Genomic DNA, 72089 nt, shown 5'->3' with positions numbered 1-72089 from the left:
GTGTCTCTAATTCTGCCCCATGTCTCCAATCCTACCCCGTGTCTCCATTCTGTCCCGTATCTCCATTCTGACCCGTATCTCTATTCTGCCCCGTTTCTCTAATCATGCCCTGTGTCTCTATTCTGCCCCGTATCTCCATTCTGCCCCACATCTCTATTCTGCCCCGTATCTCCAATCATGCCCCGCATCTCCATTCTGCCCCCTGTATCTCCAATCATGCCCCGTCTCCATCCTGCCCCCAGTGTCACACTCCAATCTGCCCGTGTGCCTTCGATCTGCCCTGGCAGGATGAAGACTCATGGTCCATGTGTCTCCATCCTGCCGGTGAAATATATTGAATGCTTTCAATAATTAAATAAAAAAAAAAAAACTTTCTTCATACCTGGCCCTCACTCTCCTGCAGTGAAGATGCAGTTGCTGCTGTGAGCTGAAGGACCTGTGGTGACGTCATCGTCATGTGATCAGGGGGCGGAGCTGATGACATCACCACAGGTCCTTCACCTTTTCCACTTCTGCACAGCTCTCATCTGATGCCGGCCGCTGTTGCAGCTCTTCTGATGTGTGCGAGGCGCGCCACAGACCAGGCAGCAGCGCACAGCACTTGGGGTCCGATGACCAGAAGCACAGGAGGGGGTCCCTGATCTGTGGGCCCCCCTTCTGTACTGCTGTTCACTGGGCCCCATACAGCAGTAAGGGTTGTCATGCCCTGATGGCGGCCCTGTTTGTCTCTGCTGCTACGTTCTCTGTCTGGCTTTTGATTCCCTGGCTTGTACCCCGACCACGGCTTCCGCCTCACGTTTTTGTACCCCGCGCTCATGATTGGCTTTTTGACCCTCGGCTTGGTATTTTGACTACGTGTATTGCTGCTACTTCCAGTACGTCTGCTCCTCATAGCTTCTGACTCGGTTTGTCTGACCATTCTCTCGTTACCTGTGACACCTGTATGGTAGCTCAGTGTTGCTACTCTTACTGTGTAACCTCTCTTCCCTCACCAGCTCTCCCTGGTGGAGGTTTCACTACAATAACGAGTGGGGTTTTCCATGGAGTACAACCTGTTTAAGTAACTTACCATGAACTGTGTTAACCTCCATGACAACACAAAAATAGACTTCAAATTCATTAAGAGAGAACGTTGTAATACAGGCTTAAGGCATAAGTGGTATGGTGTCAGTGAACTTTAGAAAATAATAATTGTCCCTGAAGTAATGAATTTTTAGGGCACACCTTAGTCTAAAATGATAAATTAGTCTGACTGGCCAAGATAGCGCATTCCAGATTATAGGTGCAGCACAGGAGAAGTCTTGGAAATTGAAGTAGGGTTTGTGTGATTGTGAAGAAGGATTAAATCTAGGGGTAAGTCATTGGTGTCATGATCTAGCGTGGATCTGACAGTTTAAATGGATAAGTGAACTTTTTTCCTTTGGTTAGGTGCCAAAGTGATGTGATTGCCCCCGGTGGCCATTAGAATTATTACATGTGGTGTCATTCATTCTAAGTTGCCCCGGTGGTGGTGAGTGGTAGTGCACTTTAGTTTCTTTGGTTTAGTGCACGTAATTATAATTCAGGTGTGAGGCTCTATAAAAGAGAGCCAGGTGTGTTCAATCACTGTGGTGATATTGTGTGTTCGTCATTTGGGAAGCAAGCCTGGGTGAGGAAGGAGCTGAACATGAGTCCTGCGCAGCCCAGCCAGAGGGGACGGGTGGCAGCTATGTGGTCTGCAAGAAGGGCTGGCATGGCGTGGTGGAGTCAGTTTATGGTGTCAGCAGAAAGTGCTTGCATGGCTTGGTGGAGTGACAACTATGGAGAGAGTTGCACTCAGCATGCGGGACTTGGTTTTTGAGAGCTGGACTCAAGCATGCTTGACTTTTTGGGCAGGAGCTGAACTCATCTTTGGGACTCTGTTACTGGATTTCTGCAATTGGTGGTGGACTCTGCTCCAAGGCTGCACTATGGTGAAGGATCCAGTTATGGTGATGGATCCGGGTGGAGGAGAAGATGCACACAGGTGGTAGGCTCTGTTGCTAGGAGCGAGCGTACGCAACAGGGCAAAGCTAAGTGGTATTTCCCCTGTATTGTCATTTTCCCTCATGTGTGTTTAGTGCAGTGGTAGGATTAGTTTCCGCACCGACCAATTCCCTAGTGAGGGTTTAGGTTCAGGGCGAGCTAGGGTTTATAGGTTCCTGTGTGTCGCCCGGTGCGGAACCGGCATAGGGAACGTTAGGAGTGCAGGGACACTGGCTCAGGGGAGTTCAGGAGGTCTCCACTTCCCTATTCCCTATTGCAGGGCCCACCATTGTTAATGTTACCCAGGTTCCCCCTTTATTATTTAAATTCGCCTTACTGGAGGCGGGGTTTCCAGACTACTGTATGTATAACGTGTAATACCTAAATTCACCAGTTGGAGGCGGCGTATCCAGCTGCACGTTTTATTATTTAAACTCGCCCCACTGGAGGCGGTGTAGCCAGGGTCACGGGTGTCTTATGGGTTCGCCTTGCGGTTCTCGCTGCTCCCAGACACACGTGACCGTGACAATTGGGTAATGTAGAAAAAAAGGAGTCATAGATGAAATTATATAGGTCAGAGGGTACTGTATTGGTTCATCCATTCAGAAAAATCAAATAATGAACTTATAATACATGATAAGAAACAAGAAATAATGAATAAACTAATTTATTGCTGCTGTTGCAAGTTGTTTGAGAACAGAAAACAGTGTAGCAGTCACAAGAACCACCAGAGGTGATATGACTTTGAAAAACCCACAGAGGCTTATAGGGTCATATTGACTTTGGCGAAACAGTGGTGAATCTTAACTCTATATTTACCAGCATCCTTGATTCCAACATCAAACATATTGAGCCACCAAGTGTGATTTGTAACCATTTTGTGTTTGTGCCCCTGAAGACACATTTTTTCTTATGGATTTTGTGTAAAAAAAAAATGCATAAAAACTTCCCCCAAAAAGCAGCTGACTTACAAAAGTACAATATGGGCTTATAGCTTTCGTAATATGTGTTTGTTCATTTCCTTTTACAGATGACTGACACGTTTCACTTTTACATGATGCTCATTTATTCATAACGCTTTGGTCCTTGACATCTCTCTATTTTTAGACAGTGTGGGTACTTTTGCAGATTGCTCTATTTATACCTGTCATTATTAAAGAAGAGCATTTTTAGTCTTCTCATGACAGCCCAGATGGTGCTACTTTAGATTCTTGATGCCTAATATATTTTCTAATGATAAGTAATTATTTATAGTCATGAATGTGATTGCTATTTGATGGAGGGAAATAAGTCAATTTTTAGACTTTTTTTTTACACCTGCTTAAAACATAACATTAAAATATTAGTATGAAGAATACAAAAATCAGCTACAAGTAAAGGAATTCTGTTAACTTACCTAGTACTGATTCTAAGTTACAATCTGTTTCACATTCCTGAGTTGCATTCGCAATTTTGCTTTTCTAGACTAAGTTACATGGTCACAATTTACCATTGTGACTATCTAATTGACTGTTTTCCCCTTTCCCACTGTTGTAGGTAAACCAATATATTGTAGCTTATTAATATTGTAGCTGAAATATTAGCTGTTACAACTAGTTAGCTCTGCAGTAACAGTGACCAGAAGAAGAGCTATAAAGGAGCTGGAAGTAGTAAGTGAGGCAGTGTGTGGCTGCAGCCGCTTGGAAGGCAAAGAACCTCTGCTGCTGAAAAAAGAAGAGTACGTCTGAGACATGTTGTAATTCCAGAGAAAGGTTCTACAGAATTTATAATTTTGTAGGACATAGTTCCAATGCTTGTCTAAGGAAGTCTGAAACCTATTTAGCCAGATGCTCCATCTAAAAAGTCTCCCTCAAGCAAGAATAGAACTATGCCTCAGTTGCAGCTAAGAGATGGGTATGGGCAAAGCCTGTACAAAAGCCGGCCCCCGTTGTCAATATCAAGGAGTCTAAGAGACCATCTCAACCTTGGCTTGATCCTAACCCTTGTTTAGCACTCCACTTATCCTCTCTGACATTTACCTCCTTTATTTCCCCCACTTTTATCTCAACGGTTTTGTCACCTGGCCCCATCCAGCAAGTCCTCCCACTCGACTGCAGAAACGCTAACCGTCCAACCACTTATGCAGTCCTCTTGCTGGAGGATTTTCCCCTACTTGGCTCTGCTGATATCCTTCAGAGTAAGAAGAAAGTACAGCCCTTGTGCTAACTCCTTGAGAGAGAAGATAGTGGAGGTTGACTGCTCTCTGTCTCAACTTCTCCATACATAAAAATACACGGCTGGGCCAAATGTTTCTGTGCTCTTCATGAGAGCTGCTGACAAAATCATATAGCAGCGGCTCTTCTCCCCATTGAACTTAAGGATCAGGCGATTGACTTCCAACTACCCCATCCTTATGTCCCCTGAAATAATCTGTCAGGAGAAAGGTTGGGAGGACCCGATACAAATTAGATGGCCGATTCAACAAAAAACGTTAGGGCAACTCTTATTTAATGTATATGGGGGTCCTTACCCAGTTCCTAAACAAGGGTCTTCTACAGCTCACTGAGCCAGAAGACCTCAAATATTATGCATAAAACCACAAACGAGTTCAAGTAATACATTAAAAACTTCTGACACGTTCCTGGCAAACGCCCTTAAAGGGAATCTGTCACCCCTTTTTTGAGATATCCTATAATGATATCATTCAATTGTGTGTCACATAAGGATTCTCTTAGTACTTTTGCTTCCCCCTGACCCCTCACCTTTCATGCATAAATACCTTGTTTATATGGATTCAGATGTATGTAAACTGCCGCTGTCCGGTCCGCTGGGCGGGGCTTATTCAACTGCTCCCCCCTCTCTGTCTTGCTCTACGCATTTCTTCTTGTGTAGAGCAAGACAGGGAGGGGGGAGCAGTTGAATAAGCCCCGCCCAGCGGACCGGACAGCGGCAGTTTACATACATCTGAACTGATATAAAAAAGGTATTTATGCATGAAAGGTGCGGGGTCAGGGGGAAGCAAAAGTACTAAGAGAATCCTTATGTGACACACAATTGAATGATATCATTATATGATATCTCAAAAAAGGGGTGACAGATTCCCTTTAATCATGATTCTATGACTAAAGGCCCTTTTACATTTAGCGATGCACCAGCGATCCGACCAGCGATCCCACCCGGTCAGGATCGCTGGTGCATCGCTAAATGATCGCTAGTGAGCTTTCATACAGAAAGATCTCACAGCGATGCAGCAGCGACGCAGCGCACGATACTCACATTTCACACACAGCAATCCTGGCGTCCTCCGCCCGCCTCCACACGTCGCTCGTCGTCACAGCAGGAAGCCCCAGCAGCGGGGCAGCCGGTCGTTGATGGACAGCGGGGGAGCCGGTCGTTGGTAAGTATCACACATAGCGATATCGCTAGCAATATCGCTATAACGTCACAAAACCAGTGACGTTTTAGCGATATTGCTAGCGATATCGCTTAGTGTAAAACCCCCTTAAGGACGGTTGCCAGAAACGCGTTAGGAGTTTTTAATGTATTACCTGAACTAGTTTGTTGTTTTATGGATTTTCAATAAAGACCTTTTACTTTTATCTACTTCCGTTGGGACGTGCCGAATTTCTCAAATTTTGTCTACTACTGCAGAGCACACCAGCTAAATTCCTGGCACCCACGGCAGTTAATTCATCTATCCTGCATTCAGCTGATATACAAAGAAGGTCGTGAGCCCTGTTGTTTTCTCTATGTATACACAAATATTACGATTTTCATTAAAACAGTTGTAACTAAGATTCAGAGATTGTTTGGTCTGTACCTTTCCTCTTAGTAGTACGGCCAATCTGAGCATTTTTAGCATAAGTGTGAGAAATGTTGACTGCAGACCTTTCTATCCACACAGGGTTGTGATGTTGACAAGTAGAAATGTGCTATGCCTTCTTTCAGGTTCTACTAGGTTCTGCCGTCTTTCAGGTTGACAGTGAGGTCTTCCTCCTGATCTAGTGTGATCAATATGGGCGTTATGGAGCTGTGGCATCCTTATCAAGGAAAAGCTTTTGCACTTCATTTCTCCCAGAAGCTAGCCTGTGGATAATTGCTAATTGATGATGGTTTTTGGACAGATGAGCCACTATGACCTCTATGTAGGCCCCTTGGTTTAGAATAAAATGTTTGGAGTTTTTGCTTGTCCTGTGTACCTACTTTGTGAGCCATAGGGAATCTACAACGGCCTCATAAGGGACATTGTGAAATGCATGAAAGACCCTCCCTATATTCAGTTCCTGTGTTCTTGACCAGGTAAAGACATTTAATCATGGTTCACATAATGGGATGGTTAGAGGACTCTGAAGCTTCTCCAAAATGGACAAAGGTAAACAAATGGTTACATTAAAGGAGCCCCACATGGCAAAGATGTCCTCACTCTGCTACAAGACTCTTTTGTATGTGACTGTGTCTGCAGAACTGAGAACAAATGGATGTGGCTGATCCACGGCTAGCTTCTTCCTTCTGACTTTCTGGAGGTGGCTGAGATGAGGCAAGTGGAGCAGTTTCTACATCTCCCAATGGGACACCTTGGTGCTAACAGGATATGTTTGCTGGAGGGACTCAAGTCCTACTTGTGGAATCCGAGGAATAATCACAAACTTATCTGAAGGAATTAATAAGGTCCAATACAGGACCACTGCTACTACAGTTGAAACTGCTTGGAAGAATGTATCTTCTAGCAGGTTGACCAACTGGCACAAAGAAATAGTGTGTACAGTATATGTAAGGGAGAAGAGCGGGCTGCGGGTATCTGCTTGCCGGGACCGAAACTGTTGAGGCTGCCTTCCCTGTTTCCTGGGGGAAGGAATAGGGGACCGGACAGGCCCCATGACCCAGGAAGAAGGGGCATGTTTAGTCAGGGAACCCGGCTGGAAGCTGTGGTAGAAAGCACGTGAACATGGAAAGAGACCACCGCCATCAGCGTGCGAGCAGCAGAGCAGGCAGCGCGCTCCGCACCCAAACCGCCGACACTGCGACGGACTGCAGCAGACAGACTCGGTGGCCTAGAGACAGTTTTGGCACCGGCAGGCGGTGTGCAGCAGGCTGAGAAGAATGCTCCTTCCCCAGAACACCGGTGTTGGCAAGGCCTGCGTCCGATAACCCTCGCCGCCAACCGCGGGGACTCGAGAGAGAGAGGTGCAGCGTGCCCGGTGACTACCAGAGAGCAAGTTGCCATACGTTCCGTGTCTGTGAGTACAATGCACGTGCCACACGTGCACGTGCCACATAGGAGAAGCCGGGTACGGGATAGACACTTGCACCCTGATTTTCCAGTTGATACTTGTCAGTCTATGTTGCACCTGGACAGCGCTGCTGCCTTAATTGACTCAGCCGCATCAACTTATGGACTAATAGCTCAGCGGAAGGTATCAGAGACTGACCGCTGCCGCCAGAAGACGGACCACCGTTACCAGCAGGACCTTCTTGGATAAGCACTGCTCCAGCTGTTGTTGGTGCTATTGACACAGTCACAGTCTGAGGAACTTCTGACACGTTAAGTGTTTCACAAGAACTGCCATTACCTGATTCATTGTTCCTCAACTCTACATATCCTTTGCAAATTGAACCGATTATTCACTCATTTAACTATTTACCTCCCTGCGTGCAGTATTCCCCCGTTAAAGTAAAGTTATTAACTCTTGCGCTGCCTTCTGTCTGTCACTGCATCCCGCAACCTGCTTACATATGAATAGTAAACGTAACCTATTAGCAGGATTATGCACAGTAATCTGCACACAATGTCAGATCGGTGCAGTTATACTGATGAAAATGATACCTTGGTTGATGAATTTAAAATAGGAGGCAGGTCACTGGAGGTTCAGTGACCTGTCATATAAGGCCATAAGGATGAATATGTAAGGAGAGCTCCACATATAGCCCCACACACAGGCCGCCCCAGAGCATGAGAATGTCAGTAACTGAAAACTGCAAACACAGATTAAACAACAACCACAAGATGGCTTTCATCAACAAAGGTATCATTTTAATCAGTATTATGGCGCCAACCTGACACTGTCTGTAAGTTACTTATCAAAATCTCAATTACAGGATCGCTTTAAAGAAGGCTTGGCTCCCAGAACTTTTATGCATGCCCATTCACAACTTAAGGTACTGCCCAAGTTACGCATTCACTGACCACCTTGTATCTTCTGTGTCTGTAGGGCAGCATGGTGGCTCAGTGGTTAGCACTGGGGTCCTGGGTTCAGATCCCACCTAGGACAACATCTGCAAGGAGTTTGTATGTTCTCCCCGTGTTTGCGTGGGTTTCCTCTGGGTACTCCGGTTTCCTCCCACATTCCAAAGACATAGTGATAGGGAATTTCGATTGTGAGCCCCATCGGGGACAGCGATGATAAAGTGTGCAAACTGTAAAGCACTGCGGAATATGTTAGCGCTATATAAAAATAAAGATTATTATTATCTTCTGGAAGTGCCTGTTTGTGCACTTTTGGGTGCCCTGGAAAAGAGACTCAGAGACTGTGGTGTTGATGCATCCATGTACGAAATGCCAGTCTTAATGCACGTTTCTTAATGAATTCGGCACATTTTATCACTGGCATGTGCCTCACCAGAAGCATTGCTCCATTCAGATACTGGAGTAGCATTTCTGACAGAAGAAATGCCACTTTTGAACACGCTTGCGCAAAACTTTTTGCAGCTTTTCACACTGTTTTACTCCAGTTTTCTGGGATAAATCTGTTTTTCCAGTTGCAGCCTAGAGTAATTTGTGGGCAATCTTACTATTTAGGCTATCCAGGAAGATTAGTGCCTTATCATTTGTTTTAAAGAAGTTGTCCACCCCTAACCATAACTCGTGTCTGGTATTGCAACCAAGCCCCATTGAAGTGAATGGAGCGGAGCTGCAATAGCATGTGCAACCAAAGGACGAGTGAGGGTTTGTTGCTGAAGGAAAGCAGCCATGTTTTTCTAATTATGGAAAACCACTTTAAGATGGGACATGGGAGAGGATATCTATTTGGAACTGCAACAGATTGGTTCACAGTTTACTCAGAGACTGGATGTCAATAATGAAGATTGACACTCATTTCCTTCCTGCTTTCCCCTAGTTGTGCCTCTTTATTAAAGCTCCGTGTCTGTGATATCCTTCCTTTTCCTCTTCTTTCCCACTCCTGCACCCGCTATCGCTTTTCTATTGCTTACTGATTGATGTGTAGCTTTTTTCTAAGGTTAGTGTGATGTATAGAGTGCAGTCTGTGTCTCCTGTATAAGGTAGGATCTGGTGCTACAATGTGTCATTGTGAAATGCATTGCTCTAAGTTCTGTGTCGCCATATATTGTATGTTTGCATCATTTAAAGACTGAAACAAAGCTATTTTCCATAAACCAGACACCTGTATGCGGATGGACGTCTGTTTTGGTTAAAATTAGATACTTTTCTTTCTACTAGTGGAGAGCTAATTTGAATACTATTTCCCATGAAACATTGCAGGGGCATATCTTGGGGGGACAGGAAGGGCATTTGTCCTGAGGAAAGCCTGTGGTGGAGCGCCATCCGGTCACGTGATGCAACGGTCCCGTCCAAGATATCTCCAAGGCAGCTGCATTTTGTCGCACCCCCGTAGTATGAGTTCGCTGTTTTCTGAACCAGCTGTCAAATTGACAACTAGCTGAGAGAAGGTACAGCACATTGGCTCTAAGTGATCAATTGTATATGCATCTTTCAGGCATGAGGACAACTGAAACCCTGACCACTGTCACTTCCAGGTAAGAGCAACGTCTCCAGTGTGATCAGGCCATGTGATCACAAGGCTGATGTCACTCTTCGGTGCCACATAGGCGGCAGAAGTTTGCTGTGGTAAGTGCTGCAATGAAGCTAAAGACACCAAAAATTTATTGTAATTAAGGGAAGGGGGAATATATTTGAGAACACAGTATTATGAGAGAGGATGGGAGGAATGTATGTGGACATAGTATGGTGAGCGAGGAGGGATTGATGCAGGCACAGTATGGGGAGCAGGGGAGAATTTGTCGACAGTATTAGCGAGGGGATACATTTGAGGACAGTATTGGATACAAGGGGAGGAAGCGGTGGGGATACAGTATGGGGAGCGAGAGGAGGAATGTATGCGGACACAGTATGAGGAGTGGGGGATGAGTGCGGACACAGTATGGGTAGAGGGGGATGTATAAGGAAACTATTTAGGGAAACTGTGAGGAGACAGTGTGGGATGAGAAAATTTGAGGGGTGTGCTAGATTGGCTCACTCGGTTGCTCACAGAGGTAAGCACAGGAATAATTCTTGTCTTCTGCTGGTTTATTTTATTAAACCCATGGGCAAGCAAGTACTGTCATTCAAGTTAAGGGGCAATGCACCCTGACCAAGTGAGCAATGTCAATCAAGCTAAGGGGCAGTTCACCATGGACAAGTGAGCACTGTTATTCAAGTTAAGGGAGAGTGCACCCTGGCCAAGTGAACACTGTCAATCAATCTAAGTTGCAATGAACCCTGAGCTAATTAAGGGAACTAATTGGTGCACGGAGCCCATGGCCACACCAAGGTTGCACAAAAGAACCCTGATTTACGTATTGAATAAACAAATTTTTTACAGAGAGCAAAAGGAGTAAAATCTATAGTACAGGCAGAATTACTATAGTGGCTAAGTCCCCAATATAACTCTACAGGCAGATTACGGTAATTGGAATTTTGAAGGTGACAGATGCCGTCTATAAGAATTAGCTGAGATGAGTCAAGAGTGATAGGCCTTCTCGATATATTTGTGTCATAGCAGGGCAACTAGACAGGCTACGTCCTGATGTGGAAATCATTTTAGTAATTTAGGCCATTGGAGTTTTGGGAACATTTGATTTCCAATTAAAGTAATTTTAGGGTGTGTGTACATTTTTGCTGAATTCCCCCCCCCACACGTTTTTGCAGAAAAAAATGTCATGCCTATGCTGCTGATTTGTTTCCTTGCAAGTTTGAAGCAGTAATGGCTGTGTGCACATACCCTTATCGTCAGGCGGGGTTAGGCCAGGGTCACATTGCGTTATGGCGGTCCGTTAGACGGACTGCTTTACACCGCGGCATAACGGTGTAACGCAGTCCGATAATGCTGCCATTGACCCCCATTATCGGGCTCATCGCGACACATGCCGTAAAGCGGCATGAGTTTGCGATGTGCCGTCATTCAGTGATGGAGCCTCGGACGTGGGCTGCAGCGTCTGAGTCTCCGTCACAGCTAGCACAGATGATTCATCTGCGCTAGCGGGTATAGCATAACGCGATCACGTTATGCTATACAGTTAATGCAGCCAGTCAACGTTATGCGTTGAACGGGCTGGGTTAACGCAATATGAACCTGGCCTTATAAATGCAGCTTACTTTCCTTAGAGTGGGTCTTTTTGCTGATTTTTTTGACTGGAAACCAGGGCCGGACTGACCATTGGGCACTTCTGGCAAATGCCAGAAGGGCCGGTGCCTGTAGTGGGCCGCTCGATCCGCTTTCAGGGCACTGCACGCAAATGCGGGATCCCCCTCCTGCAATAACGGGATGAGACGCTGCACGGCACTTCTGACCCCCACGCAGGCAGCTCCGTTCTCAGGCTGCAATTGGCTGCTCTGTGCACACAGGACCTGTGATCAGGTCACAGGAGGGGAGGAGTCAGGGGTCACATGATATGTGGAGTGAAGACACTACAGTTGCAGGAGAGGAGCGACTACAGGACCTGTGATGAGGTCACAGGAGGGGAGGAGTCAGGGGTCACATGATCAGGAGCCGCCGTGTGTGTGTGTGTATGCAGGACTTTGCTGTGCTGATTGTCATGGTGCACTGCTGGATGTGAGTAAGTTTCTGTGTGGGGTCAGGAGGGGTTTACAGGGTGGATGTAGCAGAGTCGTGTGTGTACAAGGTGTATGGAGTGGAGCATGTTTACGCAGTGTATGAAGCGGAGCCGCGTATGTTTGAGGTGTACGGAGCAGAGCCACGTGTGTACGAGGTGTACTGAGCGGAGCCACGTGTGCACGGGGCGTGCGGAGCCGCGTGTGTATGAGGTGTACGGAGCGGAGTCGTGTGTGTGCTTTGGGTACGGAGCGGAGCCGCGTGTGTATGGGGTATGCGGAGCGGAGCTGTTGTGAGTTCATTTTCCCCTTCACTACTGAGGCCCGAGGAACTCCCTCTTCTGGTGAAGAAAGGTAGTGAGCCTGATTGTCAAACACCTGGGGCTGATGATGATGACTGGCTGAGTGGAGTTAATGACTGGATATAAGGCTGCCGACGCCCTTCTGGCTTGCGGGTGACTTCTCTGTGGACTTCTAGGAAACCAGTCTGATTCCTGCTCATCTAAAGCTAAGATTTCTGCTTTGCCTTTTTGCATTAGTGTTTTGTTTTCCTTGCTTTTCTGGATTCTGCCATTCCCTGCTGGGGTGAGCTGAATTTCCTTTTGCCTGTTGCTCTGTCTTCAGAATATTCCTGAGTACTAACATAGCTTTTTGAAGCCTAGCGTCTTCAGGGCCTTTTTTACTGTCAGTTGGTTGGCTCTTATTTTTATAGGGTTTTTCACGGATTGCAGACAGCAGCCTTCCTGTCCTTTCCTATCTAAGCTAGCGTGGGCCCCATCTTTGCTCAGTCTATCTTTCTGTCTGTGTTTTGTTCTTTCTTCTTGCTTCACCGTCATTATATGTGGGGGGCTACCTTTTGCTTTGGGGTCTGCTCTGGGGCAGTTTAGATTTCCCTTTCTGTCTTTAGGCTATATAGTCCTCCGGCTGTGATTGAGGGGCCTAGGGCATCGTAGGAGCCCCCCACGGCTACTGCTAGTTGTGTTGATAGGCTCAGGGGTCTGCAATCCGATAGCTGCCAACTTCTCTGGTTTTCTGGACTTAGCGAGCATTTCTATTTTTGCCTCCTACGGTGACTCAATCATAACAGAATCACCCGCCATACCGCAGATTCTAGGGTACTCAATAGCAGGAAAGAATTGTATAAAAAAAAAAAAAAAAAAAGAAAAAAAGTGTATATTTTTTCCTCTATATCTCTGAGGCCGTAGGGGGAATTTTTTTTCTCTCAATGGAGATAAAGCAATTGTCTGATCGTGTGGAGCAGCTCGCTGCGGAAGTGCGGGGAATTTCCGCCTACCTTGCTCATTCACATGCTGCTGAACCAAAGATTCCTACACCTGATGTATTTTTTGGGGATCGGTCTAAATTTTTGAATTTCAAAAATAATTGTAAATTATTTTTTGCCTTGAAGCTTAACTCGTCAGGGAGCTCCGCGCAGCAGGTTAAAATTGTCATCTCTTTGCTGCGTGGCGATCCCCAGGATTGGGCGTTTTCTTTGAAACCAGATGATTCTATTCTGACTAATGTGAACGCATTTTTTCAGGCCTTGGGGTTGTTGTATGACGAACCTAATGCCATTGATCAGGCTGAAAAGACCCTGCTGGCATTGAACCAGGGTCGTGATTCTGCAGAATTGTACTGTCAAAAATTCCGAAAGTGGGCAGTACTTACTACCTGGAATGATAATGCCTTGGCTGCTCTCTTTCGGAAGGGGTTGTCAGAAGCCATAAAGGATACTATGGTGGGATTTCCTGTTCCCTCTGGTCTTGACGATTCTATGTCTTTAGCCATTCAGGTTGATCGGCGTTTACGCGAACGCAGAGCTGCACGAGAGGTGCTGCCACCTGTTGTACAGATGTCTGAACCTATGCAATGTGATAGAGTTTTTTCCAGAGAGCAGCGTCAGGAGTTCAGAAGGCGTAATAAGTTGTGTTTTTTCTGTGGAGATGCCTCGCATGTTATTTCTGTCTGTCCTAAACGCGAGAAACGCTTTGCACACACGTTTTCTGTTGGTGGTGTTCAACCTAAGTTTCTTTTGGCTATTACTCTGATCTGCTCCCTGTCCACATTTTCCGCCAAGGCTTTTGTGGATTCGGGAGCAGCTCTAAACCGAATGGACTTGGATTTTGCTAAGCGTTGTGGATTTCCGATGACACCTCTGCAGACGCCTATCCCTTTGAGGGGGATTGATGCTACTCCTTTGGCTAAAAATAAACCTCAGTTTTGGACCCAGGTGGTAATGCGGGTCGCCCCAGACCATCAAGAAAATTGCAGGTTTTTGGTGTTACATAATCTGCATGATACTATTGTTCTGGGGTTTCCCTGGTTACAAATTCATAATCCAGTTTTGGATTGGAAATCTGTGTCTGTGGTGAGTTGGGGTTGTCGGTGTGCCTTTAGTGAGGCTCCGGTGTTTTCCACCTCTCCTCAGTCGCATGATGTTCCTGATTATTTGGCGGACTTTTATGATGTATTTAGTGAGAATGAGTCTGCGTCTCTGCCTCCTCATAGGAGTTATGACTGTGCTATTGAACTGAGCCCGGGGTGTAAATTTCCCAAGGGTCGGCTCTTCAATTTATCTGTACCCGAGCACGAGGCTATGCGATCCTATATTAAGGAGGCGTTGGAGAAGGGTCATATTAGACCATCCTCGTCACCCTTAGGTGCCTTTTTTTTTTTGTAGCCAAAAAGGATGGATCATTAAGACCTTGTATTGATTATCGTGCTCTCAACAAAATTTCTGTTAAATATCAGTATCCGTTACCCCTGATTTCTGATCTATTCTCCAGAGTTAAAGGTGCTTGCTGGTTTACCAAGCTTGACCTTAGGGGGGCGTATAATCTTATTCGCATTAAGCATGGGGATGAATGGAAGACAGCGTTTAATACTCCGGAGGGACATTTTGAGTACCTGGTGATGCCTTTTGGGCTGACTAATGCCCCTTCTGTCTTCCAGTGCTTCATGAACGATATTTTCCGAGATTTTGTCGATAAATTTTTGATTATCTATCTGGATGATATTTTGATCTTCTCCAAGGATTGGGATTCTCATGTGGAACATATTCGGACTGTGTTCCGGATCTTGAGGGAGAATTCCCTGTATGTCAAAGGATCTAAATGCCTTTTTGGAGTACAGAGGATTTCTTTTGTCCCCGTCAACTATTGAAATGGACCCGGCCAAGGTACAGGCCATTTACGATTGGGTTCAGCCCACTTCTTTGAAGGCCCTCCAGAAGTTTTTGGGTTTTGCTAATTTTTATCGGAAATTTATAGCAAAATTATCTAGTATTGCCAAGCCATTGACTGATTTGACTAAGAAGGGTGCTGATGTGTTGAATTGGTCTCCGGAGGCTGTTTCTTCCTTTCAGGAGCTGAAGCGAAGATTCACCTCCGCCCCGGTTTTGCGGCAACCTGATGTCTCAGTTCCGTTCCAGGTAGAGGTGGATGCTTCTGAGATTGGTGCAGGAGCTGTTTTGTCCCAAAAGGATCCTGTAACATCTAAAATGAATCCCTGTGCTTTCTTTTCCTGAAAGTTCTCTCCATCTGAACGTAACTATGATGTGGGGAATCGGGAACTGTTAGCCATGAAATGGGCATTTGAGGAGTGGAGACATTGGTTGGAGGGAGCTAAGCATCAAGTCGTGGTCCTCACTGACCACAAGAATTTGATTTACCTAGAGTCGGCTAAGCGCTTGAACCCTAGACAGGCTAGGTGGGCCTTGTTTTTTACACGTTTTGATTTTGTGGTTTCTTTTCTTCCTGGAACTAAGAATGTCAAGGCTGACGCCCTCTCTAGGAGCTTCTTTGCTGATTCTCCTGTGGTGACCAAGCCTGCTACCATCTTAGGCGAAGGGGTAGTTCTTTCTGCCATCTCGCCCGATTTGAGACGTGCTCTGGAAGAGTTCCAGGAGGACAAACCTGAGCGTTGTCCCAGTGGAAAGTTGTATGTTCCTGACCAGTGGAAGAAGAGAGTGATGTCTGAAGTTCATTGCTCTGCTTTGGCTGGTCATCCAGGTATTTTTGGTACTAGAGATCTGGTGAGTCGGTCTTTTTGGTGGCCCTCCTTGTCTCGTGATGTCAGGAATTTTGTGCAGTCCTGTGGGACGTGCTCCCGGTCTAAATCGTGTTCTCGCTCTAGTGGGTTGTTGATGCCTTTGCCTGTCCCCAAGAGGCCATGGACCCATATTTCAATGGATTTCATCTCTGATATGCCTGTCTCTCAAAGGATGACTGTTATTTGGGTGATTTGTGATAGGTTCTCTAAGATGGTTCATCTTGTACCACTCCCTAAGTTGCCGTCTTCCTCTGAATTGGTGCCCCTGTTTTTACAACAGGTGGTTCGCTTGCACGGGATTCCTGAGAACATTGTATCTGACAGAGGAGTCCAGTTTGTGTCTAGATTTTGGAGAACTTTCTGTTCCAAGCTGGGAATTCAGTTGTCCTTCTCCTCTGCTTTTCACCCTCAGACCAATGGGCAGACAGAGAGAACAAACCAGACCTTGGAGTCATATTTGAGATGTTTTATTTCTGCTGATCAGGATGATTGGGTTTCATTTTTGCCCTTGGCCGAATTTGCTTTAAATAATAGAGCTAGTTCTGCCACTTTGATGTCTCCTTTTTTTTGTAACTTTGGGTTTCATCCTCGATTTTCTTCAGGGCAGGTGGAGCCCTCTGCCTGCCCAGGTGTTGACACTGTGGTGGAGATAATGCACCAGATCTGGGACCAAGTGGTGGATAAGTTATCTCTCTCCCAGGAAAAGGCCCAGCGGTTTTCCAACCGACATAGGACCATTGGTCCCCAATTTAAGGTTGGTGATATGGTGTGGTTATCATCAAAAAATATTGCTATGAAGCCTAGATTTATTGGACCTTACAGGATTTTGGAGATTATTAATCCGGTCTCTTTTCGTTTGGCTCTTCCTGTCACATTTAAAATCCATAATGTGTTCCATAAATCTTTGTTGAAGAGGTTTGTTGAACCTGTTGTTCCGGGGATTGCACCTCCAGACCCTGTATTGGTTGAAGGTAACATGGAATATGAGGTAGAGAAAGTACTGGATTCCCGTCTGGCTAGACGGAGACTCCAGTATTTGGTTAAGTGGAAGGGTTATGGTCAGGAGGACAATTCCTGGGTCTCTGCCTCTGATATTCATGCCAAAAGATTGGTGCGTGCCTTTCATCGGGCTCACCCTGATCGCCCTGGTGGCGTGGTTGAGGGTTCGGTGACCCCTCCTCAAGGGGGAGGTACTGTTGTGAGTTCATTTTCCCCTTCACTACTGAGGCCCGAGGAACTCCCTCTTCTGGTGAAGAAAGGTAGTGAGCCTGATTGTCAAACACCTGGGGCTGATGATGATGACTGGCTGAGTGGAGTTAATGACTGGATATAAGGCTGCCGACGCCCTTCTGGCTTGCGGGTGACTTCTCTGTGGACTTCTAGGAAACCAGTCTGATTCCTGCTCATCTAAAGCTAAGATTTCTGCTTTGTCTTTTTGCATTAGTGTTTTGTTTTCCTTGCTTTTCTGGATTCTGCCATTCCCTGCTGGGGTGAGCTGAATTTCCTTTTGCCTGTTGCTCTGTCTTCAGAATATTCCTGAGTACTGACATAGCTTTTTGAAGCCTAGCGTCTTCAGGGCCTTTTTTACTGTCAGTTGGTTGGCTCTTATTTTCATAGGGTTTTTCACGGATTGCAGACAGCAGCCTTCCTGTCCTTGCCTATCTAAGCTAGCGTGGGCCCCATCTTTGCTCAGTCTATCTTTCTGTCTGTGTTTTGTTCTTTCTTCTTGCTTCACCGTCATTATATGTGGGGGGCTGCCTTTTGCTTTGGGGTCTGCTCTGGGGCAGTTTAGATTTCCCTTTCTGTCTTTAGGCTATGTAGTCCTCCGGCTGTGATTGAGGGGCCTAGGGCATCATAGGAGCCCCCCACGGCTACTGCTAGTTGTGTTGATAGGTTCAGGGGTCTGCAATCCGATAGCTGCCAACTTCTCTGGTTTTCTGGACTTAGCTAGCATTTCTATTTTTGCCTCCTACGGTGACTCAATCATAACAGGAGCCGTATATGTACGGAGTAGAGCCATATGTGTACGGGATGTACGGAGCGGAGCCAAGTGTGTACGAGGCATACAAAGCGGGCTTTTCCCACGGACACAGGAGTACACAGCGGAGCCCCAATGAGCATTTTAAAACTCGCACATGACGTTCCACCATAAGTGATGTGCTGGAAGCTGACCGGAAATGAGATAATTTTACGAGGAGATTGTGACGGAAATAGGAATGCTTCAGATTCATCACCATGTCCTCCGACAGCGCAGACAGCTGGGTCGCCTTGGAATCGGGGATGCTGGCCATGTGAGCAGATCATGATATGTCCTGCACCGGGAGGCTCAGGTGGGCACTACAATGGTAGCTGGGCTGCTATAGTATCTTTATAGAATCTTTCTTTATTTCTTTCTCTCTGTTTCTTTCTTTTCTGTTCTTTCTTTCTTATTCTCTGTTCTGTCTTTCCCTCATTTTCTTTCTCTCTCTGTTCTTTCTCTCGCTCTCTAATCTTTCTTTTTTCTTTCTCTCTCTCTGTTCTTTCTTTCCCCTATTTCTTTCTTTTTCTTTCCTTTCTTTCTTTCTTTTCTTCTTTCTTTCTCTCTCTGTTCTTTCTCTGTCTCTCTCTGTTCTTTCTTTCCCCTCTTTCTCTCTCTGTTCTTTCTTCTTTCTCTCTCTGTTATTTCTTTCTCTCTTGCTCTCCTTTCTTTCTCTCTCTCTCTCTGTTTTCTTTTTTCTCTCTCTCTGTTTTCTTTCTTCCTTAGTACCAGTCAGTTTGCCCACAGTACCAGCAAATGTGCCCATAATGCCAGCCACTGTGCCCTCAGTACCAGTCAGTGTGATTAGCAGTGCTAAATGGGTGCGGTTGGGCGTGGACATGGGTGTGACTTGTTGTGAAATGCGCGTGCCGCAGTCTTTGTCCCTCTTTCCCTTCTTCAAAAGTTAGGAGGTATGATAGGGGCGGCTATGACCAGGGGGTCTGGTTGCTCAATGGATAGCAGTTCTGCCAGGAATTCTGTCACTGTGCGTACAAAAGGGGACAGAGCTTTGGGAGGAGTACTGCAACTAAAAGCAATAAATAGGACTGAGCTGAAATACTGGGCACAGCTGTGACTATATGTTATATAGTCGTGTTAATCTCCTCTCACTTCTTGTAACTTACAAGTGTACAAAGATATTATACAGTCACCATGTGACTAGTGGGCCTGTGTAACTTCAAATGCCAGGGCTGAATTTTAGTCCCAGTCCTGCCCTGCTGGAAACTGAAAGTTTTTGAAGAGTTTTGAGTTTTTGTGGGGGATTTTGCAGTGATTCCACTCAGTTTCTGCTCCAAAAAATCATCAAAAAGACTCAATGTGAACGCATCCTTACATTTGTCATATAGCAAGCAGCTAAATTTTCTGAAATGAAAGCTGCAAAAGAGTTAAAGTACCATAAGGAAGAAACCTACTGAGAAAACATATCTGAAAACAACAGGCAAATATGTGTTCTGTCTCTGAAAGCTCCATACCTCTAATTTTGTTGTTGCCAGGGTGCACATCATGCCTTTGGTAGGAAAAGTAATATTACATGAATCAACTTTCAATAACTATGATTTAAAACAAGCAAAAAAAAAAAAAGAAAAGGCACAAAATCGTAATAGAGAATGAGTCACCATCCATATCCGTTCCTGACTAGAGATGGGCGAACCCAAACAGTAAAGTTCAGCGTCGGTACCGAACATCTACTGTTCAGGCTTGGACCCGGAAAATGGACTTCACCAGGTTCGGCTGTCCGAACACCTGGTGTTTGTCACTCTGTCATATGCATGACAGCGCGGCAAACACTGCTTCAAATTGGCGGTAAAATCACTACCGCCGGTCAGAGATCCGTAGTTTCCACACTGTTCAATGGAAGCGTGAGCCCCCGGCTGTGATCGGACGGAAAAAAGATTACCTCTGGTCACTGGTGTAGGCTGATGGGACTACTGTTCCCATCACCTGAAGCCTGCTGCCGCTAATAACAGCAAGAGAAGGAGCGACTGATGGAAGTATTCATCAGCCGGCACCTATGCTCTAAATAAATAATAATAATAAAAAAAGGAATGGGTTCCCCTGTATTTTTGACAACCAGCTAAGCAAAACTAACAGCTGGGGGCTGCAACACTCAGCAGTCAGTTTTAGCAAGGATAGTTAACAAGAATAGAGGGGTCCCCATGCCGTATTTGAAATTATTTAAATAAATCATTTAAAAAAACTGTGTGGGGTCCTCTTCATTTTTGACAACCAGCCTTGCTAAAGCAGACAGCTGGGCACTGGTATTTTCAGACTGGTAAGGGGCCATGGATACTGGCACCTCAGCCTAAAAACAAACAACCTGCAGCTGCGAAGAAAAGGCACATCTATTAATTCTGGTGCTTTGCTCGGCTCTTCCCACTTGCCCTGTAGCGGTGGCAAGTGAGGTTCATATTTGTGGGGTTGATGTCACCTTTGTATTGTCAGGTGACATCAAGCCCACAGACTAATAATGGCGAGGCGTCTATAAGACACCCATCCATTACTAATCCAATAGTTATATGGTAAGTAAAGACACAGCCAGAATAAAGTCCTTTATTAGAAATAAAGCAAAACACTTTTCCATTTTCATTTAAAAATAACAAACACAGTTATACACACCTTACGCCTAATTCCACAAAAAACCCTCGTTCTCCTGTAATAAAACAAAAATAAAAAAACCAACTATATCCCTCACCTGCCCGTCGTTCTGTCCAACCCCGTAATCCATGCCTAGGGATAAACAGTTTTCAATGCCAAGATGTGACCATACAGGCTGAGTACCACTGGTGACTGAGCTGCTGGGAACGCAGCATCAGTGACAGGTGGTGACATCATAGAGGTTACCTCCGGTCACTGAGGCTGCGTCCCCAGCAGGGCCAATGAACTGGAGGGAGATCACCGCTAGCACAGTGAGAAAAAGTCTCACGATGCAGAGGAGAGGTCACCGCAATTCAAATTCACCGCAGTGAAATTCTCCCGGTGAACTGCGGTGAACTCACCATTGCACTGTCCAGCTGAGAACCACTTCCCAAACCAAAACTTTTTTTTTACTTTTTTTTAACTGTTTGTCCAAACCTGACTGACCCGAACAACCAGGAGTCCGCCCATTTTTACTCCTGACCAATCAAATTGTCACAGGTATGCAGTCGTTACATAGAGATATGACCCAGATTGTACAGAGATGTATGATGTATGGATGAGGAATAGAAGTTGTTACTTTTATATTAATGTATAGAGTTGTCATTCTGAAAATGGAAAATACTTTTGTCATATAAAGATTATTTTATGTTTTGCATTATTCTGCTTTTCACACATGGAACCATCACACAATATGATAGAAAGTCATTGTGCGGAGTTTGGCATTGCTACAATTCTGCGTTATGTCATAATATGTTTATTGGAATATAAATATGGATTCATGAAGTTTGGGTCGTGTCTTACAACATGTTGGGTTTCTAAGAGGAGGTAAGTACAAATCTAGATGTTGGTAAAGCAGCTAATGTGATTTACCTGGACTTTGCAAAGGCATTTGATACTCTACCACATAACAGCTTTAAGCTGGGTTCACATTGCATTAGGGGGCAATGCGCTGATGGATCCGTTACATAGAGGCACTAACACTATGTAACTTATCCTTTAATGCCGCCATTACCCATATTGAATGTATCGCATCCTAACGCATGCCAAAGTCGGCATGCATTAGCAAGTATGCGTTAATTCATGACGCACCCTCGAACACTGCATGCAGCGTTTTTGGGTGCGTTGGCAGTAGCGCACAGCGAACGGATCCGTTCGCTGTGCATTGAACTGTATGGGCTAACGCATGGTAGCGCATGGTACCTTAGAGCTACCATGCGTTAACGCATACCGTTAGCGCTAGGTCACTAAAGATGTCAAAAATGACATCAGCGTTAGCGCATCCGTTTAACGGATCCATTAAACGGATACCCTAACGCAATGTGAACCTAGCCTTATACTGAAGTCTCAGAAGCAAGGACTGGGGGGGGAACTCTATGCAGATGGGTAAGGAACTGGCTAAAACAACAGGAAACAAAGAGTTGTCCAAAATTGTAAATTCTCTTAATGGGATATAGTCAGTAGTGGGAACCACAGGAATATGTACTGAGAGCAGTGGGGATTGCAGAAATTTGCACTGGGAGCAGTGGGGATCGCAAGGATCTGTATCGGCATCAGTGGGGACCACAGAGATCTGTACCGGGAGCAGTGGGGACCGCAGGAATCTGTATCAGGAGCAATAGGGACAGCAGGGATCTTTTTCTGGGTGCAGTGGAGACCGCAGGGATCTGTTCCGGGAGCAGTGGGGACCGTAGAGATCCTTACTGGAAGCAGTGGGGACTGCAGCGGTCTGTACTGGAAGCAGTGGGGACCGCAGGGATCTGTATCGGGAGCAGTGGGGACAGCAGAGATCATTACTGGGTGCAGTGGAGACGGCAGGGATCTGAATGCAGATGGGTAAGAAATTGGCTAAATGACAGGAAACAAAGAGTCGTAAAAATGGTAAATTCTCTTAATGGGATATAGTAAGCAGTAGGAACCGCAGGGATCTGTACCGGGAGCAGTGGGGACTGTAGGGATCTGTAGTGGGAGCAGTGGGGACTGCAGGAATTTGCACTGGGAGCAGTGGGGATCACAAGGATCTGTACTGGGAGCAGTGGGGATTGCAGGGATCTGTACTGGGAGCAGTGGGGACCGCAGCGATCTATGCTGGGAGCAGTGGAGGACCACAGGGATCTGTATTGGGAGCAGTGGGGACCACAGGGATTTGTGCTGGGGCCGATTCTTTTTAACCTCTTTATTAATGACCTAGTGGATGAGATTGGGAGTAAAGTGTCAGTTTTTGCTGATGACACCAAACTATGTAAGATGCTAAAATCTGACCTTGACATTACAATATTGCAAAACAATCTGAATAAGAAGTATGAATGGGCAAACACTTGGCAAATGAGACTTAAAGTAGATAAATATAGAGTAATGCCCATAGGACGGAGTAATCCTATCGCAGCATATACATTAAATGGGAGTATACTCCGGACTACAGAACAGGAGGACTTGGGTATTCTGGTTATAAGTAAGCTGAGCAGCAGCACTCAATGTCAGGCAGCAGCTGCAAAAGCAAACAAGATTTTAGGATGTATAAAAAGATAAAATCCCACAACCCTAACTTATTGTTACCCCTTTGTAGAGATGGGTGAACCTGAACAGTAAAGTTCAGCATTCGTACCAAACACCTACTGTTCGGGTGCGGACACCGAACACAGACTTCACCAGGAAGTCCGTGTTACTGTTAGAGTTCGCCCCCCTGAACACCATGTGTTTGTTGCGCTGTCATGTACATGATAGTGCGCAAACACTGCTTGTGATCAGTGAGAAAATCATCACCACCTGTCAGACAGCCACGGTTCCCATGCTGTCAAATGACAGCTGAGCTCGCAGCTGTGATCGGAGGTATAAAGTTTACATAAAGTTTACCTCCGGTCACTGGTGTCAGCTGATGGGACTACTACTCCCATCAGTCTACATCTGCTGCAGATAATAACAGTGAGAGCAGGAGTGGCTGATGGGAGTATTCATCAGCCGATGCCTGCGCTCTAAATAAATAGTAAAAAAAAGGCATAGGTTCCCGTGGCAACCCTCAGCTGTCAGTGTTAACAAGGCTGGTTGTCTTTTAGACATATTTTTAATTACTTAATGCAGAGAGCTGGGGGCTGGTATTTTAGGCTGGTAAGGGGTCATGGATATTGACCCCCCCAGCATAAAAATCGCAGCCAGCAGCTGCCCAGAAAAGGCACATCTATTAGATGCACCAATTCAGGCGCTTTGCTTGGCAAGTGGGGTTCATATTTGTGGGGTTTATGTCACTTTTGTATTGTCTGGTCACACCAAGCCCATGGATTAGTAATGGAGAGGCGTCTGTGAGCATGATGTTAGCAGTTACACCCCATCAACAGAGAAGAAGAGAAGCAGCTGTTGTGTCGATGTGTCATCAATTGAAGCTGCAGGATCGCTGTGAGGAGCGGTAAGTGACTGCTCTGTGCTGGCAAAGATCTACGCTGGGCACAGCAGGCAGGAAGTCAGCAACTACCTACCTATCAGCTCCTAAGGGGGTTTTACACTAAGCGTTATCGCTAGCAGTATCGCTAAAACGTCACCGGTTTTGTGACGTTATAGTGATATTGCTAGCGATATTGCTATGTGTGATACTTACCTCCGACCGACTCCCCCGCTGTCCATCGCTGATCGCGCGAGAACGTCCGGCTCCATTTCTCGTCGTCAGCTTCCTGCTGAGCTTCCTGCTGGCGCCGACGAGCGACGCGTGGAGGCGGGCGGGAGGACGTCAGGATCGCTGTGTGTGAAAGGTGAGTATCGTGCGCTGCGTCGCTGCTGCATCGCTGCTGCATCGCTGTGAGATCTTTCTGTATGAAAGCTCACTAGCGATCATTTAGCGATGCACCAGCGATCCTGACCGGGTCGGATCGCTGGTCGGATCGCTGGTGCATCGCTAAATGTAAAAGGGCCTTTAGTCCCATAGTAAAAAATGAAATAGTCCTGGATAACACCTTTAATAGTCTATCAATAGGATAGGTTGTCAATATGAGATTGTTGAGAACCAATATGCGGCATTTCCCATATCAATTGTCATTGCTTCAATGTTGACCAGACGTAAACAGTGTATGGAGCTGATAACAGCTGATTTGTCAGGGTGGAAGGTAGAGGACCCCTCGATCTGATACTGATGAGCTCTCCTTGTGGATAACCTCTTTAAGTTTGCAAATTGAAATCTTGTATCTGTCCCCTGCCAGTTTCTGATCCTCCTCACTTCTGAGATGATAATTTAGCATGTATGCATGTCTTTGTCTCAGGCAGTGCATACTGTTTACACAGGAAGATTTGCTGCTGAGAACTACAATCTTTTCTGCTCTGCAAAAGATTATTTCACCCAGGCGATCGGCAGCCTTTTTTTACACTAAAAGATAATTGTGAACTACAGTTCCTAAGGGTTTGTGTCTAATTATCCCTGTTAAACAGCTGCTTATTTACCTGGTATTATCAAAGAAATTGGAAAAACACCACATCCAGAATGTGTTACTTCATACAGTCTCCCGATGCATCTGCACATTGACCTCATATCGGACACCCATCTCCCTCTCTCTCTGGCCATGTCCTAAAGGAGTCTATCTCCGCCAGAGTTCCCTGTTTCAATGGTATTGTTTTGTCGATCATGGTCCAGGAGGTGATCTCACTAGACATCAGATCACACTTCAGGTCCCTGATGAATAGAATTACTCACTCCTATTCTAGAGCATTGGCTCCCAAGGTGCCATCAACGTCCTACTGCACCCAGTCTGGGCTAGTTTAGGACTGTACTACCAGCCAACATCTCAGGTCTGCAGGTCAAACAGATCTCACTATAGTTATTATACCAGTCCAAAAATGAGGAACCAATGGTTTCACCAAAAAAAAAAAGCTGTCCACAGGCAAGATAAAGATTTCCATCAACACCTGAGGATTAAGAGATTCCAGTTATACTCATCTCAGAATTTGGGAATAAATGTTAATGAGCATTTTTGATACTCTGTGTACATGTATTATTATGTCACATGGGATTTATGCCATTCTACATCATGTCAGGCTCCTCAGACATTCTAGGGGCATCACAACCATGGACCAGATCTTATTCAGGGACAAGAAAACGTCAATGCTTCTTATCTATGCACTATTCCAATATTTACTGCCACAACTGTGTACTTTTCTAATCTTTTTGATGGTTCTGCTTTACATTATGTCTTTTATTCTGAGTTATCTCTAAGTCCCTTTTTGTATAAATACATGATTTCCAAAAAGTCAACAATTAGGACATGTTGTTGGTTGAGGGACATGTATGCAATTTGCTGTTGCACAACCATGTCACCATGTAGCCCTGGCCTTATGTTCAGTTTGCAACTTAAGTTGAAGGTGAGTTCAAGAAAATAAATGTGCCCCTTACAGCTACATCCTCTTACAACCATATGACACCTGTGAATACGGCAGAACCATGAATTTGATGGTAACAGCCCCACCAATGCTTGGTGCAATAAAAATTCAGAGCCAGCACACAACTGCCAAATGGAAATCAAAAGTGTAGGAAGATAAATGAAGTTCACGACAGCAATCCTCATTAGAGGGGCACAACGATTGGTAGATAGTAATCCAATAGAGCATTTGGCAACCTCGGTGATGTCTTTTCACTTCAAGCTGAGTCAGTGTTCTCCTGGCTTTGAGATGGAATGAATGGTATTAACTAGACACTGTATGTTCCTTCCTAGAATGCTTAAGAATTCAAAGCTGTAGTGCTTACTAATTCACCAGAATCCCATTCTTAAAATTTATTTTTGATTTTGTCTAATCTTTTTATTTTCCACCCTGGCAGCCACTGCAGGTGATAACAAGGGCATTATAAGACATAATCAGTGGTGGCTTCACCTCTACCAACCTTGTGGAATGCTGATGGTACAGATATAATTATGTTGTGTAGGAAGACTCACTTCTTTGATCTTGCTTGGCTTTAAGATCCAGTGAGACATACTTCTGCTTGTCCCAGATACAGTCTATACTACATGCCAATTGTAGTCTGTTTACCATGCTTTGTAGGAAGCTGTGGAAGAATTTGAGCTCCTCTTGGTGAAGTTTACATCAACAAAAAGGAGATCACTTCACACTATAAGCATCTACCCAACTCAGTCTTGTGAAAATACAGAACAGTCCCCAGTGGTGGAACAAGGAGACAGCACATCTCGTTGAGCCTTTAAGCCTACTGGACATTGCGCCACGGATAAGTTCGTCCAAACCGCAATTGGTTGGGGGGCTGAGTTGGTGATTCGCCACTCCACGTACAGCACTCTCTCTCTAGTGAGTTTGGTAGTTTCATAGCGATTTATGACAGTGGTGCCCAGTCTTGACTCAGCAAATTCACCTTCAATCTCAACTTCACCACCAGTTTGTTCAACTCTTCTCTCTGTAGGACCTAGTCTTGACCTTACAGTAGCTTTTCCTTGTTGCCCTTCTTCTGTCTACCCACCGTTCCATGGCTACTGCTGGTCACTGGCACTATTCCTACATCTCTCTTGACATCTCGTGAGTCTCTAAAGGGCCAGTATATTTCTGGTGTGTAATAACACAGATATTCTGAGTATATGGTCATCCTTGTAAGATGACAAAATATTAGAGCAAGTCCAGCCCAAGCTTTCCTTTTGGAAGGACTTTATTTTTATAGTGTTTAGCAGGTTACAGGATGAAATATTCCAAAATATTAGAGCAAGTCCAGGCCGAGCTTTTCTTTTGGAATGACTTAATTTTTATAGTGTTTAGCAGGTTATGGGATGAAATATTCCAGCCCATGAGGTTCAGATGTCCAAACATGGTTTTACACAACTGAAATTCATTAAACAAACTTGGGACTTTTCCTTATTTCCAATTCTAAGATGAAAACGTCACAATAAAAACATACCGTACTTCTTCTCCTGCTTCTCGTGGAATGTTGTATCATATGAGGTCTTGAACTGCTCCTCGTATGGCAATGGTCTCATCTATCCATTGGTCTGGCTATCTTTGTAACTCATCACGAATATTCAGCATATCATGGATACCAATTATAGATTGTTTTGAAACCTGGAACATAGACTCTCTATTAACACAATCCGGCTGAATCAGGTCAACAAGAGGTGTGGAGATAACCCAGAAAAGGTGATGACTTTGCTCCAAGTACATACAGTTCTGTGGATAGTCTCCAGAAGAGGAAGACAAGGTCGATGTAAGACCAGAGGTAGGAAAAATAAAGTTTATGAAGGCTTTTACCCTGAAAAATTTAGGGGTCCATGTCCAACTGTTCTTTGCATTTTGGCTGTTATGTATGTGCATATTTCTCTCTAATAATTACTATGGGAATTGCATAAATCAGAATTTAAGCAACTCTCTTCTACTTCAAAATGGATAACCATATGCATGCATGGCCACTGCTTTTTCGATTGAATCGGATCTTTGAAAAACAATCATGGAACCCCAATGTTTCTTAAAGACAAAGGCCGTCAAGATAAGGAAAGTATACAGTACTCATATGTATGGTAACCAGATAAGGCTAGGTTCGTGATGAAGGCCTACCAGGTCTTGAAGGTGTCGGAGGTCTCAGGGCATGTATGCCCTCCATATATCAATCTGTGGTCGAATGATGCTAGCTAAACCTGATGGTGGCACATTTTTAAGTGGGCCGTCCATTGAAATGAAGTTGTTACCTTTCCACGGGATAGATGATAACCTATTGATCGATGGAGGACCGACGACAGGGATCCAGAACAGTGGACCCTTACAGTGGAGCAACTTTGCACATGCACAACCACCGCTTCACTAATTCCTTATGGGGCCGCTGAGCTGCACTCAATGCTTTCTGGTAGCCCAAAAGAGAATTAATGGAGCGCCGGATGGGCATCCAATCTGCTGTTCCATTTTGTAACGAGGATGAAATTTCTCCATTCTCCATTCTGCTGATCGGTTCGGGTTCCATTGATTGGACCTCCACTGATCAGTAAGCTATCACCTAGTTTGTGGATAGGTGATAGCTTGTCACATTACTGATTTGTCCCCATATAGGTGGCATCTGTCTGTATAAAAGGAATTTTAAATGAGCTCTAACAGACTTATAAGTTTGTTGATTGTCCCTCGTTATGGCAAAAATGCCGGTGTACAGGAACCCTTAGCGCTATGTGGAGAAAGCAAAACAAGCAAAGTATAAATTGCCTCTCTGCTATAATTACCATACATAATGAACAACCTAAGGCTTTTACTACTTTTTCATCCATGTAATCAAATTGTATAATTGAAAAACAAACAGACGAGATGAGCTCTTAATATCAGGGAAGGAAAAGATAAAACAACAGTGCCATAAACACACGCATGGGGTGGAATTCTCACTAAGCAATAAGTTGGAGGTTCATTAAAATTGAAAAGTATTGAAAAATTAAACAAATACAAAATCTCCCCAAGGGGAAGGAATAAAATCTTGTATAAATATATATATATATATATGTATATTAAAAAACAAGAATATTTTAATGTAGCAAGCACGGGCAATGCAAATGTGGTTTCTGTCACAAAGCTAAGATCTAGTTACGGTTGGAGCGACGGTAAAATGCAGCTCACGGTTATGGGTGTCACAAATAATGACCTAAAGGCAAAAATTGCTCTCCGGAGATATGTTGGAAGTGAGAAACTTACTCCTGACACTAAGGGTCATCACTAGTGTTGAGCTTTCCGATACCGCAAGTATCGGGTATCGGCCGATATTTGCCGTATCGGAATTCCGATACCGAGTACCGATACTTTTTTCGTATCGGATACCGGAATCGGAAGTCCAAAATGCAATGAGCCACAAAAGTGGCTCTGATTGGCTGCCGAAATGACGTCATCATGATGCGCTGTCTGTGCGCATCATGATGCGCCGTAAGTTCGGGCCTTCGGGGGGGGCTGTGCCGACTGTCCGGGGGTCTGTACCGGCCTGCCGGTGGTCTGTGCAGGCTCCGGTGGTCTGTGCCGGCCTGCCGGGGGGCTGTGCCGGCCTGCCGGTGGTCTGTGCAGGCTCCGGTGGTCTGTGCAGGCTCCGGGGGTCTGTGCAGGCATCGTCCGATGGGACTACAAGTCCCATCGGGCGATGCCTGCTACCATGACAGTGATTGACACATTAGCCAATGATGGGACAGTAGTAGTCCCATCATCCGGCTAATGTGTTGAATGTAAAAAAAAAATAAAAATAAAAAAATTACATGCTACATACATACAACATGCATACTACATATATACTACATGCAACATGCATACTACATACATGCTACATACTACATGCATGCTACATACATACTACATATATACTACATGCATGCTACATACATACTACATATATACTACATGCATGCAACATACATACAACATATATACTACATGCATGCAACATGCATACTACATATATACTACATGTAACATACATACTACATATATACTACATGCAACATGCATACTACACACATGCTACATACTACATGCATGCTACATACATGCTACATACTACATACATGCTACATACATACTACATATATACTACATGCATGCAACATACATACTACATATATACTACATGCATGCAACATACATACTACATATATACTACATGCATGCAACATGCATACTACATATATACTACATGTAACATACATACTACATATATACTACATGCAACATGCATACTACATACATGCTACATACTACATGCATGCTACATACTACATACATGCTACATACTACATACATGCTACATACATACTACATACATAATACATATATACTACATGCATGCAACATGCATACTACATATATACTATATATACTACATGTAACATACATACTACATATATACTACATGCTACATACATGCAACATACACACTACATGCTACATACATACTACATACATGCTACATACATACACACTACATGCTACATACATGCAACATACATACTACATACATGCTACATACATACTACATACATACCACATGCATGCAACATGCATACTACATATATACTGCATATATACTACATGCATGCAACATACATATATACTACATACAATACATACATATAGACATACAGTACATATAACATAGAGTACATACTTACCGTCACTTGTCACTTTGATCCCCGAAGCCATTGTCACCTGAGGGATAAATATAAAAATAAAAAAACACCAATATACTTACCCCGATCCGCAGAAGTCCACAAGGGTCCCACGTCCATCTTGCGTGGAGAACAGCAGCATCAGCTGATGCTACCGTTCTCTACCAGCTCCAGGAATATAATGACGGAAGGTAGGTATCCTTCCGCACTGTATTCCTCCACCACTTTAAAAAAAAAAAAAAAAAAAAGTCCCTAGTCTCACTTTATGCCATTGCTGCGTGGGAATTTCCCATGCAGCAATGGCATAAAGTGAGACTAGGGACTTTTTTTTTTAAAGTGGTGGAGGAATACAGTGCAGAAGGATACCTACCTTCCGTCATTGTATTCCTGGAGCTGGTAGAGAACGGTAGCATCAGCTGATGCTGCTGTTCTCCACGCAAGATGGACGTGGGACCCTCGTGGACTTCTGCGGATCGGGGTAAGTATATTGGTGTTTTTTTATTTTGATATTTATCCCTCAGGTGACAATGGCTTCGGGGATCAAAGTGACAAGTGACGGTGAGTATGTACTCTATGTTATATGTACTGTATGTCTATATGTATGTATTGTATGTAGTATATATGTATGTTGCATGCATGTAGTATATATGCAGTATATATGTAGTATGCATGTTGCATGCATGTGGTATGTAGTATGTATGTAGTATGTATGTTGCATGTATGTAGCATGTATGTAGTATGTATGTTGCATGTATGTAGCATGTAGTGTGTATGTATGTAGCATGTATGTAGTATGTATGTTGCATGTATGTAGCATGTAGTGTGTATGTTGCATGTATGTAGCATGTAGTATATATGTAGTATGTATGTTACATGTAGTATATATAGTATATATGTAGTATGCATGTTGCATGCATGTAGTATATATGTTGTATGTATGTTGCATGCATGTAGTATATATGTATTATGTATTGTGAGAATCATGTGGGAATAGTGGATGAGGGCAGGTATATCTCGCCCAGATTCCTTTCCTATGTGGCCTAGTCTGGTCAGTATCGCACCTGCTTACTAATGGATAATGGGAGGTGGATATAAAAGGATGCAAGGTGGTTGTGTGAGTGTCTCAGCCTGGGAACACAGAGAGCCTGTCTGTGTGAGAGACACACACGTGAGTGAAAGCAGTGCCCACTGCAACTGTGGTTTGGCTGGACGGGAGAAGCCCGCCAGTTGGTAGTTAGGTTGTCCATTGTTTAGTTAGTGCCGGACAGGCAAGGATTTGTTTTATGGTTTATTTCCTTTTGCATTGCTTTCACCGTTAATAAACCTGACCCAGTGTCAGTTACACCCGAATCCCAGCTCTGCGCCTGAGTATCATGCGGAACGCACGTGACCTTTGACCCCAGCAAAGGCGATCCCGGAGTGTTTTATCACATTGTGGTGGAGAACGCGGGCATCACGTTGCAAGCATGAGCATGGAGGACGTGGTGAAAGCGCTGGTACAGTCCACCGCCGTCCAGCAAGAAGCTAATCGGGTGATGATGGCCCAGCTGAAGGAGTTGGTGGACATGACAGCTACCGATCGTTCACTTCTCCAGCAGGTGGCGCAGCGCCTGGCAAGCCTACATGAGGTTAACCTGGAAGCCGAGTCGAGAGTGATTCACGTGAGTCGGTACTGGCAGAAGATGACGACCGAAGATGACGTCGAGGCATACCTGGCCACGTTTAAACGGACGGCGGTGCGAGAAAAATGGTCGAAGGCACGATGGGCCGGCCTGATTGCCCCGTTTCTTTCCGGTGAGGCCCAAAAGGCGTATTATGACTTGGAACCTGAAGCTGCGCAGGACTTTGACAAACTGAAATCCGAGATCTTGGCCCGGCTGGGAGTGACGACCGCTGTCCGTGCACAGAGAGTGCATCAATGGACTTATCAGCCGGATAAACCACCGCGGTCACAGATGTTCGACCTGATCCACGTGACGAAGAAGTGGCTACAACCCGAGGTGTTGACAGCGCCAGAGATAATTCAGAGAGTCGTCATGGACAAGTACCTGATAACTCTACCGCCAGCCCTGAGGAAGTGGGTAAGCCATGGAAATCCTACGACGGCAGATCAACTGGTGGATCTGGTTGAACGTTACTCCGTGGCGGAAGGACTCCGAGACGACGTTACCCCACCTCGTTCTTCATCATCTCCACGGGGAACCGGTAAGACTGTTCCAGGGAGTAGGGGAGATGGAAAAATCCCTAAGACAGTGGGGGAGGAAAACGGGACTGCCCGCACTGCGAGGCCGAGAGTAACGAACTATGGTCTAAGCAAGGGGCCCGTTAGGTGTTTCCGCTGCCAAGAGATGGGACATATTGCTGCGAACTGTCCGGTCACTACTGAACCCATGCAGTGCGACGTCACAGACTCTAAAAACCGCATGTCTATGGTTGCACGGGTAGTGAGTGTGAATGCCGGTCAAAAGGATGTGGAAAAACACTTGTGTGATTTAACTGTTGATGGCAAAAATGTGGTGGCATTGTTAGACTCGGGAAGTGTGGTGACTCTGGTGAAGGCCAGTCTGGTGTCAGCCCCGACTGGACCATCAGACAAATTTTCTGTAACGTGTGTGCATGGAGACACCTGTTCGTACCTCACCACGGTCATATGCATTACTACTTCCTATGGGTCTGTGCAACATAAAGTGGGACTCGTCCCGGCATTATTGCATGATGTTATCCTGGGCCGGGATTTTCCCCACTTCTGGCAATTGTGGGAGAATCAGTTGATACCCCAGGGTAATAGTGTACATGATTCTTCTCCCAGGGCGCGTGTGGGTCCCGAACCCCTGGAAGAGGTCTCCCCGGAAGACTCGGGGGAAGAGTCTGCTGGAAATGACCTACAGTTCCCGTTTTCAGTCATGGCGGGTGATACGGAGGAGACCGGGGAAGAGGAGGAGGCCGACAGCCATCCACCTCCCCGTTTGCCGGATTTGGAAGTTCAGAAAGATGACTTCCAAAGCGAGCAAATAAATGGTCCTACCCTTTCTCAGGCTAGGACAAATGTAAAAGTGATAAATGGGGTACCCGTAGAACCTGGCTCTAGGCTGGCATATCCTTACATGGTTCTGGAGAATGATTTACTCTATCAGGTAGAGAAAAAGGGGGAAGATACGGTGCAACTATTAGTCGTGCCAAAACCCTACCGGCGGCAGGTGCTGGACCTGGCCCACGGACATGTGATGGGAGGTCACATGGGAGTCCAGAAAACCACCGAAAGGATATTACACTGTTTTGTTTGGCCAGGCATGCATCACGATATTCGTGTATATTGTGAGTCTTGTCCTGACTGCCAAGCCTCTGCACCTAAGCCCCGGTTCTGTAGCCCTTTGGTATCCCTACCTATTATTGAAGTCCCGTTTGAGAGGATTGGGATGGATTTAGTTGGGCCCCTTCCACGGTCTGCACGTGGACACCAACATATCCTGGTCATCTTGGATTATGCCACTCGTTACCCGGAGGCCATCCCTTTGCGTAACACGGCCACCAAGACGATTGCCAAGGAACTGGTGCATGTGTTTAGTGAGGTCGGTATACCAAAACAGATACTCACCGACCAGGGGACCCCCTTTATGTCCAGGGTAATGAAGGAGCTCTGCCGATTGTTACAAATTGAACCGTTACGCACATCCGTGTATCACCCTCAAACAGACGGGTTGGTCGAACGGTTCAATAAAACTCTGAAGCAGATGCTGAGAAAGGTGATAGACAAGGATGGGAAGAACTGGGACTATTTACTTCCGTATTTGCTTTTTGCCATCAGGGAAGTACCCCTGTCTTCCACGGGATTCTCGCCTTTCGAGTTATTGTACGCCCGACGTCCTCGCGGACTGTTAGACGTTGCAAAAGAAACCTGGGAGGGTCAGGTCACTCCGTTTAAAACAGTGATAGATCACGTCACACAAATGCAGGACCGTATTGCGGCTGTTATGCCTATCGTCAAAGAACACATGATACAGGCTCAAGGAGCCCAAAAAAGAATCTATGATAGGGGCGCCAAGATCCGTACGTTTGCACCCGGAGATAGGGTGTTGATCCTGGTTCCCATGGTGGACAGTAAGTTCCTGGCAAAGTGGCAGGGCCCCTTTGAGATCAAGGAAAGAGTTGGTGAAGTAAACTACAAAGTATACCAGGCAGGTAAACGGAAACCTGAACAGATTTATCATGTAAATCTGATAAAGCCCTGGAAGGATCGGTCTGCCTTGTCAGCGGAGCTGGCCCGTCCTGTCTGCTCGCATACCGTACCGGAGGTACGGGTTGCAGAGACTCTCTCGGAGCGGCAAAAGACGGAAGTCAGGCAGTTTCTACTTCACAACCAAAAGTTTTTCTCAGAAAAACCCGGGCAGACTATGCTAATGAAACATGACATCGTAACGGAACCTGGTGTCACAGTTCACGTAAAGCCCTACCGAATCCCGGATGCGCGCCGTGAAGCCGTTTCCCGAGAAGTGAAGGCAATGTTAGAGTTAGGAGTCATTGAGGAATCGCACAGTGCGTGGTCCAGCCCGATTGTGCGAATTCCTAAACCGGACGGCACCATCCGGTTCTGCAATGACTTCAGGAAACTGAATGCGGTCTCAAAATTTGATGCCTACCCCATGCCCCGGGTCGACGAGTTAATAGATCGGTTAGGAAAAGCCCGGTATATTACGACCCTAGACCTAACAAAGGGGTATTGGCAGATCCCTCTGGTGGAGGCTGCCAGAGAAAAGACAGCATTTGCTACGCCGGAAGGTTTATTTCAGTATGTGTATATGCCGTTTGGACTGCACGGGGCACCGGCGACCTTCCAGAGACTGATGGATCGAGTCTTGAGGCCACATAGGCGGTATGCTTCGGCCTATTTGGATGACATTGTCATTTACAGCTTGGACTGGGAGACTCATCTCCAGAAAGTACAAGCTGTGATTGACGACCTGTGGGAGGCAAGTCTAACCGCGAACCCCAAGAAATGTCACATCGGGCTAGAAGAAGCCCGGTATTTGGGGTATGTAATTGGGAGGGGTGTTGTTAAACCCCAGGTTGATAAGATTCAGGCGGTTCAGGACTGGCCACAACCTGTCAACAAGAAGCAGGTGCAAGCCTTCCTGGGGATCGCCGGTTATTATCGCGGGTTCATACCAAATTTTGCAGCCATCGCTACCCCCCTGACGGATCTTACAAAAGGGAAAGACTCCGTCATGATTAAATGGAGTTTAGCGGCTGAAGAAGCCTTCCATAGCCTAAAACGGGCACTTTGCTCTCAGCCCGTACTGGTGACTCCGGACTTCCGCAGTGAGTTTGTGGTACAAACGGATGCCTCTGATACCGGTATCGGGGCTGTACTCTCACAAGTGAGGGACGGAGTGGAACACCCAGTCCTCTATCTCAGCAGGAAGCTGAATAAACACGAGCAAAGGTATGCAGTCGAAGAAAAAGAGTGCCTCGCCATTAAGTGGGCTCTAGAGGCCCTCAAATATTACCTGGTGGGCCGAAAGTTCAGGCTGATCACTGACCATGCCCCTCTCAAGTGGATGCACTTGAACAAGGAACGGAATAGCCGGGTGACCCGGTGGTTCCTTGCCCTGCAGGCCTACACTTTTACGGTGGAGCACCGCCCAGGGGTACAGATGGGAAATGCAGATGCCCTGTCCCGAGTGCACTGTTTGGCGGGTGTCATTGCTCGACCGGAGTGGTCTGAGCAGAAGGGTGGGATATGTGAGAATCATGTGGGAATAGTGGATGAGGGCAGGTATATCTCGCCCAGATTCCTTTCCTATGTGGCCTAGTCTGGTCAGTATCGCACCTGCTTACTAATGGATAATGGGAGGTGGATATAAAAGGATGCAAGGTGGTTGTGTGAGTGTCTCAGCCTGGGAACACAGAGAGCCTGTCTGTGTGAGAGACACACACGTGAGTGAAAGCAGTGCCCACTGCAACTGTGGTTTGGCTGGACGGGAGAAGCCCGCCAGTTGGTAGTTAGGTTGTCCATTGTTTAGTTAGTGCCGGACAGGCAAGGATTTGTTTTATGGTTTATTTCCTTTTGCATTGCTTTCACCGTTAATAAACCTGACCCAGTGTCAGTTACACCCGAATCCCAGCTCTGCGCCTGAGTATCATGCGGAACGCACGTGACCTTTGACCCCAGCAAAGGCGATCCCGGAGTGTTTTATCACAGTATGTAGTATGTATGTAGTATGTAGCATGCATGTAGTATGTAGCATGTATGTAGTATGTATGTTACATGTAGTATACAGTGGGGAAAAAAAGTATTTAGTCAGTCAGCAATAGTGCAAGTTCCACCACTTAAAAAGATGAGAGGCGTCTGTAATTTACATCATAGGTAGACCTCAACTATGGGAGACAAACTGAGAAAAAAAAATCCAGAAAATCACATTGTCTGTTTTTTTTTCATTTTATTTGCATATTATGGTGGAAAATAAGTATTTGGTCAGAAACAAAATTTCATCTCAATGCTTTGTGATATATCCTTTGTTGGCAATGACAGAGGTCAAACGTTTTCTGTAAGTCTTCACAAGGTTGCCACACACTGTTGTTGGTATGTTGGCCCATTCCTCCATGCAGATCTCCTCTAGAGCAGTGATGTTTTTGGCTTTTCGCTTGGCAACACGGACTTTCAACTCCCTCCAAAGGTTTTCTATAGGGTTGAGATCTGGAGACTGGCTAGGTCACTCCAGGACCTTGAAATGCTTCTTACGAAGCCACTCCTTCGTTGCCCTGGCGGTGTGCTTTGGATCATTGTCATGTTGAAAGACCCAGCCACGTTTCATCTTCAATGCCCTTGCTGATGGAAGGAGGTTTGCACGCAAAATCTCACGATACATGGCCCCATTCATTCTTTCATGTACCCGGATCAGTCGTCCTGGCCCCTTTGCAGAGAAACAGCCCCAAAGCATGATGTTTCCACCACCATGCTTTACAGTAGGTATGGTGTTTGATGGATGCAACTCAGTATTCTTTTTCCTCCAAACACGACAAGTTGTGTTTCTACCAAACAGTTCCAGTTTGGTTTCATCAGACCATAGGACATTCTCCCAAAACTCCTCTGGATCATCCAAATGCTCTCTAGCAAACTTCAGACGGGCCTGGACATGTACAGGCTTAAGCAGTGGGACACGTCTGGCACTGCAGGATCTGAGTCCATGGTGGCGTAGTGTGTTACTTATGGTAGGCCTTGTTACATTGGTCCCAGCTCTCTGCAGTTCATTCACTAGGTCCCCCCGCGTGGTTCTGGGATTTTTGCTCACCGTTCTTGTGATCATTCTGACCCCACGGGGTGGGATTTTGCGTGGAGCACCAGATCGAGGGAGATTATCAGTGGTCTTGTATGTCTTCCATTTTCTAATTATTGCTCCCACAGTTGATTTCTTCACTCCAAGCTGGTTGGCTATTGCAGATTCAGTCTTCCCAGCCTGGTACAGGGCTACAATTTTGTTTCTGGTGTCCTTTGACAGCTCTTTGGTCTTCACCATAGTGGAGTTTGGAGTCAGACTGTTTGAGGGTGTGCACAGGTGTCTTTTTATACTGATAACAAGTTTAAACAGGTGCCATTACTACAGGTAATGAGTGGAGGAAAGAGGAGACTCTTAAAGAAGAAGTTACAGGTCTGTGAGAGCCAGAAATCTTGATTGCTTGTTTCTGACCAAATACTTATTTTCTACCATAATATGCAAATAAAATGAAAACAAAACAGACAATGTGATTTTCTGGATTTTTTTTTCTCAGTTTGTCTCCCATAGTTGAGGTCTACCTATAATGTAAATTACAGACGCCTCTCATCTTTTTAAGTGGTGGAACTTGCACTATTGCTGACTGACTAAATACTTTTTCCCCCCACTGTATATGTAGTATGTATGTTACATGTAGTATATATGTAGTATGTATGTTGCATGCATGTAGTATATATGTAGTATGTATGTTGCATGCATGTAGTATATATGTAGTATGTATGTAGCATGTATGTAGTATGTAGCATGTATGTAGCATGCATGTAGTATGTAGCATGTATGTAGTATGCATGTTGCATGTAGTATATATGTAGTATGTATGTTACATGTAGTATATATGTAGTATGCATGTTGCATGCATGTAGTATATATGTTGTATGTATGTCGCATGCATGTAGTATATATGTAGTATGTATGTTGCATGCATGTAGTATATATGTAGTATGTATGCTGTATGAATGTAGTATGTATGTAGTATGTAGCATGTGTGTAGCATGCATGTAGTATGTAGCATGTATGTAGTATGCATGTTGCATGTAGTATATATGTAGTATGTATGTTACATGTAGTATATATGTAGTATGCATGTTGTATGTATGTAGCATGTATGTAGCATGTAATTTTTTTTTTTTTTTTTTTTTTACATTCAGCACATTAGCCGGATGATGGGACTACTACTGTCCCATCATTGGCTAATGTGTCAATCACTGTCATGGTAGCAGGCATCGCCCGATGGGACTTGTAGTCCCATCAGACGATGCCTGCACAGACCCCCGAAGCCTGCACAGACCACCGGCAGGCCGGCACAGCCCCCCGGCAGGCCGGCACAGACCACCGGAGCCTGCACAGACCACCGGCAGGCCGGCACAGCCCCCCGGCAGGCCGGCACAGACCACCGGAGCCTGCACAGACCCCCTGGCAGGCCGGCACAGCCCCCCGAAAGGCCCGTACAGACCCCAGAGAGGCTGTACAAGGCAAAAATAGGGTTTTTCTTATTCCGATACCGGAAGTCCCATAGACTTGAATGGGACTTCCGGTATCGGAATCGGCGATACCGATACTTTTTTTTAAGATCGGCCGATCCATTCCGATCCGATATTTTCAAGTATCGGCTGGTATCGCTCAACTCTAGTCATCACTCATGTATGAAGGTTTAGGTGTTATGAAAGTGAATAAACAGTGGAGTAACTAGAGGGGGGTGGAGAAGTGGTGGTCAAAACCGGTCCTAACGCCTATGGGGGCTACCAAAGCCTTTCCGCCACATGCAAAGGCACTGGTATTATAAATGCCTCCTATATATTTTACATTGGACCCCAAATTGTGCCCCTGGGGGCAGAGGAATCTAATAATGAAATAAAATCTGTCAGATATATTGGGCACAAAACTTTTGTAAAATAAATTCCTCCAGTAAATGGAACAAGAATAGGAAGATTCTGTGTGATACAGAACTATTGCAGCTTGTGCTGTGGTTTCCTAAAGAATTAGGAATAGGTAGTTTTATTTATAATGTAGTGAAAAAAGTGTGAATTTATCATCAAGTTTCCCATTATTAAATTGCTTTGAGCACGTTATGTTCCTCCTAATTAGTATCAGGACTATCTGTTCCATGCTCACCAGAATATTTCTATAAATGTCTTGTATTCAGTGTCTGACTGGAGTGCCAAGGGCTCACCAGTAACACTAACTTTGGGGGCCCACTTGCATACAACAAATATTACACTACCCTCATTCACAAATTTACCTATATCTAATATAATAAATGCGCTAAGCAGCTTCCGGGTTGTAACAACTTCCGTCCAGTTGTAACTGGTGACGTCACCGCACACCTCTTGCCATGGTAACCCTCAACACACCACTCCTCCTCAACACACACCTCCTCAACACACACTCCTCTCACCTTTCATCATCTCCACTCATGTCCCCCCCTCTTTCACTCCACATACGACCCATTCTCTCACTCCGTCTCTCATACTCACGCCGTCATCGCCGCTGCTCCACGATCCCCGACAACTTCTTCTGACGGCGCCATCCTGGATCCAGACGTTGTCCACGCCGGCGACATGTTCTTGCGGCAACGCCATCTTGAGTATCGTGAAATCCCACGATACTCAAGATGGCGTCGCTGCAAGAACATGTCTCCGGCGTGGACAACGTCTGGATCCAGGATGGCGCCGGCGGAAGAAAATGTCGGGGATCGTGGAGCAGCGGCGATGATGGCGTGAGTATGAGAGACGGAGTGAGAGAAAGGGTCGTATATGGAGTGAAAGAGGGGGGGACGTGAGTGGAGATGGTGAAAGGAGTGTGTGTTGAGGAGGTGTGTGTGTTGAGGGTTAACATGGCAAGAGGTGTGTCACTATCCTCCCGATGCGATAGCATCGGGCCTTAATCTAGTGATAAATAAATACTATTTCTTGTGAGCCTTGTATATATAATAATAAACTGGGTGGTTTCATTAATGAATGATTAGATGTTGCCTTTTTCTATACAGAATCAATTGAATTATGCCAAGTACTTCTCATACAGTGGGGTTGGGGGCCCAGATCTGCACAGGGGCCCACCGGAGGATTCCCCTGTTACCCTATGGGCCAGTCCGAGCCCGCTTGTATTCATGTACGGTGCCGGGCACAGAGTGGTTTGACGGACGTGTACCGGCCAACTTCAGAGCGTGCTATCCAGGGGCAGACACTGACAGCTTGGGGCCCCTGTGCAAGAAATGTGTCTGGGCCCCCTCCTTTTATGGCGTCAAAGCTACGTGTGTGTGTGTGTGTGTATATATATATATTTATATTTATATTATATAGCCACACACACATACATGTATATAATATTACATAGTCTCTTTTATTATGTATATTGCTGTCCCTTACACAGTGCCCTCTCTTGATATGTACAGTACCGTCCCTTACATATTGAGTTATATAGAGCCCTGTTTTTGGTTACGATGAAGCATGGGAAAGCTTCCTTTCTAATGGTGGAGCTGAAGGACTAGTAGTTTGGTCACCGACTCCTCGATCAGCAGTCATTTTATATCTAAAAAGAGAGGGGACTATGTAATAAAAGAGGGCACTGTAAATAACAAAATTAACAAGAATACACTATGTAAGAGACAGCACTATACATAACAGCAGAGGAAGCTATATAATAAGGGACGGCACCATATATAACTAGAGAGGATGGTACATAATAATGGTCAAAGGTGACCAGCGCAGCAGTGCAGATCCTCTGGGACAGATGGTGTGAGGCAGCAGAGGTGTAATAGCTCTCCACAGGCAGAGCTGTAGTCCCAGGGCAGCGGTAGAAGATGTTGAGGTATATGGTGTAGTGGTTAGGCACAGAGATGTAGCAGTGCTGAAGGGGTTGGTGCAGGAAGAAGGCAAAGACACAGCTGAATGCTGTTCCAAAGGTTTACTCACGTCTCTGGCATAGACAGGTGCCCGCTTCAGTGCTGCATCCTCCAGGTGAGGGGCTCAGCCAACTCCCAGGCAGATGGAGTACTACTAGCGCTAATCTGAAGTACTCAAGTTCCTGTTGTGAGTTCATTCTCCCCTTCAACTTTGATGTCTGATGAACTCCCTCTGCTGGTGAAGAGAGGTAGTGAAATTGATTGGGATGGGAAGAACCTGTCATCTGAACAGGCAGAGTGTGATTGGACATCTGGAATTTCTGAGTGGATATAAGGCAGCCGACGCCCTGCAGGGCTGCTGGTGATCCTTTCTGCTCTGAGCTCTTGCATCCAGTTTAGTTCCTGTCTACTAAAAGCTAAGTTTTTTGCCCTGCTATTATTCCATGAGATTTTGTCTGGTTTCCTTAGTGTTTGTATTCAGCCAGTCCTGGTTGGGACTGGCTGAATTCCTTTTTTGTGTCTGATCAGTTGATCTCTTTTGCTCTGTTTTCAGAATATACCTGAGTGCTGATATAGTGATTTTGAAGTCTAGCGACTTCAGGGCCTTTTTTCCCTATCAGACGGTTGGGACATTTTTGGTAGGGTTTTTTGCAGATTGCACCCAGCATCTTTTCTGTCCTGTCCTATCTAGTTAGTTGGGCCCCATCATTTGCTCAGCCTGTCTTTCTGTCTGTGTTTGTGTTTTCATCTGTTTTTCACCAACAATACATGTTGGGGGCTGTCTATTGCTTTGGGGTCTGCTCTGGGGCAGTTTTGATTTCCCCTTTCCTTCTTTAGGCTTATGTAGTTCTCCGGCTCTGACGAGGGGTCTAAGGCACCGTAGGAACGCCCTACGGCTACTGTTAGTTGTGGTGTATAGGATCAGGGGTCTGCAGTCCGATAGCTACCAACCTCTCCGGTTTTCTGGACTTAGCTTGTATTTTTGTTTTCTCCTCCTCCGGTGACTCATTCATAACAAGTTCCTCTTTCTTGCTGTTAGAACTCCACTCGCATGACAGGCAGCTGTAGCCTATTTTGGGGACTCCTTACAATCATGTCCCGGCTCACACACGTTGCTACTGTGTCGTTGAGTCTTAGGTGGGAATAAAGTGGTCTCAACTTCTATTCCTCCGGTTTCTGCTGTAGAATCATTAATATCACAAACAGCCTTGGATACCGGCACCCGGCCTTTGGCACATGCTCTGCTCCATCTCCAACCCCAGTTCTCCTCCTTACGTTCCGTTCTTTTCTATCTTTCTTCTGAGAACTAATCTTTCTCTTACTTTCCTTGCCAGTAGCTCCAGCTCACAGGAGGCTGCTGCATATACGTCCTCTCAATTCCATCCCTCTCTGAGGATTCTGACTAACTTTCTATCTGCTCTCCTGCTCTTTAATGCAATCTAAGCTCCACCCACCTCCCAGCATTCTTCATGAACCAAGCAGGGGCCATAGAGGTTGCTCTGCTGTTCTAAGGTGTCAGTGCTGGGTGCAGGTGCTGGAGTCTGGTCAGGTGTCCCCATCTTACCTGAGGAGTGGGATACTACACCTCAGGAGGAGGTGCAGTACCTCTGTGGCGACTGAACCCTCAGGGGCGCTACAATTGTGCGTTATCTCCTCTATACAGAGGAGTTATCAGTCATTGTACAGGAGGAGGTGAGCTCTGACATCACCTATTGTGATTGGTGGATCCTGTGTTATCTACTGTATATAGAGGTGTAATCAGTAATTGTACAGGAGGAAGAGGTGAGCTGTGATATCACCCATTGTGAGTGTTGGATCCTGTGTTATCTACTGTATATAGAGGTTTTATCTGTCATTGTACAGGAGGACGTGAGCTGTGATATCAGCTATGGTGAGTGTAATCTCTGGGAAAACATAGTAGTAAGAGTTAAATTTCCCTGCAGTGCCACGGCAGGTGAAATGAAGCATTACACTATTCTCATTAACGTGAATGGACAGTTTAATGCTCTTTTCTCCAATTTTCCTGAAAGGTGACCACACTTTTCCATTGGTTGTGTCTGATGTTATTGCCTATTGCTAGTTAGGCAAGTTTTTCAGATGAAGATGACAAATTTGTGAAGTGACTATGCGTTCCTATAATAAATATGCATACCGGTACCACCCAAAGCCTTTGTAGTTTACTGCCTAGAAATACTGGACATCTTCCTCCTGTAAAGGGGCTTGTTTAGGGTGTACACTGTATATAATTTGGACTATGACTTAATTGTGACAGACTACTTTTATTCTTTAAGAAATACAATAAATATCGCTTACTTTGCAGGTGGCTTAAGTCCGTATGTTTCCTAAAAGTCTTAGTTCTGCTCTAATTAATTAATACACAGCAAAATATTCAGAATTGGTTTGCTATATTACCTTATATCAGAGCTATCAAATCACACAAAACCTGTCGAAAAGCACGGTGTTATTACCCTCATCTCCCACAAGTTAAAGCTGGCTTTGGTGCACAAACTAGTATAGTATGCCCAGGAACCGACTGACTTTTATACACTGTAACTTGCCGTCCAATCTTTTTTTAATTGGCGGTTCTTTTTTACTTCAAGTTCTTCCAGGGCTATAGATTCTGGAAGATTATTTCTCTTACTTTATATCATTGCTCTTGCTATTCCCTAATGACTTGCCTGTGCAGTTTGACAGACAGGAAAGCAAGAGCGAACAGTAATCATTCTCAATGTCTTCTGCAAAAAGAATGGATTTAACTTGACAACAGGCAGTAGACAGCAAGTTAGAAGGTAGGGAGACAGCTTTTAAGATGTGCAATTTGCATGTTTAATTTCTCAGAAGAGCATTGCACAGCGAATAAGCCATACATTGGCATGCCACAGCCGATATGTCACTCTACACAAGGAGAAACCATACCTCTTAGATCCCAGTCCAGAGCCTCTCACCTAGCCAAATCAGATCTCATACTCTGCAATGACGAGGGGCAGTACCCTGAAACACCGTGTCTGCAAATTGAGATTCTGATTTGGCTTTTATCCTAAGTCATATTGTAAGGCTCTTAGGGGTCGATAGTGAATTGTAGGATTGCTGCTTCCAACAGATGGCGCTATAGAATTCAAGTCCTCCTCCTCTCTGAAGATGCAATTTTCACATTTAATTTCCCAGCGGAGCAGTGCATGGCAAATAAACCGTCTTACATTGGCAAGTCAGTGCTGCAATGTAAGGAAATAAGAGAACATAATTTAGACTAATAAGTGATATAATTAATTAGCTATTAAATGAGAAGATGGAGGCTCACACAGGGAGAGCATGTGACTGTATTTCCTGTTTTTCCTGTGTCTGTGTATGAGAGAAGCAGCCTGCGGTAGATGATGCACAGATAGAGACACACAAATGATTTATTCCTGATCTATTAAGCTTATCATATATTGTTCCTGTTTGTTCCTGAATAAAGAAGCTCAGCTGTCACATGCTTGGAGAGTATCCTGAATTATCCGCTGCCAACAGGTTAAGGGTCCAGAGTGACACAGAACCCCAGAGTAACAACAACAGAAGCCCAAAGCAAAAGCAGCACAGAGCAACAGAGAAGATGTCCACTAGCAGCAATCCTGTCAAGTTCTCAGTGCCAAGCCTCACTAACCAGAACTACCAGTCCTGGAAATTCAAGGTGAAAATGTTGCTCATAAGAGAAGGTACGTGGAAATATACTCAGGAACAAGTGCCTCATCCAATACCAGATGATTGACTAGAGAAGGATCAGAAAGCACACAGCATGATCTCCTTCAGTATAGATGATAATCAGATTGTGCATATAGGTGTACAACTGCAAAGGAGATGTGGGACGAGTTACAGAAAGTGCATGAAAGATCAAATCTCAGCAATAAGCTTTATCTCATGAGAAAGCTGTATCAGTGTAAGCTAAGTGAAGGACAGAATATGCAGGACTATATAAGAAACACCCTAGAGATTGTGGAGTGTCTCTGGGGTATTGGAGAAGAAATTAAAGATTTTCATGTTGCTGCACTTCTATTAAGTGGTCTTCCAGAGTGTGACATGTGACTGCACTAGATGCACGGCCAGATGATGAGCTGACACTAGAGTATGTTAAAGGCAAACTTGTGGATGAATTCAAGAGAATAATGCAGCATGTAAGCAGCAGTAATGAATCCAGAGCCAAAACAGCATTAAAGACACACAATTTCCCTAAATATAAGAGCAATCTAAGAGAAACTTGTGAATGTTTTGTCTGTAAAAAGCCTGGCCACCTGAAAGCAGACTGCAGAATTTGGAAAGCAAGAATGAGTCAGCTTAAAAAGCAGAACAGTCATCAAAGGGTTAAAACAGCTGTAAAGGAAGATTCTGCATGTGTTGAAGCTGCATTTAATACCAGTACAGGCCCATCTGCAAAGCAAATATGGTGTATAGATTCTGATGCAAGCAGCCATATGACAAATAACAAGGATTTCTTCACCGACCTTAATGAAAGCAAGTCAGAAAAGGTCATCTTGGCTAATGCTCACTATATGACTTCAGAAGGAGTAGGAGACGGCTACCTCCACTGTCCAGTTTCCTCAGCACAAACCAGAAAGATCCCAATAAAGGATGTTCTCTATGTTCCCAGCCTTGAAAGCAATCTTCTGTCAGTAAAGAAGTTCACGCAAATGGGGAATGTAGTTACTTTTAAAGATATCAGCTGCATCATCTCAAAGAAGGGTCACACTCTTGCAGAAGGAAAAATCCAAGATGACCTTTATCAGCTAAAATGCAAAGAAAGAGTGTACAGTGCTGGACAAGATCTACATAAGAACTGTATCCATGTATGGCACAGACGTCTTAGACACAGAGACCCAGAAGAAGTAAGGATGCTAGCTCAACTTGCAAATGGTATTGAAATCAACCAGTATAGTCAAATGATGAAGTGCACTAGCTGTCTTAAAGGGAAAATGTCCAGAAAATCCTTTCTTAATGTAAGCACCACTAGATCTGCACAGCCACTGGATCTCATGCATACAGATATATGTGGTCCAATGAGTGTTCAAACTCCTAGCAAGAAGAGATATTTTCTCACATTTATTGATGACTACTCCAGATATACAGTTGCCGACCTGCTTCACAGTAAGGATGAAGTTCCACAGAAACTTGAAGAATATCTTGCTGTAGTGTTTAGCAAATTTGGAAGAATGCCAAAAAACCCTGCGTGCAGATAATGGAACCGAATATACAAGTAGTAAGGTCAAACCATTTTGAAAAAGGATGGAATCGTGTTCCGGACTACCATTCCATTCAACCCAGAACAAAATGGCATTATAGAGAGAAAGAATCGTACTCTCTGTGAAAGTGGAAGAAGTATATTGTTTGATGTGAATCTACCTACAATGTATTGGGGAGAAGCCATCATGACAGCTTGCTATCTTCAAAACAGAGTGCCAGGTAAAGCCACAAATAAAACTCCATATGAGCTATGGAACTGTGAGAAGCCTAACCTGAAGCACCTCAGGATATTTGGAAGCAAAATGTTTGTGTATGCTCCTAAAGAAAAACGTTCCAAGTTGGAATCACATGCAATGCAAGGAGTCCTGGTGGGTTATAGCGAAACTCAAAAGGGATACAAAATCCTGCACCCAGAGACCAACACAGTAACAATCAGCAGAGATGTAGTGATTAATGAAAACTCTGTATCGCTCAAATTCCATGAAGTTACACTAGTTATTCAACCTAAGAAGCTAGAACAAGAATCTCAATCACCAAACCCAAATGCCGAAAAGGAAAACACTGAAGTGTGGATAAGCTCTGAAGCCACCAAGGAAGACACAGAAGAACCAAGTCAACCTCCAGTCAAGAGATCAGAAAGGCCAAACAAAGGTATCCCATCTAGACGCCTTTCTTAGGCTAGTTTCACACTAGCCTATGGCTGAGATGTGGAGGGCTGCAGACTTCCTTTGTGAAGCTCCGCCCATGGCCACACCTCCTTCTGTAAGCTCCGCCTACCTCAGCATGCGGCATGCATACCTTATCTTTAGCATTAGGTACACAGGCCATGCCGATGTATGTGGATGCCTCCGCATGCGTCATTTTGACGGTGTGGCGAACGCACCAAAATGCAACACGCTGTGTTCGGCGCAGGTCGCCACACCGTCAAAACAACGCATGCGGAGGCATCCGCATACATCGGCATGGCCTGCGTACCCAATGTTAAAGATAGTGTACGCGCGACGCATGCTGAGGTAGGTGGAGCTGACGGGAGGGGGTGCGGCCGTGGGCGGAGCTTCACAGAGGAAGTCTGCAGCCCTCTGCACCTTGGCCATACGCTAGTGTGAAACTAGCCTTATTTGCTCAGAACACTTACTAAACCAGTTTGGATTGTCAGAAGCCAAAGGTGGGTCAACACCAATGGATCCGTTCTACTTAAAGTTGGAAGGAAAGAAGATCTGCTACCCAGCAATGAGAGTTACAGACAAGCAGTGGCGGCACTGCTGTACATAGCAACCACAAGTTGTCCGGATATCACAGCCACAGTTGGAATTCGCTGCAGATGTGTAAGCAAGACACGTCAAAGAGACAGGAATGCAAGTAAGAGAATTCTTCAATATCTTAAAGAAACTCAAAGGCTAGATCTTAAGATATCTGCATCAGGAGATATCACTCTCACAGGTTATGTGGAAGCAGATTGGGCTGAAGATTCAAGTGATCAGAAATCAACAAGTGGTTACTTGTTCAAGTTAGGAGAAAATTCAATTTCTTGGTCCAACAGAAAACAAGTGTCAGTTGCATTATCTTCTGCAGAAGCAGAATATACTGTATGTCTGCTGCTTATGCAAGTCAAGAAGTAATTTGGTTGAAATAACTTTTGGAAGATTTCGGCAAGCCATTAGCTAAACCAACAGTTATCTATGAGGACAACCAAGGATGCATTAAACTTGCCAGCAGTGAGAAGATAAGTGCAAGGACTAAGCACATTGATGTAAAACATCACCGCTTACGTGACTTAGTGGAACGTAGTGTACTCAAGTTTGTTTATTGCGTGTCTGACAAGATGAAAGCTGATGGTATAACAAAGCCATTATCAAGAGCCAAGTTTGTGGACTTCAGAACTGCAATGGGACTAACAGGACAAATAGTTTTTGAGTGGGGTGTTGGAATATGTTTGGTGCAACAACTCCATTCCTGTCTATGAGTGTTAGTTGCTAAATTTGTATGCTGTTCATAAAGTTAGAACAAAAAAAACACTCCCAGAGGCTCACACAGGGGTAGCATGTGACTGTATTTCCTGTTTTGCCTGTGTCTGTGAATGAGAGGAGCAGCCTGCTGTTGATGCTGCACAGATAGAGACACACAAATGATTTATTCCTGATCTATTAAGCTTATCATATATTGTTCCTGTTTGTTCCTGAATAAAGAAGCTCTGTTGTCACACGCTTGGAGAGTATCGAGAGGAATCCGCTGCCAACAGTAATAAACACACACACAGAAAAAAGTCCATTAATTGTACAACACACTCCCAGACCCTCTTTTACCTGTCTATTACCTTTGAAAAATAAAATAATCCAAAGGAGTCCTCTGCAAGCGGTGATGTCAGCAAGATTACCTCAGTTAATCGTCTGTGAACTACGATAACCATTCTGAAATAATCACTCGCAGCATGAGAAATTTCATTGGTTATGAACTGCGATAACCTTACTGATGTCAGCACTCTTCGCAGCAGCCAGATTCACACACTACTGTCAGTGTGTTTGGTGGTGCTGAGCGGTCACATTACTGATGTCACCATTCAGCACTGCATCTGGATATACGTAAACACATTGGCCATGCACACAGCGAACAAGTCTGTATGTCAGCGTTCACACCACCAAAAGACTGAAACACAGAAAAACACAGTAAAACAAACATATAAAAATACTCTGTTGTAAAAAGGTAACAGTAAACAGCAAGTGCTAGTAAAAAGGTGATAACAAAACAGGGTGTCTAATTAGTTTCTTGTTTTTGCAAGATGGGGAGGTTTCCACCCCTCCCTTATGGGCCATGCACACAAAAGCTGTCTTCCATAGCGTGTCCACATCGGACATTACCTGCCTGAATCCTGCTCATAGAGGTACTATACACATGATCAGTTTTTTAATACATCAGTTAGGGACTGCTCTGAGATGGGTATAACTTGACGTTTGGTAGAGCGGCTTAGTATACATTTTTTGCAAAAAACGTATCAACCAAATACCCTGTTTTGTTATCATCTTTTTACTAGCACTTGCTGTTTACTGTTACCTTTTTACAACAGAGTATTTTTATACGTTTGTTCTACTGTGTTTTTCTGTGCTTGCATCTGGATGTAGCAGAGTTAGAGATTGTCGTGGGAAATGGGATGGATTTTTGGTGGACCCCTTTGGATTGTTTTATTTTTTAAAAGTAATAAAAGGGTAAAAGAGGGTCAGGTAGTGTTCTGTACAATTAAAGGACTTTTCTCTGTGTGTGTTTATTACTTTTGACTACAGGGTTAGTAATGGTGGTGTCTGATAGATGCCTCTCCATTAGTAACCACTGGGCTTGAAGTCAGCAGACATTACACAGCTGACATCAACCCCAAAACCATTATTTATCTTTCCAATGCACCGGAGCAAGTGGGAAGAGCCAAGGCTAAGCTCCAGAATTGGCGCATCTAATAGATGTGCCATTTTTTGAGGTGGCTGAGGGCTGATGTTATTAGTCAGGGACAGGGCCAATATCAATGGCCCCTTCTCAGCCTATTAATATCAGCTGCAACTGTCTGCTTAAGCTTTGCTGGTTATTAAAAAAACTGACTCAACGTCATTTTTTTGGCAGGGTCCCCCATTTTAATAACCAGTAAAGGTAACACAGAAAGCTGTCACTGACATTAATAGCCTGGGAAGTTTTATGGATATTAACCCTTTCACAGAGTAATAACACTAGCCCCCCAGCTGTTGGGCACTCCACACAATTTTTTTCTTTTATTTCTTTATTTATTGCCTAAATACATGTACAGTAAGCTACACACGCACTGCACTAATTATATATCTATTTGACATTTTTGTTACTATGCACAGGCAACGACTGGTGAATACTCTCATCACGCCCCTGACTGAGCATTTGTGAAATGGGGGTCTGGTGTCTGGTGGGTGAGTTATTTACAGATAAGCTTACTATATATGATTATTGCTGTAATACTTTCAACTGTGGGATATTCTTTATATTAATGATATGCAAATGATTACTTATATTGATTACCTGTGTATTGCAATCACAATCTTATAGCACTTTGATTATAACATTGGTCAGTATATACATATTACCTTACATAAGGGAAACTTTGTTTTGGGGTCCATTCAGTTACTCACCCACCAATGTGTCTTTGTGTCTGTATTTTAGATTTCACCAATATTTTATATTGTGTAATCAATGAAGCTTAAACTTTTAACTTAGTGATGATTTCAATTCTGGCATTTTTTGTTTTTATGTTTATCTATGTTTAATAGTGCCTTGTGGGACACATTACCCTCATCAGTATTTTTGCAGATTTCGGATGAATACTCTCATCAGCATAGCCAGCTTTTGCTGCTAACAGAGCACCACCACCGGTTACAGCTGCTGGCTCACATCCTGTCCTCTGTGTGACAGCGTAGGAACTTGCAGTGGTCCACGATTTCCATCGATGACTTCAGTAAAATTACTGCAGGTCAGAACCAGTGCTTCTCATGCTGTCACACAGATGACAGAGCAGGAACCACCAGATGTTCAGGCCTTCCATTCATTTGAATGGGGTTCAGGTTTGGGATCAAGTTCAGGTACCGTTCTGGTACCCGAACCAAACTTTTTTGTAAAGTTCGGCTGAACCTAACGGACCCGAACATCAAAGGGTCTGCCCATCCCTATTCACTAAGTATTGTCTCTCACAAGAGGTATAATTATTCCCAACTCTAATTGATCGCATTCCAGCCCTATACATTCCAGGACTATGCCTCGAAGCCATCTTTTCAGCCTACTGACAGCCATCAACCCAAACTGGTTCTCTCCATCCACTTCAGGACCTGACTACAGCATCCCTCTGACTCACATTGGTTCTCCACGAAGCTGTTTGTTCCCACAGTCACCAACAGACTTGCAGTGATAATCACACAGACTAATGATTTACTTCAGCTATCACTAATCATGTGGCAGCCCACACAGATCTTTGGTAGACTCACCTCCAGCATGGTACAACATACACCCAGACTGCTATTGGTCAAGTAGTAAACACCATCCAATTCATCACTCATCAGGCCTCACTTGGCCAGACATCTGAACTCTCTTCCACTATTAGACCAACACTTGATCCCCAGATTACCTCTTTTTAGGGCTCATTATAGACCAAAAATTACCACCACCAACCTCAGGTCCACCCCTCCAAATTTAGACTTTCATCTATCCAGCACAGGGACAGGTCACCAACTGAAGTCCCAGCCTAAGACTTTGCTCTGAACAACAGTATCCCAGTCCAGAACATCACACAGTAAGCTGCACACTTGGCCAATTGGTAGAAAGCCCCCCTAATTTATGGGCTCTTGTTAACTCCTTACTAGCTCAGTGATGCAGCATATGGTGCCACTGTAAGGGGTATGTGGGTCAGTTTAATGCCCTGCACTTCTTGCATATGTCCCTGGCGTGTAAATATGTTCCGGACAGAAGCATTATATTTCATGTGTCGTGTAATGTATAAACGGATATACAGTATATTGTGTATTACACTGTACTTATGCTTATGTATTGCAAATGTACTGATGTTCCTGTGTTGTATAGGTATAGGAATAGTATACGATTTAGCCCAGTTGGAGGAGCACAATGGAATAGAATAAGGACTAGATAGACCAATAGGATTAGGTTAGTTTGGAGGGGCTAAGAGAGGGCAGTTTGGGGAGCTTCCTGGGATTGAGTCAGTGTAGTGTAGAGTAGAGTCTGGACAAGGAGTGTGAGCCAGGAGCCAGGACAGGACAGTGGTGTCCAGGGGGAACGTTTAAGCCAAGGAGCCCAGCAGTCCAGGGCCTAGAGCTGACAGTCACATGTAGTGGAGGAATATCTTGGCAGCCTAAAGATGGTAGCAGCTAACTTCGTGGGAACAATCCTAAACGTCCGAGGCCTAAGACCTGGTAAGGAATGGAAGAGCCATTTCTCAACTTCACCTTCGGAAAAGGAAGCGGGTGGGGAACTCCTGATGCAGGTTAGTCTGACCAGTAAGGAATCTGTGGGACCGGCAGATCTGGCGGATATTTTTGGAGGAGTGTGGGATAGTACAGAGAACGGAATGGTGATATTCTGCGAAGATTCTTGTGCTGTTTCTGCGACTAACCTGGACGAGCTGAGTAAAATTGTTTTGTTTTGTTGAACCTGGACTCTGACTATCATTGTGTGGTGTTAAAGGAAAAAGACTTCCGGCCGGGTGGAATGGACACTGACTTGCAAGTGAGTGAACAACTGTGCTGCGGGGCCAGGGTGTGCCAGAACTGCCACCGGCTGCCACGACTACCCCCCTGGCCTTCGTTTCACCACCACACTCTGTACCATCAGCTGGTTATAGAGTCTTCTTGGGCCGAACTACGACATCACTGGTGGACCACTTACGTTGTCTTAGCAAGGCTCAGTGGCTATCCACCCAATTCCTTCTTCAAGTCATAGCTTCTGTAATCTTAGCTTGGCTTTTTCCAGCATACAATGAATTTTATAGCCATCTAAGAGGCATGGAGATTTCTTGGCACTGCTGTTTGTTTCAGTGTTGACCGGGATCACATTTGTAGGAAACTGAGGTAATCAAACATTGGGGCACTTTTTATGAATATGTCTTCAAGCTCTATCCTAAAAAATCTTTTCAATTTCAATAAATTTATATTTAGAAACTTACCAAGTTATGAACTCCCATGCAAGGGAGTGTAAACTAACAATTTAACATACATTCAATAAACTTCAAATACTATAAGGGAAGACAGGACATAGACAGGGATAGGGAAAGGACACAAAGGATTTAATTATACGGTATCCAATAATCTATAATGTTATCATCAATAACCAATCCAGGGTGTTTAAAGCGGTTATGCAACTCACTATTGTAGGATCATATATGAATCCCATCCCAGGCCGTGATCAGTTCTCAATTGGCTACAGACAGAGTCTCAGTGCCTGATCCAGTCGAGTATCTGAGTGAAGCTCCATCCAGGGATGCCAAGCCCTGAAGAAAGAATCCCATGTTTCGGTTCTAGTTGCTTCTATTCTTTCAATAACATAATATCGTTCATTTTCTCTTTCACCATAGATATTGACAGTGAGGCGACTTCCACTTTGCCGCAATGTGGATTTGAGTGGCTATACATACCGTATTTTTTGGTTTATAAGACGCTCCGGATTATAAGACGCACCCCAAATTTTGAGGAGAAAAATAGGAAAAAACTTTTTTTTTAATAAAATGGTGGTGCTTCTTATAATCTAGGCGTCTTATTGCTTATTGGTCTGTCCCCCGGTGCTGACGCCTGCTTTGTCCCCTGGTGCTGCTGCCACGCTCTGTCCCCCGATACTGCTGCCCGCTTTGTTCTCTGGTGCTGTCGCCCGCTCTGTCCCCCGATGCTGCCACCCGCTTTGTCCCCTGGTGCTGTTGCCCACTCTGTCCCCCAGTGCTGACGCCTGCTCTGTCCCCTGGTGCTGCCACCACGCTCTGTCCCCTGGTGCTGACGCCTGCTTTGTCCCCTTGTGCTGTCGCCCGCTCTGTCCCTTGGTGCTGCCGCCCGCTTTGTCCCCTGGTGCTGTCGCCCACTCTGTCCCCGGTGCTGCCGCCCTCTCTGTTCCCTGGTGCTGCCGCCACACTCTGTCCTCCGGTGCTCACGCCAGCTCTGTCACCTGGTGCTGCCGCCACGCTCTGTCCCCAGGTGCTGACGCCCGCTTTGTCCCCCGGTGCTGTCACCCGCTCTGTCCCCCGGTGCTGCCGTCACGCTCTGTACCTGGTGCTGCCACCCGCTCTAGCCCCCGGTGCTGCCGCCGTGCTGTGTCCCCCGGGTGCTGCTACCGCCGCACTGTATCACCCCATCTCCGGAGATTTCAGTGCCGCGGTCTCCATCTGCGCTTGCACGGCGGCCATTTTCCCAGAAGCAATCCACCGCACAGGGCATTGCAAGCAGGGATGGAAGGGCAGAGCCCCCCACGCAACACGGGACAAAGCGCGGCAGCAAGCACCGGGGGACACAGTGCGGCGGCGGCAGCACCCAAGGGACACAGCGCGGCGGCAAGCACCAGACACCCGCAGCGGCAGCACAAAAAAAGTATATCCGCATTGTAAGACGCACCCCTATTTTCCCCCAAAATTTTTGGGAAAAAAGTGCGTCTTACAGAGCGAAAAATACGGTAAGTAGTTTACTAGCTTCTGAAAGCTTTTTGGAAGCCGGGAAGGCCTGGTTCCCAGTAAAAGGGTAGAAGGTTCCAGATCAACCGGTCCACCATACATCTGTGCTATCAGACGCTTCACCTTCTCCCAAAGCCCAGAAACCACCATACAAGACCACCAAATATGTTTCATGTCACCAGATATTCCAAAGCCCCTAAAACAGTCTCCCGAGACATTAGGAAAAATGCTGGAAATTTTTTCCTGTATATAATAGACTCTGTGCAATAGTTTTAAGGAGGTCTCCACAAGGGAACTCTGGTGACTACCTTTCGATAGGGTGTCACAGCTACGATACCATTCATCAATTGACTGTTCAAACCCCAGATCCTCCTCCCATTAAAACATATACTTCAATTTTTTAGCATCTTGTGGAGAATTTATAGCATAGTAGATCAATGAGATCGTTCCCCTGCCCAAAGGGTCATTTAGACATTTATTTTCAAAACTCGTTGCCCTGAGAGTAGTACCGCTTGGGAGGATCTGCTTTGCAAAGTGGAAGATCTGGTTCAAATTCCTGTCTGTCAAGTAAGATATTAAATGGGGAACACAAATGTTTAAGTATACGAATACCTTTCAGCTTCCACCAAGAAAAAATTTGTGGCTCAAGGCATGGCGGGAACATGGGGTTTTGTAATATAGCTGTCTGGGGAGAAGGGCTTGATTGTAAGTTATATTTAAACCTATTTAAACCGGACTTTCCTCCAAAGAAGCAACGAGTGGACTGTAAAAGGAGCTACATTCATTAACCCTGTGGAAGTTGGTCTGTGGTCCACTTTAGGCTTGATAAAGAGAATGGTTTGGAGAGAAATGATTCCAGAATAACCCATCTCGGACTATTGGGATATGAACATGTACTTATTAGTTAGGCAATCTATGCTGATTTGTAATAAAGTGTAAAATTAGGGAGAGATAAACCCCCTTCATTTCTATGATGGAACATAAGTTTTTGAGCAGTTCTGGGTTGTTTTCCTAGCCAAAGAAACTTAGATATCATAGAGTGTAAATGAGTAAACGTTCTGGTACCATAATTGGGAGGGACCTAAATAGATATAAGAAGAGAGGCAGTGACACCATTTTTAATGCAGGTATTCTGGCGAGCCAGGATAACTTTGAGGAAGCCCATCTATCCAGGTCCCTCTGGAAGTTTTGGATCAGTGGAGTGTAATTCCACCTAAACAGAGTTGTCCGGTTGGCTGTTTAAGTTGATACCCAGATATGTTAGATAATGTTCTTTGTGTATAAACCAAAAATGGGATGCTATATTAGATTGCTCTGTCTTAGGAAAATTTACAAATAATACTTCGGATTTATCATTGTTAATCTTTAACCCGGAGATCTTCTCAAATTCTTGAAGGAGAGAAAACAAGTGAGGGAGTGTAGTGTGGGGACTTATTAATGTTAGCAGGAGATAATCCGCAAAGAGGCTGACTTTATATTGGTCTCCCATATTCTCAGGGCCCAGGATATTCTGATCTCTCCTTATTGCTTCCCCAGTGGGTTCCATTGCAAGTGCAAAAAGAGCCAGACATAGAAGACAGCCCTGCCTGGTACCCCTCTGAATATTAATTGGAGTGGGATGTGTTGACAGGAGTTTTAAATAAGCAATAGGGCTATCATATAACAATTAGAGGTACTTTATATAAAAAATCTTTTTAAGTTACATCACATCTAAGGTAAAGTCAGTATTTTCTACCGGCTTGGTGAATAATAGGAGAGGTGACACCGAAAAAGTAAATGAAGATATGTCCCTTTGACATTTTAACCATCATGCTGAACTTCAGGGACAAAAGGTAAGTAAGGCATATCTAAAACTCTTGTTGGATATTTGAAGGGCTTGTCACATATCTCTGATACCCTCTTGCTTTGAGCAATGATCCAAATCCCTGCAAGATGTATCCCTACTAGAGATGAGCGACTTTGCCTTTTTTAGGGTCGAATCAGGTTTCATGAAACCCGACTTTCTCAAAAGTCAAATCGAACTAAATCGGCTGACTATCGTGAAAAGTCGAAGGTCCGACTGAAACATGAAACCCAATGCAAATCAATGAGGAAGCAAAGTCGGCAGGCAGTGGAGGACAGTAAACACACCTACATGCCGGACAACTTTTTTAAAGTGCGCGAAACTCTCTCCCCGGACGCTGCACATGTCATCTCATTGCCCACAGTGTACGTCCTTGCTCAGTGGCTGAAAAGTCATATGCAAGCATTCTGGGAAATCCGACTTTGGCGCTCGTTTTGCCGACTGCATGGCCGACTTCATGCTGTGGTCGGGTTTTGGTCGGCGAAACCCGACTTTGCCATAAGTCGGCGACTTATGAATCTGGCCGACCTGTTTCGCCCAACTCTAATCCCTACAAATATCTCAAAGACTGTCACATTGTAGAAGGATCATCTTTATTCTCATTTGCACAAGGAAAGACTAGAAGCAATGGGATGAAACTGAATGGGAGGAGACACAGATTAGCTATTAGAAAAAACTTTTTCACAGTTAGGGTGATCAATGAGTGGAACAGGCTGCCACAAGAGGTGGTGAGTTCTCCTTCCATTGAATTCTTCAAACAGAGGCTGGACAGACATCTGTCTGGGATGATTTAGTGAATCAGCTTTGAGCAATGGGTTGGACCAGATGACCCAGGAGGTCCCTTCCAACTCTACCATTCTATGATTCTATGATTCGATATTGTGTTGCATTTGATGAGCTTGCTTATTGTGATGTCACCAAAATTAAAACTGACCATGGATAACCCAAGATCAATAGTAATTTAGTAGATGGATACTTGTATTGGAGTGACTGACTGCTCCAAACTAAAAGAGTTTCCACAACTGGCTTACAAATTGGTGCAGTGGCTTAGAAATTGGTGCAGGAAGGAAGGGTTTGGGTTCATGGAGAACTGGGCCGACTTCTCTGTCAAATACAGACTCTATGGTAGGGAAGGGTTGCACCTTAATGGGGAGGATGCAGCTGTGCTTGGGGAAAACTGGTCACACAGATGGAGGAGCTTTTTAACTTGGATCTGGGGGAATGGTGGGTAGATGTGCTAAAAAGGGGATAAATAGAGTAGACAGAGAGTGAGACAGTAGGGGTCAATTAAGATTTTGGGGGGCTGGGATATCCAAGGAACATAGAAAAGTGAGGAGTAATAAATGTGCTAATAGTATTAAATGTCTTCAGTCAAATGCAAAAAGTGTCGCAAACAAAATGAATGCACTGGAGACTGTTAAGTCAGCCATCGAATACGATGTGGTGGGCATTACGGAAACCTGGCTGGACAAAAGCCATGACTGGATGACAAACATAGAGGTTACAGTACATTTAGAAAGGACAGGAAAGACAGAAAAGGAGGAGAGGTGTATATTTTTTTATTAATTCTAACTTAAGACCTGTGGTCAATGATGACATTGGGGGAGCAGCAACAATGTAGAGTCCATGTAGGTAAATGTACATGGGGATGACAATAATGGAAAGCTGCTAATTGGAGTTTGCTACAAGCCTCCCAATATAGCTGAACAGGTAGAGGAGGAAATGCTGCAGCATATTAAAAAGGCAGCAAATAATAATACGGTGCTGAATATGTAGGATTTTAACTATCCAGACATTCAATTAAGGAAAATTAGCTCTATCAGCTTGGTAGATAAACCAACCAGGGTAGGTAATCTGTTGGATCTGGTCCTATCAAATATACCAGATACAATTTCAGATCTACAAGTCAGGGAGCATTTGGAATGCAGTGACCAATCCATAATATGGTAAGTTTCAATGTAATTTTCAATCAAACACTCAAAAGGGGAAATACAAATCCGGATAATTAGGAAAGCTGATTTCAACATATTAATTGAAGAGCTTAATCGTGCACACTGGGACCATCTTATAGTAACTGGGGATACCGAACATAAATGGGACAGGTTTAAGAATCATAGAAGCATAGAATCATAGAGTTGGAAGGGACCTCCTGGGCCATCTGGTCCAACCCCCTGCTCAAAGCAGGATTTGCTTAATCATCCCAGACAGATGTCTGTCCAGCCTCTGTTTGAAGACTTCTATTGGAGGAGAACTCACCCCCTCCCGTGGCAGCCTGTTCCACTCATTGATCACTCTAACTTTCAAAAAGTTTTTTCTAATATCTTATCTGTCTCCTCCCATTCAGTTTCATCCCATTGCTTCTAGTCTTTTCTTGTGCAAATGAGAATAAAGATGATCCTTCTACAATGTGACAGCCCTTGAGATATTTGTAGACAGCTATTAAGTCTCCTCTCAGTCTTCTCTTCTGCAAGCTAAACATTCCCAAATCCTGCAACCTTTCCTCATAAGACAGGGTTTGCAGACCGGTCACCATTCTGGTCGCTCTTTTCTGAACTTGCTCCAGTTTGTTGATGTCTTTTTTAAAATGTGGTGCCAAATACTGGATACAGTATTCCAGATGAGGTCTGACCAAAGAGGAGTAGAGGGCAATAATGACTTCACGTGATCTAGACTGTATGCTTCTCTGTTAATACATCCTAGAATTGCATTTGCCATTTTTGCTGCTGCATCACACTGTTGACTCATATTCAGTCTGTGATCTATTAGTATACCCAAGTCTTTTTCACATGTGCTGTTGCTTAGCTCTATTCCTCCCATTCTGTATATGCTTTTTTCATTTTTATTGCCCAGATGTAGTACTTTGCATTTTTTCCTGTTAAAAACCATTCTGTTAGTTGCTGCCCACTGCTCCAGTTTATTTATATCTTTTTGAATCCTCTCTCTCTCTTCTCTAGTATTAGCTATCCCTCCTAGCTTTGTGTCATCAGCAAATTTAATCAGTTTACCCTCAATTCCTTCATCTAAATCGTTGATAAAGATGTTGAACAATACAGGGCCCAGGACAGAGCCCTGTGGTACCCCACTTGAGACATTCTTCCAACTGGATGTGCAGCCATTTATGACCACTCTTTGGGTACGATCACTAAGCCAGTTATGAATCCACCTAACAGTTGCCTTGTTCATTCCATACTTAGCCATTTTTTCAATAATGATTGTGTGAGTTACTTTGTCAAATGCTTTGCTGAAGTCAAGATATACTATATCTACATCATTTCCCTGATCCACCCAATCAGTGATTCTGTCATAGAAGGAAATTAAGTTAGTCTGACATGACTTATCTAATATATAAAGCTCAAAGTGTGTATGTGTGTATGTACAGTATGTGTGTATGTGTGTGTGTGTATGTTTGTTTGTATGTCCGGGATAGGCATCCGCACCGTCGCAGCTACAGCCACAAAATTTGGCACAGTCACACGTCTGGACCCCGAGAGCATCCTAAGCTATGTTGTGAGGCGAAATTTTAACCCCGCGCGTTCCAATTCACCAAACAATTTTGCCCCTATCTACATACTGGGGGAAAAAGTGTGTGCGCGTCAAGCCCCGCCCCTCATTGTGATGTCACAATGCCCCTATTTGCATACTGGGGAAGCAGTGTGTGCGCGCCAAGCCCCGCCCCTCATTATGATGTCACAATGGTTGCCATGGCGACGCTGATGTCATCAAAGGTTGCAAGCCCCGCCGCCGCTCATTATGATGTCATAATGGTTGACTATGAGATGGAGGATGTGTGATGAGTATATGGGCACCGGACTATGGGATGGAGGATATGTATGACGGGTATATGGGCACGGGACTATGGGATGGCGGATATGTATATGGGTACGGGACTATGGGATGGAAGATGTGTGATGGGTATATGGGCACTGGACTATGGAATAGAGGATATGTTTGACGGGTATATGGGCACGGGACTATGGGATGGTGGATATGTATATGGGCACGGGATTATGGGATGGAGGATGTGTGATGGGTATACGGGCACTGGATTATAGGATGGAGGATATGTATGACGGGTATATGGGCACGGGACTATGAGATGGCGGATATGTATGATGGGTATATGGGCACTCGACTATGGGATGGAGGATATGTATGATGGGTATATGGGCACGGGACTATGAGATGAAGGATGTGTGATGGGTATATGGGCATGGGACTATGGGATGGCGAATATGTATGATGGGTATATGGGCATGGGACTATGGGATGGAGAATATGTATGATGGGTATATGGGCATGGGACTATGGGATGGAGAATATGTATGATGGGTATATGGGCATGGGACTATGGGATGGAGGATGTGTGATGGGTATATGGGCACTCGACTTTGGGATGGAGGATATGTATGATGGGTATATGGGCACGGGCCTATGGGATCGTGGATATGTATGATGGGTATATGGGCACGGGACTATGGGATAGAGGATAATTATAATTTTCTATAACTAACCACAGTTAGCTACTATGCCCGGGCAGCGCCGGGCTCTTCAGCTAGTTATTTATAAACCCATGCTGACTCTGTTTAATCACTTCATTCTTATCCAGGTACTTACATACATGTTGTTTAATAATTTGCTCAAAGATCTTTCCTGGTATAGAAGTCAGACTCACTGGCCTATAGTTGCCTGGGTCCAATTTCTTCCACTTTTGAAGATAGGAATAACATTTGCTCTTCTCCAGTCTTCTGAGATTTCTCCTGTTCTCCAAGAATTTTCAAAGATTATGGAGAGGGGTTCAAAAATTTCTTCTGCTATCTCCTTCAGTACTCTGGGGTGTAATTCATCTGGACCTGGAGACTTGAATTCATTTAGGTTAGCTAAGTGTTTCCTCACTATCTTTCTGTTTATAGATATCCTGGATTCTTCTATTCCCTTAATAGGACAGTGAAGAACAGTTGATGTTACATTTCCTTTCTGAGAGAAAACAGATGCAAAATAGGAATTTAAAAGTTTGGCCTTCTCAACATCCTGTCTTACCATTTAATCATTTTTGTCCTGTAAAAATCCTATAGCATCTTTGACTTTTCTTTTACTTTTGACATATCCCCAAAATCCTTTATTATTGCTTTTGACATCTCTTGCAAGCCTCAATTCATTGTCAGCTTTAGTAATCTGATTTGTGCCCTGCAAGTTCTGAAGACAGCATTATATTCTTCTTTAGATATGCCTCCCTCTTTCCATTTTATAAACATTTCTTTCTTCCTTTTTAGCATGTGCTTAAATGGAATCTGTCACCCATATTTAGTGATATCATGTAAATTTTGCGTCCCATAAGAATTCTATTCGGGCTTTTGACTCCCCCCGATATGGGTGACAGATTCCCTTTAAGTTCTGTGTTCATCCATCTTGGTTTCCTTAAATGCTTCCTATTCTTTCCTCTTTTCGGAATTGTTAACAATTGTGCTTTGAGAATTTCATTTTTCAACATTTCCCACCCTTCCTGGACATTTTTGTCCTTAAGTATATCCAGCCATTGCATCCCTCCAATTCTTTTTCTGAATCCCTTAAAATCTGCCTTTCTGAAATCTAACCTTGACGTCCAAGTCTTCACAGGTCTTCGTCCTCTAGTTATCCAAAATTCTAAAATAGCATGGTCGCTACTTCATAGGGTCCCAGCCGCTTTTACCTCCTCAACCATTTCCTCCCTGTTTATAAGGATTAGATCCAAGGTAGCAGATCCCCTTGTTTCCTTGTTTTCTCCCCTACCTTTTGGAAGATAAAGTTGTCAGCAAGAGAGGATATGAATTTCCTTGACCTGTTAGTTTTGCCTGAGAGAGATTCCCAACAAATGTCAGGATAGTTGAAATCTCCCATGAAAACTATGTCATATTTTTTGGAGAACTTGGCCATTTGATGCATAAAGAGTTCATCCATATCTTCAGCTTGCACAGGCGGCCTGTAGTAAATGCCTACAATGGTGTATTCCATTGTTCTGTCCTTGTATTCTTACCCAAACAGTTTCCACAGAACTTCCAGTCTCTGAAGCTTGAATCTCTGTGCAGATATATGCGTTTCTAACATACAATGCGACACCTCCTCCTCATTTATCAAGTCTGCTTCTTGCAAATAAGTTGTATCCTTCTAGCCTTGTATTCCAATCATGTGTATCGTCCCACCAAGTTTCAGTGATTCCAATGCATATGCATCATATTTCTTTTCCTGCGTTAGTACTTTAGTTCCAATTCTCCTTGTTTGTTGCCCATGCTTTATGCATTAGTATAGAAACATTTTAGTTTGTGATTGGTTTCTCTTCCTCCAATATTTTTATTATTTAGATTTTTTTGTCTTTGTTCTTCCCTCCCACTTCTAATACCAGAGTTCTCAATAGCATTTGCCAGGTGTATGGCTTTTTCTGGCCTTTTGCTTCCCTTCCCACATTGTTCTAGTTTAAAGATCTCCTGATGAGTGTAGCAAGGCGACTTCCAAATACATGTTTTCCAGTCTTCGTAAGGTGCACCCCATCTCTAGCAAGTAGTCCATCATATAGGTAATTCACTCCGTGATCCGGAAATTCAAATCCTTGCTGATGGCACTATCGACGTAGCCAGTTGTTCACCTGCAGAATCTTATTCTACCTCCTTGTTCCATGGCCATCCACTGGGAGGATGGAAGAGAAGACCACCTGCACTCCCAGTTCTTTCACTTTCTTACCTAAGTTTTCAAAGTCACTACAGATGGTTTCCAGGTCGTTTCTTGCTGTGTCATTTGTCACCACATGTATTAGCAGCAATGGGTAGTCATCTGTAGGTTTGAAGAGTCCTGATACCGTCAGACACATCTTTTATTTTTGCGCCTGGAAGACAGCACATTTTTGAGGTTATATCCGGTCTGCAGATAGCGGCCTCTGTTCCTCTCAACAGGGAATCCCCCATGACCACCACTCTCCGTTTCTTCTTCACAACATTTTTCTTTCTCCATCCAGGAGGATTCTGAAGGCGTACAAGGTTGCTGTTTGTGGGCAAAGTCTTATCCTGATGTATTTCTTCATCGTTTTCCTGCGTGAGAGCCTGGTACTGGTTCCAGAGCAGTATGGGCGCTGACTGCCTCCCGATCCTCCTGCTTCTCTGGGTCACATGTTTGCATTCCTCCATTTCTTCAGGTGCACTTCGAATATCTTTTCTTTCTGTAACATGAAGAGATAATTCTGCTCTGTCCAAGAACTCTTCACCTTCCTTAATGATCTTCAACGTAGCTATCCTCTCTTCGAGATTTTGCAACTTTTCCTCCAACAGGGACACAAGTTTGCATTTGTGGCATGTGAAGTTTGGCTTTTCCACTGGTAAGTCTGTGAACATGTAGCAAGAAATGCAGCTCACCAAATGGCGCCTGGCCTCTTTCATATTGTTATTGTTAAAGAGATATCAAAGCGATGAAAAATTAGCCAAAATTCGGTTTAAGGATATAGTACTAGAATTCTGTAGAAGACTTATACCCTCTGGTAATAAAATGTCAAGGAATGAAAAGCAACCATATTTATAAATAAAACGGAATAAAGTTTAATAAGACTAAAACAAAGGGCATTCAAAATCCTTAAGGCCAAGAATACAGAATTAGCCTTTTAGGACTGTAAAGATCTAAGTAAGAACTATAAAAAAGAAATCAAGCTGCAAAGTTATCTACAGAGAAAAATCCCCAGCAACATTAAAATAAATCCCCAAAAATGTTATACCGTATTTTATGGATTATAAGACGCAGTTTTTTTACCCCAAATTTTGGGGGAAATGGGGGTGCATCTTATAATGCGTATATACCTTACCGTTACTGCAGGCTGGGATAAGAGGGTGCACGGCAGTGCTGTTGGGGTCTCCGGTGGTGTGGGGGGGGCTCTGCAATCTCATCTCCAAAGATCTTGATGCTAACATCTTCATCTGTGTATGCGCTGCCCAATGGTGGCCATTTTCCTGGAGTCCACCGAACTGTGGGGGGCTCTGGCCTTCCACAAAATGTCGGCAGAGCCCCCAAGAGCACAGGAGACCCCCCGCAGCACCGCCGGAGACCCCAGCAGCAGCAACAGAGACCCCATAGCAAAACTGGGCACCCACAGCGCCGGACAACTGCAGCGGCGCACTGCACATAAGACACCCCTTCATCCCAGCCTGTGGCCTGCAGCATCACCCCACTCCTGCCTCCTCCAGCAGCAACCCTGGGACCCCGCTTCACTGCAGCCACCACCCCCGGTAAGCAATAAGACGCATGGATTATAAGAAGCACCACCATTTTATTAAAAAAAATTTTTCTTCCTATTTTTCTCCTCAAAATTTGGGGTGCGTCTTATAATCTGGAGCGTTTTATAATCCGAAAAATAAGGTAAATAAATCAATGCCATAAAGAAAAAAAAAGAGATGGTATCGGTCCCTTAAAATATGATAATAACAAGATAATAATAGAGGACGAAGAAAAGGCTGAGATATTAAGCAAGCACTTTTCATCCATGTTCACCAATGCACTGACTGTTCCTGGGATCATTCAACAAGGCGAAAATCATAGTTCACCACATGATATAACTAGTTTAACACAAAAAGAAGTATGTCTGCATCTGAGCAAATGAAACATTGACATATCCCCCAGCCCAGATGGCATTCATCCACTGATACTGAAGGAATTGAGCTCAGTAATTGATAGACTGCTGTATATTATATTCTTAGAATCTCTTGTAACAGGGTCGGTGCCACAGGATTGGAGAATGGCTGATGTGGTACCGATATATAAGAAAGGGAAGAAGGTGGTTCCAGGTAACTACCGTCTGGTAAGTCTGACATCAGTAGTGTGCAAAATTTTTGAGGGCATTATAAGAGATGACCTGCAGAAAAAAATATGTCCTAAATGTGGCAGTTTCAAATGTAGAAAACTGCTCAGCATGTAAATATGTGGAAAGAGCATTCACATTTGAAAATAGTGAAGCTACAGGGACCTATGCAATTACACACCACATTACGTGTACTACGGATATGGTTGTGTATTATGCCTACTGTCCCTGTAGACTCATTAATATTGGTATGACAACTAGGCAATTAAAAATGAGAATTTTAGAACATGCGAGGGACATTAAGAATGCAGCAACTGTTGATGATGTGACAAGCCTGAAAACTATACCTAGACATTTCGGGCATGTCACAAACCCTAAATGGTTAAAGGTGAAAGGTATAGGTAGGGGTCAGTTAGGTATTCGAGGAGGTGACCACAAGAAGGAGCTACTTAAAAGAGAGACCAAATGGATTCTTTTTTTGGATACATGCGCTCCAAAAGGTCTTAATGAAATATTGAGCTTCAGGTGCTTTTTATAGTAAGCGCGAATTTAACTAAATTTTGTGTCTGTGTAATATAATTTTTCTTTGTGTGTTTTTAATTTTTAGTAATATCTATACACTTGGTTATGGATTTTGTCTGAAATCATGGACGTATGTCTACTCATTATGGATTTGTTATTTCAGAACTGTTGGTCCATGGATAAAAGTGATGAGGGGTGCTTTTGGAATGAATATACTGTATATCAAGTCATTTTGTCTATGACCTATTATACCAAAAAACCTGATGATGAAGAGCAGCGCATATGAAAATATATGTGGCAGCAATGACTTACAGTGCTGTCTAAAGTGGTATTAATACAGATATTTGTATGCGCTTCACACTATTGTGCTATAATGTACTAAAATATATGCGGCAGGAGAGATTTAAAGTGCTGTCTAAAGAAGTACCAATATACTGTATATATTTGTGTGTGCTTCATGTTATTGTGCCATTAATAGATACTGCATTTTTTGTGCCTTTTGGTATATACAGTATATAAAATGTATATTTTGTTGATTCATATATGCAATGTGGATTATATTTATAACTATAGAGTTAGTACTGTGTCAAGTGTGTCTTTAATTGGTATGTTAGATAAAGAACTTAGGCGTGTGACAGATTATTGTTACCTCCTTAATTAGATTCATAAACATAGTACCTTGTCATCTGTATTCCCTATCACTGTGCCAGACAGAGAATTTACACGCATGATAGGTTGTCTTAACCTTCATTATAAGATCCATTTTATAGAGATTTAGATCTATGTATCTCTCTGGGACTGACGGCCTGAGCGCGTACCGCGCATGCTCTGTTTTGTGGTGTGGTGGTTGTTGATCTAGTGGGCGTCGCGTTGCACGGCAACATGTGTGGTCAGGTGATGATGATATATGAGAGCTCAGATACAATGCTTACCTACCTCTTGATGAAACTGTAGAGGCGATGAAACACGTGTCGGGGTGGGTCACTGGTCCACATACCCGGGCAGCAATATGACTGCAGGTAAATTATGAATCACATTTAGGGTGTTATTAACTATATACTCACCTTCATTATATAAATGTGAGACATGGTGTTTGTCTATTCTAGTTATAGTAATCAGTTAGATATACGATATAGTCCCACACTGTTAGGCTGTGTGCACACGCTGCGGATTCCGCTGCGGATTAATCCACACGGATTTTGCAAAAACTGCAGATAATCCGCAGGTCCAAAGACCTGCGGATTATCTGCGGTTTTGCCTGCGGTTTGGTCCTGCGGATTCACTATCTCCACAATGGTGGAGATAGGAACCCGCAGCGGTTTCCGCAGAAAGAATTGACATGCAATTCTTTCTGCGGATTCAAAACCGCAGCAAATCCGCGCGGTTTTTTCCGCAGCGTCGGCACAGCGTTTTTTGTTTTTCCATTCAAATGAATGGTACTGTACACCGCAGCTAAAACTGCTGCGTGTCCGCAGCGGCCAAAACCGCTGCGGAAACGCAGCGGAATCCGCAGCGTGTGCACACAGCCTTAATCCTCCTGGTGATCATTATGGATTAATTGGTAGTCCTAGTACAAATTATATTTGGAGGCTTACCAGTCAGAATATTCGGAATATCCATTTTTTCTATATATGTGGTTATGTAGGATAAATACTGATGGATAATTTGGTTCAATAAAATATATATATAATAATAAATTTTATTTCCACCTCCAAGTGGCCGTCATATACCGACCTCCAGGCCCGACCACTGCCTTCATTGACCAATTCTCTACCTGGCTTCTTCATTTTCTTTCAACTGACACCCCCACTATCATCATGGGTGACTTCAACATTCCCACTGATACCCTTCAGTCTGCAGCCTCCAAACTCTTGTCCCTTACTTCATCCTTTGGCCTTACTCAGTGGTCCTCCTCAGCCACCCACACAGATGGACACACATTAGACCTGGTCTTCACCCGTCTCTCCTCTCTTTCTAACTTCACCAACTCCCCTCTCCCTCTGTCTGACCATCATCTACTCACTTTCTCATCCCTGTCCTCCTCACCTGGCATCCATGTCCAGCAACATGCACACCCCCGCAGAAACCTTGCACACCTAGACACCCACGCGCTCTCTGATTCTATTCTATCACTGGCATCCATATCCTCACCCCATGACACAGACAGTGCCACTGCTTTCTACAATGCCACTCTCGCATCAGCTATTGACACGGTTGCCCCTCTCGTTCATGGCAGAATGCGACGTATCAACAGACAACCCTGGCACAATAACACCACTAAACAGCTCCGGCAAGTGTCCAGGATTGCAGAACGGCGCTGGAAGAAAACAAATTCGCAAGATGACCTCACCACATTCAAACAGGCAACACTCGACTTCAAATCTGCCCTCACCTCTGCTAAACAGCCTACTTCACAACCCTTGCATCTTCCCTATCTTACAACCCAAAACAGTTGTTCAAAACTTTTAACTCCCTCCTCCGCCCACCACTGCCTCCTCCAACCTCCCTCATCTCTGCTGAGGACTTTGCCACACACTTCAAAAACAAGATTGACCAAACAAGGCAAGTATTCATCACTCAACCACCACAACCCCTTTGTATACCAGACCAATGCCCAAACCCCATAACCTCACTCTCCAACATCACTGAAGGGGAACTTAATCGCCTCTTCTCCAAATCGCACCTCACAACCTGTGCACTTGACTCCATCCCATCCCACCTCCTCCCCAACCTCCCCACCACACTTATCCCATCCCTAACCCACCTCTTCAACCTATCACTAACGTCCGGTACCTTCCCTTCTGCTTTCAAGCATTCCACAATCTCGCCTATCCTTAAAAAGCCAACCATCGACCCAACCGCTATGTCCAGCTATCGCCCAATATCGTTGCTCCCATTCGCTTCCAAACTCCTGGAACAGCATGTCCACGCTGAACTTTCCTCCCATCTATCATCTAACTCGCTCTTTGACAATCTACAATCTGGTTTCCACCCCCATCACTCCACTGAGACAGCCCTGACCAAAATTACTAACGACCTACTTACAGCCAAATCAAATGGACAATACTCTATACTCCTGGTTCTAGACCTGTCCGCTGCATTTGACACAGTTGACCACTGCCTCCTACTACAGATCCTCTCCTCCTTCGGCATCAAAGGCCTTGCCCTATCCTGGATCTCCTCATACCTTTCCAACCGCACCTTCAGCGTCTCCCACTCCCACACCACCTCCTCATCCCACCCTCTCTCTGTTGGAGTCCCCCAAGTCTCTGGTTTAGGACCCCTACTCTTCTCAATCTATACACTTGGTCTGGGGCAACTCATAAAGTCCCACGGATTCCACTACCACCTTTATGCTGATGACACTCAGATCTACCTCTCTGGCCCAGACGTCACCTCTCTGCTGTCCAGAATCCCAGAGTGTCTATCAGTCATATCCTCCTTCTTCTCCTCTCGCTTCCTCAAACTCAATGTAGAAAAATCTGAACTCATCATCTTTCCTCCATCTCACAGATCTTCTTTACCCAACCTAGCTATAACAATTAATGACATCACACTTTCCCCAGTACCAGAAGTCCGCTGCCTCGGAGTAACCTTTGACTCTGCCCTGTCCTTCAAACCGCACATCCAAGCTCTTTCTACCTCCTGTCGCCTCCAGCTCAAAAATATTTCCAGAATCCGTCCTTTCCTCAACCCTCAATCTACTAAAATGCTTGTGCATGTCCTCATCATCTCCCGCCTCGACTACTGCAACATTCTTTTCTGTGGTCTCCCTGCTAACACCCTCGCACCTCTCCAGTCCATCCTTAACTCTGCCGCCCGACTAATTCATCTCTCTCCTCACTACTCCTCCACTTCTCCCCTCTGCAAATCTCTTCACTGGCTCCCATTCCCTCAGCGTATCCAGTTCAAATTACTAATTCTGACCTACAAGGCCATCTATAACCTGTCTCCCCCATATGTCTCTGAACTAATCTCCTGATACCTTCCCTCACGTAATCTCCGGTCCTCCCAAGACCTCCTTCTCTCCTCCACACTTATTCGCTCCTCACCCAACCGCCTGCAAGACTTCTCCCGAATAGCTCTTATTCTCTGGAATTCTTTGCCCCAACAAGTCCGACTATCAACCACATTTGGATCCTTCAGACGGAACCTGAAAACCCACCTCTTCAAGAAAGCCTACAGCCTGCAATGACCCTGCTACCTCCTTCTCTCTCACCACTACCGGTGATATCACCTCAACCAACACCGGAACTGCTGCAACCCACCAACCTACTGTCTCCTTCCCCACCATCCTGTAGCATGTAAGCCCGAAAGGGCAGGGTCCTCTCTCCACTCTGTATCAGTCTGTCATTGCTAGTTTGCTTACTGTAAGTGATATCTGTAATTTGTATGTAACCCCTTCTCATGTACAGCACCATGGAATCAATGGTGCTATATAAATAAATAATAATAATAATTTCTATAGCGCCGACATATTCCACTGCACTTTACATTTCAGAGGGGATTTGTACAGACGATAGACATTACAGCATAACAATAATCACATAGATCATAACAGATACCAAGAGGAATGAGGGCCCTGCTCACAAGCTTACAATCTATGAGGGAAAAAGGGGAGACACGAAAGGTGGGTGGTAACAATTGCCCTGATTGTTTGGACCAGCCATAATGTTAAGTGTGTATACAGTACAGTGTATATGCAGATGGGTAAGGAATTGGCTAAAAAACAGGAAAACAAAGAGTCGTCGTAAATGGTGTGTTCTCTGAATGGGATATAGGAAGGAGTAGGGACTGCAGGGATCTGTACTGGGAGCAGAGGGGACTGCAGAGATCTGTACTGTGAGCAGTGGGGAGTGCAGTGATCTTTACTGGGAGCAGTGCGGACTGCAGGGATCTGTGCTGGGACCAATTCCTTTTAACCTCTTTATTAATGACCTAGTGGATGGGATTGAGAGTAAAGTGTTAGTCTTTGCTGACAACACCAAACTATGCAGGATATTAAAATCTGACTTTGACTTTACAATATTGTAAAACGATCTGGATAAAATGTCTGATGGGCAAACACTTGGCAAATGACGTTTAATGTAAATAAATGTAGAGTAATGATGCACTTGGGACGGAGTAATCTTATTTCTGCATATACATTAGATTGGAGAACAGGGACTACAGAGCAGGAGAAGGACAGGGGATTCTAGTTATAAGTAAGCTGAGCAGCAGTACTCAATGTCAGGCAGCCGCCGAAAAAGCAAACAAGAGTTTATAATGTATAAAAAGAGATAAAATCCCACGGTTATAAAGTATTGTTAGCCCTTTATAAATCACTGGTGAGGCCACATCTAAAATATGGGATCCAATTTTGGGCTCCACATGTAAAAAAAGACATTAAGAAATTAGAGTCAGTTCAAAGGCGGCAATTAGATTATTACAAGAGATGGAGGCCCGTTATATGGTGAGGGGTTGGAAAAGTTGGGCTTGTTTAGCTTACAAAAAGAACTCTCAGAGGGAATCTCATTTACATGTATAAATATGTGTGGTCAGTACAAAGGACTGGCACATGACTTATTCCTTCCAGAGACTATACTGAGGACCATGGCGCACTCATTACAGGTGGAAGAAAGGAGATTCCGGCAGCTAAATAGGAATTGGTATTTTACATTTAAAGCAGTCAGAATGTGGAATGCCGACCACAAGAGGTAACTAGTATTGTGAGGAAAGAGGGTGACACAAGCGCAATATAGGGTCTTATCCCACAAATAAAGTAAGCGGTTTGACAAAAAACTGCACACCTGGTAGTAGGTATTCAAAGCATGTATAGATAAGGGCTGCT

This window comes from Dendrobates tinctorius, unplaced genomic scaffold (genome assembly GCF_039654945.1).
Source record: "Dendrobates tinctorius isolate UK_male_01 unplaced genomic scaffold, ASM3965494v1 ptg000120l, whole genome shotgun sequence".
NCBI classification, from domain to species: domain Eukaryota; kingdom Metazoa; phylum Chordata; class Amphibia; order Anura; family Dendrobatidae; genus Dendrobates; species Dendrobates tinctorius.
This window is presented reverse-complemented; position numbering follows the sequence as displayed.